Raw genomic sequence first — 70359 nt, forward strand, 5'->3', positions numbered from 1 at the left:
GGGGGGGGGATGGAGGGGGAGGTGTCGGCTGCGCCTCGGCTCTCGGGATCTGCCAGGGGCGGCGGGAGACACGTCTCCTGTTTCTAATAAAGGAAACGACTTTTATTGAGCGATAAACGCGGGGGAACCGAAGTGGTGGGGGCTGCAGCCGCCGAGCCTCGTTAGCTGCCGATGTGACTGTGAAGATAAAACGCTGCCGAGAACGCGAGCGCCGGCGGCGGGGGATGGAAGGAGGGAGAGAGGGAGGGAGGCAGGGAGAGAGAGAGAGAGGGACGGGGCCGCGCGATCCACGCGGCACGGCACGGCCCTGTGATCCAGCGGCGAGAGGTGCCCGGGGAGCCCCGGCCCGTGCTAACGGCTCGTCCTGAGCTCTGGCCAAGTTTCTGCGACTTAGGGGAACTCTGGGGATGAGTAATCTCGCCCAGGCGAGGGGCCGCGAGGGTGCTTTTTCTCCTCGCTCTCTCGCTCTCTTCTCCTTTTTCCCCGTGTCATCATCTGCGGACCCAGTCACTCCGAGAACGCGGTTCTGAGAAGGGCGGCGGGAGGGGGGGGGGAAGCGGCAGCTGCAGAGGGACCGGGGCCGCCCCGCTGGGCACGTCGAGGCGCTGCGGCTCACGGGGCCCCGCGGCTCTGCCCCGCGTGGGGCCGCGCGGAGCTCCCCGACGGCAGCGGGCACCCGGCGCCGCCGCGCCTCGCCCTCGGGGCGGTGTCGGGAAGCGCTTTGTACCCGGGATCTCGGCTTATCGCACGGCGGGCGGGGGAAACTCCGGGCCCGGCGGGCAGGCCCCGGGCTGGCGGAGCAGCGGGTGGCCTCGGCCGCGGCCGGCGTGGGCTCTGCCCGGCAAGCGGGGAACAGCGGAGCCCGCGGCCCTCGGGAGCTCTGCTCCGTGCCTGGGAGCGGCCGTGTCCCTGTCACCTCTCCCGGAGGTCAGCGGTGCTCCCCGTGGGGCTCTGAATGGCGTTACGGACCGAAAATGGCTTTTCTTTTTCCTTCGTTTTGTTGTTTTTTTTCTTTCCGAGGCTGTTTTCAAAATGAACATTTTCCGCGATAAGAGGTGACCGATCGGAATCGCCGGGGGGAGGTTGTAGGCAGACGTTGTGCCCCGGCTCACCGTTATCTTATCTTTCACACTTGCAGGGCGAAAAAGTGGCTTATCTTTATACCCACCCCCCTCTCGCCTTAATTGCTAAAAACACTGTGAAGTGTTAAGTACGGGACTAAAGAATCTCTCCGCTTGTGCGCCGCGCGGGTGGGGAAAAAAAAACCGAGCGATCCGAGCGGAGAAACGAGGGGTTCTTCCCAGGAGAACGCACACGTGTGCGCCCCTCCCCGCCCCCGCCCGGTGCCGCCGCCCCCCGCTCGCAGGGCCGCTCCCGGAGGCCCGGAGCTCGCTGTCACCTCTGGGGCGGAGTGAATAACCCCAGTGTTTGCGAACCCGGCCGCGGCATTGGTATTCAGGGCCGAGCCGCGCAGCGTCTCCTGCTTTTCTCTTCCCCACCCCCTCTGAAACAAAACACAACACGAAAACAAAACCAGAAGGAGGACGGAGGTGATTCATCGACTGTATCCAATTATTAACATACAAGCTGCAGGCTGCGCGAACACACCTTCGAGCCGTGGAGGTTTCCTCGGCCGCGAAACTCGGAGCACGGAGGCTGCTCGGCCTGGGCCGCCCGTCCGTGCGTCCACCCCGTCGGCTTGTCTGTCCCGTCGGCGCGTCCACGGGGTTTGTCCTTCTCCTTTGTATGAACGAGAGAGCGGTGCTCGCTCCGGGAACCGATCGCGTCTCGGGCACTGCTGGCAGGGGGGGACATCACGGCTCTGCTGTCAGCGGAACTGCCCCGAGCTGCGAACTGAGATCGCTGGACTAGAGCTGCGCGGAGCCCCCCCGGCTACGGGGTGGGGGTCACGGTTTGCTGGCACCGCGTCAGCGCCGGGAGCTCTGCGGACCCGTCACGCCGGCCGGGGCCCGTGTTTTGTTATTCAGATTTCCGCACTTCCATTAAAAGCAGCCTCACAATAAGCAATGATAAAGGTCTGATTTAAGACGCACTCAAGCCGGGCAATTCAGAGCTCAGGACGGTGATCTGTTATTTATAGGCTTTTCCCAGCACTCATCACCGTGCGCGCTGAGCCCCGCGCTCGCATTCATTCATTTCACCTCCGCGGCGCCGGCTCCCCTCCCCCTCCCTTCCCCGAGCCCAGGAAGGCCCCGCAGGGTTTCATCCCCAACATTCGGGGAGGAGGGAGCTCCCGCGAGGAGGGTAAATGAGAGCCAGGGGAAGGCCGTCCCATTGGGAAGCCCCCGCGAGAAGCCCGCAGTGCCATTAACGCCGGATTTGTCTTTACGAGGAGGTTAAGCGCCCACCATTAACGGGGCAGCCGCTTGGGCGAGCGCATCCTCGCAGCAGCGCGGAGCATCGAGCGTCCGTGCGCGGTGCCCCCGCCCGCTCCCGGCTCTGCTCTGCTCCCCTCGGGGAGGTGTGTGTGTGTGTGGGGAGGCCTCCGTGCTGTGCCCTCGGGGTCCGCCGCTACGGAGCGGGGAACAAAACGGCACAGAAGCGAACAAGCGTCGGTCTGTTCCACGCCGCCTCGGAGGAAATGGCGTTCGCAAAGAAAGTAAGTTTGGCCGAGGTCGGGGGGGGGGAACAGGAATGCAGTGAGCTCTCCCCGGGATCACTTGTAATCAGTAGTAGCAAAAAAGAAGGAAAGAAAGAAAGAAACGTATCAGTATCAGTCCCACCCCACTGCGCTGCGGGCAGCCCCGACATGAGAGGACTTTGTACTGTGAGCGCGGCCCGACGGCACCGCGGAACCCCGGACGGAGTTGTGCGGGCAGAGCAGAGAGCCGCGGCGGCTCCGCTCTCCTCCCGAAAGCAGCGATGTTAATGAGGTTTTCCCTTGGAAAGGGGGGGGGCAGGGGAAAGGGCAGGGGGGTGGGGGGGAAAGGCAGCGGAGGCCTTTCCTCCAGCTGTGCGTCTGTAACTCACGTGCGTTCACTCTAATAACTTTTAATGTCTAGCCCTAAAACGTCTTTATAAAAAATAGCTTTACAGCGGCCCTGGCCAGGTGTCCCTCCGCTTGTTAGCGGAGATGAAAACAAGGCGCGCTGCCCCGGCGGTGCGCGGCCCCCCGCCGCCCTCCATGGCTCTGCCCGATGCCCGCAGCGCCGCAGCGAGGTGGGGGGGGGGGAACGGGGCAGGGGTTGCACTGTGCGGTACGCGGCGGAACCCCGAGCTCCGGAGTGAGGGTGGGGGGCAGCTCCGCGCCATGTGTGCGTACTCCGTGCCCCCTCCCCTCCACGGGCAGCTGGCGAGTTTCTCGACGCGGCTCCCATCCCTTTCTATTTGAAAGGGGGGATCACTTGGATCCAAACATCCCCGGGACACCCCCGCAGTGTCCACTCTCCACACTCCACCTCCTCCCGTCCCCCCCCACCCCGTCCATCTCCCCCCGCAGTGCGGGCTGCCCGCGATCAGCTCCTCCGCTCGGCATCGCACGGAGCTCGGGCGCTGTACGGAGCCGCCTCGGGAGCCCCAGAGCCGCGGTCTCTGCGAGCCCGAAGCCGGGAGGAGCGGCGGGGATGGGCGTCGCGAACGTGAAATTTACGAGGCGGGTTCGGCGAGCCAAAAGTTATCGTGCCAAAGTAAATAGACGCAGCCGATAAGTACCAACCCGGAGATTAAAGGGCTCCTGAACCCGGGCACAAAGCTTACAGCGGCCGGAGAAACGCCGCTGGGGGACCCGAGCTCCGGTTGCCCCCCCGCAACCCCCCCCGCCCGCGGTTGCCACCCCGTTCGCACGCTGTAAAAAGCGCGTTAAGGGCTTCCAAAGCCGGATCAGGCGGCAGCGCGCTTTAATAAGCCCCCCTCCCTCCCCCCCCCGCCCCGCGCAATGCAGACGTTGACAAACGCGGCTTTTTTTTTTTCCATCCCGGTTTTAGAGCCACGAGAAGGGGACCGGGGGGAGGGGAACCGGGGAGGAAGTTTTGGGGACAGAAGAAGGGGCCGGGGGGGTTGCCGTACCGGGGGATGCCCCTGCGGAACGGAGGACCCGGGGACGGCATCGCGGAGCCCCGCAGCTCCGTCTGGCAGCGCCGTGCCGTGCCGTGCCGTGCCGCCGGGCTTTTGACAGCTCGGGGTGAGGAGCGGAGCGAGCGGCGCTGGCTCGGAATTGCGGTTCCCTGCTGGCCTGCTGGGTAGAGAGAGCGGGGCGGAGGGGGGGACCGGGGGCGGCTTCCCTCCAGGCACGGGGTGTCCCCGGTATCCGCAGGTCGCGGCCGGGCAGGGGGTTCGGGCCGCCGGGGCGGCACAGCCCGGCGCTGCGGGGGGAGGCGGCTCGATGGGCCGGGGCTCGCCCCGCCTGGTCAGGGAGCGCGGCCAGGGGAGGGGGAAACTTGCAGAGGGATCGAGCGGTGGCGGCGCTGCTGCTGTGCTGCGCTGCGCTGCGCTGTGCTGCTGGCGGCGGCTCCCTCGGTGCAGCCTGCCCGGGGGGAGGGGAAGGGAGGGGAGGCGGCGGCTGGAGGAGGAGGAGGAGGAGGAGGAGGAGGGAGAGAGAGAGGGAGGGAGGGGGATGCGAGGGGAGCGCAGCGTGCAGCAGACGGAGCCCGGTCTCCCAGCGGCAAGGTGAGGAAGAGCGGCTTTCCCGGCGGACTGAAGCGGGGGGGGGGGGGGGGGAAGGAAGAAAAAGAGAGAGAGAGAGAGAGAGGAGGAGAAGAGGAGGAGGAGAATTAAATCCCCAGCCACACACACACAAAGCCGCGGCGGCCGGGGCACGGGAGACGGCGGTGCGGGCGCGATGTGGGGAGCGCGGCTCTCGCCAGCACAGGAACTTCGCCCGGAGCAAGCCAGCAACATGGCGCTGCCAAAGCCGAGCCGGCAGCCGGAATGAGCATCGCGGGCTGCCGCTCCCGCTGCCGCCGCTGAGCCGAGCCGAGCGGCGGAGCCCTCCCCGCGGGCACCTGCCCCGCCGGCGCCGGCCGCGCTCCGCACGCCCCCGCGGCCCCGCGCGGGGCTCAACGCGGCGCGGACAGCGGGAGGGGGTCGGGAAACTTTTCTCCTCCTCCCGCACCCGGGAGAACGGCGGAGCGGGGCGACGGCGTCGGGACCCACGGCGCGGACGGCGCACGCCGCAGCCCCGGCGCGGCAGGAAGGTCAGTGCCGCGCTCCCCGCTCGCTGCCCGCGGGGGCTCCGGGCTGCCCTCGCCCCGTCGCCGCAGGAGGGAAGTTACGGCGCGGTGCCGCGGGCTCCTCGGTGCGCCGCGTCGGGGGGCGACTCGGGGGGCGGTTACCGGCCGAGATGTCCGCGCGGGGCGGGGGGCCGCCCTCGGGGCCGCCGGTGCTCTCGCTCGGAAAGCGCCGGGGAGCCCCGCCGCGCTCGGGCCGGGCCCTTCAGTCCTCTCCCAACCCGGGGCGGCCGCGGGCAGGTGAGAGGCGGAGAGAGCCCGCGGCGCTGCTTGCCCTACGGTGGGGGACGACGACAACGACGGCGACGGGGCTTGTTCTTCCCTACCCCCCCAAACCTCCCCCCCCCCGTCTCCGCCCGCGCACGTGGGGAGGGTGTTGCGGGGCTTTCCCGTGCGCGGAGCCGTCGCGGCTCGAGGTCCGGCGGGACGCGGAAGTTCGGGCGGCTCCGGTGGTGCCGTGCGGAGTTGGAGAGCGGCCCGGGGTTGGGGGGGAAGCGGGTCGGCGCTCGGAAGGGACGGGGCCCGGCGGCTGCTGTGTGGGGCCGGGCCGATCTCTGCGCAGCAGATGAGCATTTGATGTTCGCGGAACGAGTCCGGGGGCGAGGGCTGCGGAGCGTTCGCGTTCCTCTTTCTTTCTTGGTGTGTGTGTGTGTGCGGTTGGGTTGTTTTTTTTTTTGTGTGTGTGTGTGTTGTTTTGTTTTCCTCCCTCTCGTTTCCGCGATGTGTGTCGGATCTCGGGTTTGGTGATGGGGGGGATCGGTGAAATCGCCCCCCGCCCCGCCAGCAGAAAGCCCCGAACGCAGCGAGCGGTGCACGCGTGACAAAGTGCGGGACCGGCCCTAATGGCACCGCCTCGCAGCATTAATTCCCACTAATGAATCTTTTCCAGAAACTCCGCTCATTGCTTTCATCTGCTCTCTGGAGCCTGCAGCTTTTGTATTCGTGTTTGTATTAAAAGAGAGAGAAGGGGGGCGGTCCACCAGCACCGCGTCGCCCCGTAGCCCGCATTTCCCAAAGGTTTCCATTAACTTTTATTTTCATTCCCCCCTCCCGCGGGGGTGTGTGTGTGTGTGTGGGTGTAAGCTTGGGGCTCGGGCGGGCGGACCGTGCTCACCCCCCCCCGGCGGTGGCCCCGCAGCACCCGGGGCGGCCCCCCCGCCCCCCGCCGTCCCTCCGCCCCTCCCTCCGCCCGCGCTGTGCCCGCGCCGTGCCCGGTGCCGCCGCCTCCGGCCCCGCGGTGCTGTCTGCAGCTCGGTGCCTCCGATCGCGACGCTGCGATCCATTTCCTTTCGCTTCTCCCTCTCCCGGAGCTGCTGCGTGCTTTTTCTTTCCGTATTTTATGTGTTTTTATTTAATGCATACATAGATGTATACGTTTTTCCCCGAGGGGCATGCAGCGCGGCGCTCCCCCTAATTGCTTTTAGGAGGATTAGGAGCAAATTCAAACCCCCCCCCCCCCCCTTCCCCGCCCGGCCTCCCCCCTCCCGCTGCCTTCGCACGCCGGGGCCGCGGTTGATCCCCGGCGCAGCGCTTTGAATCGCTGTCACAAATAGGTGACTCAGAGTTAATTAGGAAGTATGCGCCGGATCAATGGGCTGCACAGCTCATTAGCTATTCCCCGGCCTTTTGCAGCGGAGGACCTCCGCTCCGCGCTCCGTCCCTCCCGTCGGGGGCGGGCGGGCAGCGCCCCGGGGAGGGGGGCGGGGAAGCAAAAGGGGGGGGGGGCGCGGAGGTTCCCAGGTGGGAACACCCCCACCCGGGCATTGAGTGCTCCGAGGTCGGAAGGATGAGCGTGGAACGATCCCAAAAACAAACAGGCACGGGGTGGGGGGTGGGGTGGGGGGAGAAGAAAGTGTGTGTGTGTGTGTTTATTGGAGCGGACGCGGGGAGTGCAGACAAAATCTCATTTGTCAGGCATGAAGGTGGGCTGTGTGCAGGCTATAAATACATGGGAGGATGGGGTGGGATGGGATGAGATGGGATGGCCATCACTTCAGCCACGGCAAAGGTGTGGGGAGTGGGCAGGGGCCGCCCCGGTATTGTTTGGCCGCTGTGATAGATCGGTCTAGACAGCGCTTCGGCTCCCCGCAAGCTGCAGAACCGGAGCCTGAAAGGGAGAGTGGGGGAGTCGCTGAGGAAAAGGTCACCGCGATAGCTTTTTCTTTTTTTCACTGGTGGTGGCGGTGACTGTTAACCCTTAGAGCCGAAGGGGGACTGTAGCAGCTGGTTCTGTCCTGAGTAGTGTTGGCAGGGACGCTCACCCCTGTCTGTCTGTCCGTTTGCTCTCTGCACCACGACAAGAGTTCAGTGGGTGAGTGCCACACTGCTGCTTTCCCAGGAGGCTCCTGTGCAACCTCCAGGGAGCGTTTGGGGTCTGTGGGGTGACCCTTGTGTCTTGTCCTGTTCCCCTGCTGAGGCTGCATTGGGAACCCAATGGTGGTGGATCGCAGCGAGTTTCCTGTAGGTCCCATCAACCCAGAGCCATGCATATGTATGCAGTGTGGGTTTGTGCCCTGTCCAAGCGCTGGGCTCGTGTCCAGGTGAGGTGACCCCGCTGTGGCTTTGGGGCCGTTTGCGCTGTGTGTGCGTGTTTCCCTTTGTAGCGAGATGTTCGCGGTGGATGAGACGCGGTGGTGCCGTGCAAGCCTGGGCGGTACAGATTAAAAGCAGCGGAGGCTTTGGAGCGCTAGATAAAAGCCGGCTGTGTGGGATTCGCCTGCAGCGCAGACCATTCCCGTTGCTCTTTGTCTGAGCCCCGGTTCCGGGCTCTACGGCCCTATTGGAAGCACTCCCGAGTATCCGCGGGGCCCGGTGGCGGCGGCTCAGCGCCATTCGCACGTCACATCTAAATACATGGCTAATGAGATAGGAGCCACGCCGGAAATGGCAGATTTGTTGCATATCTAATAGGGACCGGCACAAACACACCCAGTGGGGCTTCCCTCTATTCCTCCCCCCACCCTCTCCACCTCCAAAAGAAAGGCTTAGGAATGCCAAGCTGCCGATCCGAGAGCGCCCAGAAATCACTTCTCCCGTTTGAATGCATTCTGAGCCACATTGGCAAATGTCTCCATTCTAATATTTAAAGCAATATTTAGAATGTGTGAACTGTATGACCAAATATGGACTGGGTCTCGGAACAATACTGGCTCCTTGGCTGTGCTCCGGTACGGGTGGACAGCCGCACTGTGTCGCATGCTGCATTGGTCCCTACTAGAGCTGCCCCAGGCTCTGTCCTGGCCCCCCTCTTGCCCTCCCCATAGCAGCTCACTTTACCTTACACTGGGAGCGTGCTTTCAGGTCTTCGTTGTGGGAAAAATGGATCGAAGCCACTGCAACTCAAACTAAGAGCGCTGCACATGCCAAAGCACTCCTTGCGGTGTGGGGCTGCCGTTTAAGGGCTCTCACCATGCTGTGGTCCCAGCTCAGGCCACGTGTGGGCACTCAGCATGGAGCAGGATGTGGCTCTGGGTTGTGCAGGTGTGGGTGGAGATGTAGGGCTCGTGCCTGGGGCTCAGCGGTGTTTGGTGCGCTATCATTCCCTCATGCACTGCAGCAGATCGTGTTGTAGTGTGGGCTTGGGAAGAGTGACTTGAAACCGAGTGGAGTGCTTTCTCCTTCGAGCGGCATCGCTTTGGAAATAACGGATGGCCGGAGCTGGCCTGCTGCTGGCACTGGGTTTTGCAAGAGCCGTGTGGTGCCGTGCCTTGCCGTGCGTGCAGCAGGCAGCACCAGGCTGTGGCTGCAGGCAGGGAGAGTTCCTGTGGCCGCCAGCTGCCTGTCTTGGGCTCGTCCCCACGGCCTTTCGCTCCAGCGATTGCTGCTCAAGGCGACCTTCCCTCCCTCCTCCCTCTGTCCCTTGGCCCGAGGACAGGGCCGTCTCCCCTGGCAGCGCTGCTTCGGGTGGGTGAGCAGCTGAGGTGGGGACGGGAGGAGGAGGCCAAGAGCTCTCAGCGAGCACAGATTGAGGAAAGTTCTCCCGCTTTCCAGCGGGGAATTCATTTTCCCTTGTTTGCTGGACAGCAGTTGTTGGTGGAGGGGAGGGTTTCTCCGTCTGCGCTTCCACTGCTGGAAGAGCGAGCACTGAACACACCTGCTTGTGCAATGGTGCTGGGACGATACGAGGCTCTTGTACCCCCAAACCCACCCGATGTGCCTGTAGGTTCGGTGCCTCGTGCTCACAGGTCCGCTCGCGAGGATCCTGCCTGCTCGAAATATAATTGGTGATCTGAAAGACAGTTTCCAGTATAATCTCATTATGCACCGCAGACTCCCGGTGTTATTTTGTAGAAGGCGGACAATGATCAATTTACATTGACCTGGGGCTGGGCGAGCTTTTAGATGGTAATTGCCATATTGATTTGCATGCAAAAAGAAGACCTGCTAAAATTAAAGACCGGAAGCTAAATTAAACGAAATTTATTGTCTAGGTGCAAACCGAAAGACTTGTTCAAGTCTGGGGTAGAGTTGGAAATGAGGAGAGAAGCGATTCCGGTCTCGATCGCGTTGGAAAACGGCCGTACGGGGCCGGAGCGGGGCTGCAAAGCCCCATTGTGAGCGCGGCACACAACCAGCGCTGCGCCGTGTAAGCCCCGACCGGCGGAACAATCGCCGAATAAAATATCTCCTCTGTCCAATGGAAATCTGGGGCTGAATGTTGGGATTGTGGCGCTAAGGAAAACAAAGCTTTATTTGGATAAGACAATTAAAGTGGAAAGCACAGAATCCACCAGCCGCGCTGGGAATCGGGAGGATAAAGAGCCGAGTGTGCTCAATAGGCCGCTGGGGAAGGGGGGGGCCGGGGGCCCGGCATTGTGCTGCTCCCGCCCGCCGGGAGGGGCGAGCGGCGGCCGCGGGCTGCGCTCTGCGCTCGGCTGTGCCCCAGCGCTCCGTGTGCTGCTGCTGCGCTGCTCCGGGTGCCGGGGGGCAGCGAGCTCCGGTGCCTCGGGAGCTTCTGCCGTTCTGCTCTGCGCGCTGCCGGCTGAGCAGAGCTGCCCTAGCGCTTCCCCGAGTGTTCGTTCAGCGCTGGGGAATGCCTCACCTTGGGGCCCGGTGCGCCTGCCGGGATTTGCATATTGCAAAACAGCCGGGCCTGCATCATCGGGTGTTAAAAGTCAGATCTCCTCCTCTGTGCTGGAGTGCTGAGGTTGGTGCTTGGCACGGGGCTGCCCGTCTGTGGGAGGGCTGGGGGTGCTGCAGCTCCAGGTGGCATTTGTGCATTGAGGCAGGAAGGAACAGATGACTGGAATTCCAGAAAACTTGCTAATGACATGGAGAGGGATGTGCAGGGCTCCCCTTCTTTCTGCACATCCCCTCTGTGAACCGAACTTTCTCCACGTGAAAGCCCCTGGCTACGGAGAGATCCCATAGGGATTCCTGAGCTCCAGGCAGTCCCCTTTGCTCCCATGCCCCCATGTGCTGTGCTACTTCTAAGTCTCTGTGGGAGGCTGAGCCGTGCCAGGAGAAGCTCTGCCCAGGGCTGTGTCCCCCTGGCTCCCATCCCTGCACTCTTTTCCCCCCATGTCAGCAGTCAGGCTCAAAGGGGATGAGCAGAGCCCTGCGCAGAATGAAGCAGCCTGGCGAGAAGTTACACAGTGCTGTGCCAGGAGGGCTCATCCTCCTTCCCCGGGCACACCTCCACGCTGTGCTATGCCATGCTATGCAGTGCCAGGGGGAGCCCTGTGCCCAAGGGCACGGCGGTGCTCCCATGGGGAGGATCTGCTCCGCCTGAAGTTGCAGCAGCGGGGGAAGCCGGAGCAGTTCTTGTGAGCAGGAAGCGACCTCCAGGGCTGAACGTTTGAATGGAAGCGCAACCTGGCATTGTGCAAAAACCCAACCCGGGGCGCTGCTGCCAGCTCTGCAGGACATGGGGCTTGGGAGGTACATGGGAGGTTGCACCGTGCCGTGCAGTGCCACGCTGCGCCGTGCAGTGCTTGCAGAGCCACGCATGGGAGCTGGGGAGGCAGCACTGTGGCCTGCCCCGAGCAGGCAGCTTGAAGGTTGTCTTATTTTAGCTCCAGCAATCTCTCTCTAGATCCGCTACCGCGAGGTCTCACTTGCAATAAACCATACTAGCTCTCCTCTTTATACAAATTGCTGGTATGAAAGAAAAGGCAGCCTATATGCGCGGAGGCAGGCAGGAGCTGGTGAGATCAGGTTTCCGACCGAGCTCCCGGAGGAGAAGTCAGCATTTGATTGAAGCTACACTTGGTTCTGGGTTCCCAGGGGACAGCGGCCCTGAAACACGAGAGCCCTCCCTCTTTCTTTTCCCCCTTCTCCCTCTCTCACTCTCCTCTTCCTCTAAAAGCCTTTGTGCTGAGAGAGCCTCGGTAGCACAAATCGCCGCTCTCTTACGAGCGTGGCTCAGCCTTTGCTGACATTGTTTTGTGAGCGGTGGTTTCCACCAGGCCAGCAGATTGCAGCGGCTGGCCAATGGCACAGGGCCGGGGCTGTGTGCGGGCAGTGGATCCAGCAGGGATACTGGTGGGAGATGCTCCCTGTTGGTGGGTGCCCCATTATGCTGGTGCGGGATGGCAATGGGATGAGGTGGAGGCATGCTTCTGATCCAGCTGGCTTTTCCCCTGTGCCGCTGCCATTTCCAAACCTGCACGTAAACGCCGATAAGGTGCACTGAGGAGTTGGTGCAACGGGCACATTTCAGAGAAATTCACCCCGCTGCAGTTTCCTTGTAAGAGACACGTAGTTTGGGCAGCGCTGGGTGTCACAGTGGGCAAGGAAGCACTTCCTGGAACTGATTTATTTTCCCCTCGCTGCTGCTCGGCGAGTTCCACCTCACCAACTTTGGTCGCTGATAGAGCCATGATTGAGCACGGGGTGGGAGGCACAGGCCGTGGCCGCTGGGTGTGGGTGCGCGGTGCCACCTTAACGTGCCATGCCACGAGCCTTGGGTCGGCGCTGTTTTTCCTTTTACCGTCTGTGCCCCTTCCGCGGAGAAGGGTGCAGTGTTGGGTGCCCCCCGGGGTGGGCGGACGGAGAGGGGGCGGCGAGGCTCCACCCGACCCCCCGGCTCGGTGCTCGGTGCGGGGGGGGGGTTCCATCGTTCCGAGCGAACCAGCTGCGGGAGTCGGTGGTAGAGAGGCGAGGGCGGACACAATGCTGCTGTTGTTGGTTTGATGTCGAGCTGCGGATTGTTAGTCTGGGTTTAACTATGTGGCGAAGGAGAGGGGGGAGAGAGGGGGAGGAAAGCGAAGGCTGTTTACGGCCAGCGCAAATAATGTGACAGCTGTTGGAGCGCGAACGGCCCGCGCCTCTCCGGCACCCGCACACAAAGCGCTGCCGCGGCCGCAGCGGTTCCCGGGGGGGAGAGAGGCAGCTCCCGGCCATGGGGAAGGACGGACGGCAGCGGCGGGGCACCCCCCGGGCCGGGAAATCCTCGGCTGCCCCGGAGCAGCCCTCGCTGAGCCTCGGAGCCTTGGGGCCTTGCGGGGGATGTGCGGGAGCAGAGCCGTGAGGAGCGGACCGTGCGGTGCGTGTTTGCCTTCGGAGCACGTGCTGCGGGAGGAGGAGCTGTGTCGGCCTCCCGGGATCGCTCTGCAGCCGAGATAACCCGGACGGGCCGCACCCCCGGAGCTGGCGGTGCTGGTGTCTGAGCGAGGGGGTGCTCATGTGAGCCTCTGCTCAGCCCGCTGTTGGATGCATCCATGTGCATTTACAGCCACGCGTATATTTGAGGCATAAGGAACAAAACGCTGCCTGTTCTCCAAGTTTGCTTCTGCACCCAAAGTGCTTTCCCGGCCCTTGTGGAAGTGCCTCGGGAAACCCAAGGGAGCTCACAGAACTGGGTCCTGGCCTAGATTTGTGCACGACACCGTTTTGCTCCCTACCAAAGCACTCTGTTCTATATAGCGGGTGACCTCCATGTACTAGGGCCTTTTCCTTCTCTTTATTATGATTAGTTTTGTTTTGGACGAGGCAGCGTTGGGGTGGGAAGCGAGGAGGGCGGGGAATACTCACTCCCCCACTTTTTCTATCTGCCTTTCTCCAATCCTCTTTACTTGGACGTTATTTTCCCTTCTGGCCTTGGCCGTCCCCACGGCTCTCTCTGGGTGATGTTGCACTGTTAGCGGTGAAAGCACTCTGGTTTTCGTGCAGTGTTTTAGCCCCCATTCCTCTGCCAGGGTGTCGGTGTGACACGTGCAGGAATAGGGCTTGCAAAACATGCTGGGAGGGAAGGCAGAAAGATAAACAGGGCCGCACAGCCCCAACACCGCCATCTCTGCCTCCTGCCACCACCTCTGAAAGCCAGCCGCGGTGTTTGCAGGATTACGCTGCAGCCTCGGAGCGGGGAATGTCGCCGGTGTAAAGGAAAAGGCAAAGAAAAAAAGAACGGGGGAAAAAAAAAGAGAAAAAGCTAATGCAAATTAGAGAAAAATAATTTTCTTTCAGCGATATGCAATGTATTAGTCACTTGTTATCATGCTTAGAGGCAGACCTCATTTGCGCGTCTGCCAACTCGTTCACATCTGCTCAGAGCCGTTCAGGGCATTTTAACCTTGGCGGTGTCGTGTCGTAGTCCCACGGATCAAGAACGAGTAATTAAAGCTCTGAGCGGCGGCACAAACCCATCGCCGCCCATCTGCAGCGCGCTCCGGTCGCGGCTTTGTCTCAGCTTTGGGGGCTCTGCGCCGCGGGGCATCGGCGTGCACGGCAACTTTTGCTCCTTATTTCTTCCCCCAACCCTTTATCTTTCTTTTTTTATTCGCTTTCCTAAGAACTGAGCGTTCTGGTTGGGGTTTCTTCCCCCTACTCCCCTCCCCCCCACCACCACTGCTTTATTTTTCCCCTTCTGCGTCTTCAGAATGGTGATGCTGGGTTGGGATATGTGGCTGCAGAGATGTTGGCTTCCCTGGCTGGGGAATCGCCAGCACTTCCAGAAGTGCTCGGGAAGGGTTTCCCAGCGGGGAGAAACAGCAGCGCCATGAGCCCGACCTGAACTTATGAGGCATAACATCATTCTTACATGTTGTTTAGGAGAAACTGAGCTGTTTGTTTGCGAGTTGTTGGGAGGGGAGACAGAAAGAAAAGGGAGGATAAGCCCCAACTTCCCAAGCACTTTTCGTGCTGAGCCGGGAGTGGGGAAAGCACTGTGCCGTGCTGAGCCAAGCCGTGCTGTGCTGAGCCGTGCCGTGCTGTGTCCTGTTGAGCCGAGCCGTGTCCTGCTGAGCTGTGTTACGCTGCCGTGCCGTGCTGAGCCAAGCCTTGCTGTGCTGTGCTGTGCTGTGCCGAGCCGTGCCAGCCATTTGCAGCCCGAGTCGCGGAGGCCCGGTGGGGTTGTGGAGCCGGGGGAGGGGGGCGGCTCCCTCAGCTCCCCATCCATCAGCCCCTCGAAGCTGTTGCTCCGTAAATGAGGGAACCACAGGCCCTGTCAGCCGCAATTATGCAAAATGAAGGCGTCCGTGATCAATATCTCCCAACGTCCCCGACGGATGCGGGGGGGGCCTCACCTCCCCCCGTGCGGCGGCGGTCGGGGCCGGGAGCGCTGAGCCGGGGCGGCCCCGATGGGAACAGAGGGCGGACGGCTGAGAACAGCCCGGGGGGTGCGACGGGGGGGCAACGGGGCCGCGTACCGAGCGTAGCGCTGCGCAGGGGAGTGCGGCCTTCGGTCCAACTCTCTCGTCGTTCTGTATTGATGGGGGCTACACAAGGGGGATCCCCCCAGCCCTCAAGTTGCTGTGACAGACAGGGTGTGTGTGTGTGGGGGGGGGACGACCAGCGGGGCGCAGCCGGGAATGGCAACCCAGCGCTGCGCTCGCCCACCGCTCGGCCTCCCGCGGCCGAACAATGGGGGCGTGCGGGGGGAAGGGGCTGGCTCGGGGGTTTTTCTCTCTCTCTCTTTTTTTTTTGCTTTCTTTCTCTTTTTTTTTTCCTCCCTCTCTTTTCTCTCTCTCGCCCTCCTGAAAAGCCAAAGCCGCCCGGGATAAAGGCGACAATGAGCGCTCCCGGGGCGCCGAGGGCGCGGCGGGTTAATGGGGCGGGGGCGCTCGGGGCAGCGCTCCCTCCCTCCCTCCCCTCGGCCCTGTGTTACCTGCGGTGCCGTGCGAGCGCCGCTTCCCCTCCCCCGCCCCCCCCGCTGCGGGCCCGGCCGTGCCGTTGGCTCCGGCGGAAACCTCGCTCCGTGCGTGTGTGCGAGCGAGCGTGGGCGAGCGCGTGTGTGTGTGTGTATGTGTGTGTGTGTGTGCCTCTAAAATGGCGCGGGCGGCCGGGCGGGGAGATGCCGCGGCGGGTGGGCGGCCGGAGGGGGCCGTGCTGCCGCCGGGGGACGGGGAGGATGGGGAGGATGGGGAAGCCGGGGTTCGCCGAGCCGCGCTCCCCCTCCTCGCCGCCTCCGGAGCGCTGCGGCGGGACGTGCGGGGAACCGCGGGGCGTCGTGGCTACCGGCACCGTACGGTGCTGCCGGCGCTGCGTCCCCGCTGTCGTCGGGAGATCCTCCCCGCGAAGCCGGGGACCCTCAGCCCTGGGCCGCCCCTCGGAGCGGAGCGGGGCTTCCCCGGAGCTCCCTCCCCGCGGGCCGGGGGCGGGCAGGTCCGCCCGAGGGCTCGCAGCCATTTTGCCTCTCCCTTCTTATTGGCCGCCTCCCCGCCCCCTTCCCCAGTCCCCGAGCTTATCATTAATTGAAAACTTTTTTTTTCTTTCTTTTTTTTTTTTTTTCCTTTCCTCCCTTTTTGGCTGTAACCGGCGCCGAGAGCAGCGCGACGATTCGCCTCGCGGCATATGGGAAAGGGGAAAGCGCTGCTGCCGCTCCGGCGCTGCTTGTGCGGGGCCAAGGCGTGACAGACGGCGGGGGGGGGGGGGGGGGGGGGGGGGCGGACTGCCCCTCCCTCTCCCTCCCTCCCCGGGGCCACCGCGAGAGATCGAGAGAGTGTGTGTGTATGTGTGTGTATGTGTTGGTGTGGGGGGTAATAGCTCCGTTGGACCGAAGCCGGGCTCGGTGCGGTGCCCCCCCGGACCGCCCCGTGTTTACCCGGTGGCGAGTCCCGTCCGCCGTCCGCCACGTGATGTTGCGGGGGGAGGGGGTTGCGGCGGAGCTCTCACATCGGGACCCGCAGAGGAGCCACGCACGGCTCGAGGTGGATTTCCAATCGGGTTAGCGATCTCGCTGGCGCATTGTGCCGGGCGCTGCGCTTAAATGAAATGCCACACGTCCCGGGTAAAGGTCACACTCGTGCTCTAATCCGCGGAGCCGAGCGGCGGCTCTCGAGCCCTGCGGCTTCCTCCTCCGGCTCTAGAGCTGGTGTGGCTGATGGGGATGCCGCGGGGAGGCTGCAACAAATAACCGGCGATATTTTGCCTATTTTTATCGTTTATTTTGCAAAAAGCACAGCCTCTCTCCCCTCCCTCGAGCCACGCAGCCGATGCCAGCTCGCTGCCCGCCGCCGGGGCTCAGCGATAGGGAACTGGGACTCGAGGAGGCAAGGAACGCAGCGGCTCTGAGCGGCCGCCCGCATTTAAGCTTATAAATACCGCCCGAGCGCTGCCCTTTAAATCAAACTCCAGATGAGGGCTAATCGAAGGAGATCGCTACGAGTCCCCGATTGCTTCTCTCTCCCCACGCCGGGATTTACGCAAATCTACCAATGATCCTTCCAGCGGCCTGGAACCGAGCGCTGGGGCCGCCCTCGATTTGCCGCCCGCTCCCCCCCCCCCGTGCCCCCGGCGCAGCCCTCGCTCTCCCCCCTACCCACCCCCCCCAGCCGCAGCGCTGCCGCCGGCCCCGCGGTTGTGCAGTGGAAACTGGCGGGCAGCCAGGCGGGGCTGGAGGTGGAAAGAGGAAAGGCGCCAGAAGGGAACTCGTGCGCCGCTGCGCCGTTCCCCCCGCCCCGCTTCCTGGCTCCCCGCGCCGCGGCCCCGACGGCCGTCCTGCGGCCCGGCTCCCGGGGCCGCGAGGAATCGTCTTCCTTCCTTCTCTCTTACTTCTTCACCGTGTTTTTCTCGTTTCCACGCCAAGAGCGCGTGAACAAAACTTGGTGCTGCCGCTGGCGTCGACGGCTGCCAAAAGTCTGTTTGACGTTGCGAGGGAGACCCGAACGCTCCCCGCTCTAATCCGCCTCCCGAGCAGCGCGGTGTGCCCCCGCCTGCCCCTGCGGTGAGGGGCCGGGCGCTGCCGGCTGGGCTCGGCACGGCGTTGTGTGCAGGTCAGTGCTTGCAGGCGCCGCTCACAGCTGGTTTCACACGGCGGCAGCGCTGCGGAACCGCGTGTGCGCGTCTCGCTCTCCCCCCCACCTCCCCCGTGCCTCCCCCCGTCGCGCATCACCGCCTATATTTAGCCTTGGAGGGCCCTATCGGGCATTGCACCTCCCGGAGGAAATGCCGGTCGCGCTCCGGGGGCTGTGGCGCTCCGGGACGGGCGGTGCACAGCGGGGAGAGGAGGAGGAAGGGGACGGAGGGGGAGGGAGGGAGGGGCGGATGCAGGGACGCGGCCTTGCTCTCCCCGCTGCGCAGCGCGCTGCCTGCCGTCGGGGTTTCGCAACGGGGCCGCCCTCGCGGAAGGCGGATATAAATAGAGGAGCGCTGCCCTTCTCGTAGTACTGCGTGCACTCCCGGAGGGGAGACGACGAGGGTGCGACCAGAGGTGCAGCTGCAGTGATGTGAGGGCTGGCACTAGCAGACTTGTACCCCATTGCAGTTTGCATTTGCAGTTCATGGGGTGCTGAGCGCACGTGTGTGCCTGGGGTGGCTTTAGGGGGTGGGGCTGCAGCTGGTGACCCCACGCCCCAAAGGGCTCTGATGCAGGAGAGTCTTGTCCTCCGGTGCAGTTCTGTGCTTTGTTAGTTGCTCCAGTGCAAGCACTGTGCCTTATCTCAGCCATCCGCATCCAGGGAGAAGCCCAGAGCTGGCCCCAAAAGGAGTGGGGTGCGAGGCTCCCAGCAGTGCGGCCACCAGCCGAACGGAAAGCCTTAAATCACTCCAGCCATGCTGCTGCTGCCTCTATTGAAAACATTACGAGCGGCGCATCTGGAAACCAGTAAATCTGTCCAGAAACCGTCTTTGCAGTGAAATAACTCCTTCTGAATGATAGCGCGATCTGTAATCTCCGCAGATTTTTGTTTCCTCGCAGCGATTTTTGTGGGCTTCATTATGGAGAGCGAACGGTGCCGGGGAGAGGAGGGTCACGGCGCCGTGCCATTAATATACATTTGTTCCAGACGCGGAGTTCAGCACAAAAGGCCGCTCCGAGGGGAGAGGAAAGTGTTGGGGAGCGAACGCCGCTCGGGCCCTTACATCCCTCCCCACGTGTGCAAAGTATTGTGCTGAGGCGCAATCTGGGATTCTTTCCCCATTAAATGCCAAAGCCGTCATTTGCATATCCCAGAGCCTAACAAAGGAAATGAGTTTGCTGGGGAAGCTGCGTGCGGTGGGAGACGCTATGCGCCGAGCTCCCCGCGGTCAGCCCTGTGCGCGCCGTGCCGCCTGCTCGTGGGCTTCTATTTTTGCGAGAGAGGAAGAGCCGAGGGATATCCTGTGCATTAAGGCTCCCCCTACTTCTTAACCCGGCGTTCGGCAGTGGGATGCGGGCTGAAGCGCAGTCGAAAGCAACGACTCGACCTCCGAAGAGCAATTAAAATCTTGCACCGGAATAAATCATGCGCCGCGCTAATCCTGTTAATAAAACGCAGCTTGTCCTGACACTTCACTCATGCAGCAAAGCAGGATTTAATGCGAGCTGAGGTGGCGGTGGGAGGGAGAGGCATTCCCTTCACTGCTGGGTGTGGGGACGTGGCTGCCTCTCGTCCTCTCATCCGCTGTGGCCAGCCCCAGCCTGCTGTTGGGAGCCCGTTGCTCAGACCCCACCGAGGTGGGTGTTTGGGTGCCGCTGTGAATCGCGGCATGTTCCAATTGAACGTGCCACGGAAAGTTTTCTTTGTTGATAGCCCAGAATGGTACTTAATTTTCTGGACGCGCGCTGGGGAAAAGATCCCTCTCCTCTGACCTATAAATGCCCTCAATTTGCTCCTTTATTGCAGGGTATCTCCCTTAGCGGTTGGCGGAGGCAGCGCGCTCCCCGCACCAACGCGGCATTCATTATTAATGACCTGGAGGGAGGCCGCCCGCTCCGCTCTGATGTTTGCATTTCCTCCTAGACAAATCTGCTCAACTTTCTTCTTCCTTCCCCCCCCCATCCCCTCCTACCCCTCCTTTTTAATAGAATATAAAACCGTGAAGAAAAGCAGTGATTTTTTTAAGAAGACGTCATGCTTTCTGCAACCCCCCTGTATGGCAACGTTCATAGCTGGATGAGCAATGAAAGGGTCCGCATGTGTGGAATTAATGAGGACAGGTAAATATTTAAGCTGCTGCAAGTTGTGCAGCCGAGGCCTCACCGTGTGCTTGCTGCCTCCTGCACAGGGATCAGCTGGGTGCCGGGGGTGGCGGCGATGCAGGCGCTGATGTCTGATGGAAGTGATGTGTGCCTTTAAGTGCTTTGATTGAAGGGAGTTCTTTGGGGTAATGATGAAACTTTCCTTCTGCTGCATGTCAGCGGTTTTTATCCCTGGGATTTGAAATTTGGCACTAAGGTATATTCTTTATCGGCGCTTGCCGTGATAACAAGTCCCAGTGCTGCAGCACTGCTATGGCACAGATGTGCAGCCCCCTCTTTAGCATGGAACAGCTGACAGTTGTATGACATTATTGTGTGTGTTGTAATTTTCTCCGTTGCAGCATTTATGGGTGGTACGTGGAAAGGGCGTGTTTAAAACGGTGTATTTTCTTTGCAGAAAAGAAAAAAGTAAGGGGGGGACGAATAGTAAACTGTGATAACAATTGTGGGCAATGCAAGAGGCTGCCCCGAGGTGGGCTCAGTGTGTTTTGTTCTCAAAAGGTCCTTTATTGCTAAAGCAGCCACTGTGCGTAGACAGCTAAATGCAGTATGGGATGGGGCTGCTGTAGTATACAAGCTTGGGCTGATAACAAAGCACGTGGGGTGCTTTCCAGTAACAAGCTTCTGTTTTTTAATAGGAAAATCCCAGTTAACGATGGCGATGCACCGAAAAACAGACTGGAGTTGAGGGAAGAAAACCACCTGAATCACAGTGTGGTAAGAAATTATTGCTATCGCATCTGTCCTCCCCACCTGCCGGTGTTCCCGCATGTTGCATGTGGAGAAGCGACTCAAACACCATTCTGTTGCAGGGGCACGTAGGGATTGTTTCTATGGAATGGTGCGATGGGACTTTGCTTGTTTATCTCATTAGCCTCCTGGCTCTGACTTTGTGGTGTGCGCTGCTGTATGACTTCATCCTCCTCTTGCTCCGTTATGACTAATGCCGCACAGCACACCGCTATGTCTACCACAAACGGTTCATGTAGTCCCTGAGCACCAGAGCTGACGGTCTCCTCCTCTGAGAGCATGTGGGGAGCAGCGAGCAGAGAAGTTCAGCGCCTTGTTGTCGAGCGATGGCTGACCTGGCTCTGCTCTGCATGCTCAGATGCCTTACAATCAAGCTGTGGAGGAGGGGGAGCTCCTGGAGGAGGAAGAGGGGAGGAGGAAGGAGGAGGCTTTCCCTCCTGCTCTCCCTGAGCTCTGCTCTCCATGCTCCCAGCCTCAACCTCAGTTGGCAGGGCTGGAGGCTGGGAGCTGCTGTCCACCATGCACTGGCTCTGGGCACATTTGGGCTTTTTGAGCTTTAGATCCTCAAGCTTTAGTTTCTGATCAGTGCATTGGAGATGTAGAGAGATCTTTACTGATGTTTGTAGCGGTCTGTTTTGTTCCATAGCTTCTTGTATAATTCAGCGTGACTATCCTCTGTGTGTTTTCAGTATGTGCTTGCCGTGGTGGTGGTTCTCTTCAAAATGATCGTGTATCTGCAGTTTGTGCGGTAGCGTTTTTTATCAGAGCGCACGAGTAACCTGTTTCTTCTTCTGTGAAGGTGGATGCAACTACGGCCCATCGCATTGACAGTCTGGCAGCTTTGAGCATGGACAGGTCTGGACTTATGCGAGAAGGACTCAGGGTTCCTAGTAGCATTGTCTATTCCAGCTTGTGTGGACTTGGCTCTGAAAAGACGCGGGATGCTACAGGTTCTATAGCTGGTCTCGGATTTACTCCTGAAAGAAATCCGGAGATACAGTTTAAGTCTAATGCTCCCGAGGCAGTAGAAAATGCAGCTGTCTCTGGAAAAGGCCCAAATGGCTTCAGCGCTATCTACAAAACGCCCCCTGGAATACAAAAAAACTCAGTCCCGACAGGAGAAACGCTGGGCTTGGACCGAGCCGCGAATGACAAGCAGAGCCCTCTGGGCGTCAATGGTGCTAGCTACCTACGGCTCCCCTGGGTGAACCCCTACATGGAGGGTGCGACGCCCACCATCTACCCTTTTCTTGACTCACCAAATAAGTATTCGTTGAACATGTACAAGGCGTTGCTACCTCAGCAGTCAACCTACAGCTTGCCGCAGCACCTGGCCTACTCGCCCGTCTGCACCAATGGCGAGCGCTTCCTTTATCTGCCCCCCTCCCACTACGTTACCCCCCACATCCCCTCCTCTCTCGCCTCACCCATGAGGATCTCGGCTGCCTCAGCATCCCCAGCCATCCCACCCTTGGTGCACTGTCCGGACAAGGGTCTCTCATGGAAGATGGGAGTCAGCCCTGGTGCGCCAGTGGAGACACATGCCTACCCGCACCTGCCGAACAGCAAACAGCCCCGTGTCCCCGCTGCCAAGCCAGCACCCAGTGGCCTGGCACCTGACCCTGCGCTCCTGCTGCCACACTCGCCCCGGCCATCTCCTCGCCTCCCGCTGCCTGCTCAGGTGGGGGATGCCTACGCTGAGTTCCACAAACACTTCCCCAGCATCGCCACATCGCCCTCCTCCTCTGTCCCACTCCCCAAGCCCTACCTGAACGTGGGTGGCGACTTCCCACCTGCCCGGCTGCCCAATGGCAAGGTGCCCAAGGCGGGTGAGGCTGCTGAAGGGCCAGCACAGGCAGTGCCCCATGCCAGAAAGGCCAGCCATGAGCGGAAGGACAGCCGCTCGCCCCCGCTGCTCGAGAAGCAGGCCCCAGCCAAGGATGCTGCTGACAAACCACTGGACTTATCAGCAAAGGTTGTTGATGCTGAAGGTGCCGGAAAAGTGGAGCACGTGAAAAAAATGCCTCCAACAGTACTGGTGCATGGCCGGGCAGGAGGCGGGCCGCTGCTGCCAGGCGGTGATGCCCAGAAGGAGACCCTTTCCCCTGGAACCTGTCCCATCTACCGGCCTGAGATCATCAGCACGGCACCTTCCTCTTGGATTGTCCCTGGGCCTGGTCCTGGTGAGGAAAGCAGCAAGAGTGTCACACTGAAGAACAAGGCGCTGGACTGGGTGATCCCGCAGCAACGGAGCTCCTCCTGCCCCAGGATGGGTGGCACGGAGGCAGCGGTAGGCAGTGTGTCAGGGACGGTGCCTGCAGGGGGCCGGCCGGCTTCGGCCTCACCAGCTCCCAACGCCAACACAGATTGCACCAAGGTGGCCAGGGGTGGTGCCGAGAGCACAGCCTCAGTCATCCAGCACGTCGGGCAGCCCCTGGCCGCCTCGGCCAAGCACAGCAATAAGGTGACCAAGCCCTGCGGCCAGGAAGCTGGCTTCAAAGCCACCGAGAGCGCCCTGGCCTCCAGCCCCATCTTCCTGCCACCCAACGAGGCGTTCCGCTCACCACATCTGCCCTACCCCAGGAGTTACCTCCCGTACCCTGTCCCGGAGGGCCTGGCCATCAGCCCTCTGTCCCTGCACGGCAAGGGGCATGTCTACCCACACCCGGTCCTGCTGCCCAATGGCAGCCTCTACCCTGGCCACCTGGCTCCCAAGCCTGGCCTCCCATACAGCCTCCCGGCTGGCCGCAGTGAGTTCATGACATACCAGGACGCGTTGGGCATGGGGATGGTGCACCCCATGTTGTTGCAGCACTCGGCGCTGGAGACGGGCAAGGAGGAGAAGGCAGAGCGGAGGTCACGGTCCCACGAGCGGCCACGCTATGAGGACCCTTCGCTGCGTGGCAGGCTTCCTGAGCTGCTGGAGGCGGGTGGCAAGGTGCACTATGAGGCTGTGTCCAGTGATAAGATGGTGAAGTTACACCAGGCCTCTGGCCATGGCAAGAGCTCCTCCAAAAGCGACAAGAATCTCTTCCCAGAGCTCCTGAGGGATGAGCAGGACTCTAAAAGCGAGGCAAGCTTAGCAAAAGCTGGCTTTGCTGCTGAGAGTGGTGGTCAGGCTAACGACCCAACTAAGCACAAGGCAGAGCAGGCATCTCAGCACAGAGATTTTATTGAGTTTGGAAGGAACAACGATCTGCACGATAGCTATAATTTTAAGCAAGCCCCAAGCTCGGCGTTGTTTGGTTTGAGGAAAGAAGACCTATCTGCTGTCCAAGGCAAAGAGAGAATGGCCCTCCAGCCTGCGCCTGCATTCCTGGAGGCTGCCCACGAGACCGACGGCCCCGCACTGACTTTTGGCAAAGTGCAGGACGACACCAAGCAGTTCTGCTTGGGCACCACGCAGCCCAGCCTTGAAACCAACCAGACCTATGCCAAAGATGGACCTGATGACGCAGACTCTGCGGATGGCAAAATATTGAAACCCAAGCCGTCTAAACTGGCAAAACGCATCGCGAACTCTGCGGGTTATGTAGGTGACCGGTTCAAATGTGTGACAACCGAGCTGTACGCGGACTCGAGTCAGCTCAGCCGGGAGCAGCGGGCACTACAGGTGAGTCTCGTGGTGCAACGTGCGGCGCTTGCCATTATTTCTTTGCAGTAAGTCACAGTCAAGTATTACAGTTGCTATCAGCAGCGCAGGTGGGGAAATACAGGGATTCTTTCACTAGGGTGTGCTTGTCAGGAATGGTTTTATGTAGCACGAGAAGCCTGTTAATTAAAGCAAGGTTGCGTAAAGAATAGCATGTATGACTTTCATGTATGTATGCACGAGTAAGTTTTAAAGGGCTCTTAATAAGATCTGCTAGAAATGTTAATGTATGTATGAAATGTGTTTGCAGTTGTGGAGGGGAGTCGAGCAGGAATGCAGTGCATGCTATGGCAGCGCTAGCGATGGCTGTAATCTCTGCCTCGGCCGGCAGTGCCAGCTAGCAAAGTGTGTCCCAAGCTGTGATTAGTATGCCAGGCGTGCCGTGCGGTGCGGAGGAGAGTGGCCATGGAGGAGTGGGGCTTGCGCTACGGTTCCACCACGCGAGCGAGTAGTCAGGAGTAGGGGCAGCACTGAGGCTGATGCTGAGGGATGGCAGAGAGATACTGTGTAGGAATAGCCTTAAGGTATTTTACTTTTAATGAACGGATGAGTTAAGCCAAATTGTTTTGCATTGTTAAGAAAAGAAGTGGTTGATGCTTATAAAAATGGATGAAATTATCTAAATGATCCATTGAGTGCCCATTTTAATTACATAGATGGAAGGATTACAAGAGGACAGTATTTTATGTCTACCTGCTGCTTACTGTGAGGTCAGTTCTTCAAATTTTTATTACTAGACTCTTACATAAACCTTTGAGTTAAATTTCATTTCCAAATACACAAAGGGAAGTTTGTGGGCCATGGTCGTCTTTATTCATTGTACAGTTTCGTGTTGTTTTTATTTTATATTTTTTTTTGTTTCTTTTTGTTTTTGTCTCCTTTTACCTCTGAGTTCGAATGTTTTTGTTTTATATACAGTATACATTTATATATGTATATATATATGTATATGCATACATATACGCTTACGTAAGAAAGAATTGTGTGGCTGTTTGCGTATCGATGCTAGAACACTGTTTGACAAGTCAGGTGCTTAAAACTCTAACGCTAACTGTCTGGCTCAGCTTTTTCTTTAGAAATGCTTTCATAGAAGGTAAGGTAAATGAAGGCGCTTTTATCGCAATACTTTTTTTTTCTTATCAATTCTCTTTCTAGCGTGCAATGATGCGCTTCTCAGAGTTGGAGATGAAAGAGAGAGAAGGCCAAACAGCTACCAAAGACTCAGAGGTCTGCAGATTCAGCCAGGCAGACTGGGAAAACTTGAAAGGAGGTGGTGAAAAGAAGCCAAAGCCTGTCGCTCTGGAAGATGCCATTGCTGACCAAAATGACAGTGACAGATGTAAGCACGTTTTGATGGCTTTTGGAAGTGCATCTGTGTGTCTGGCCGCAGCAGCTCGGGCAGAACTGGCGAGGGGTTATGTCTGTGTCTTGTCCTGGGGGTGTGTGGTGCTGGGGATCGAGTGCTGGAGGCGGAGGAGCATCAGTAAATAGCCGGTGTTGGCTTTTTTTGTGTGATGCGAGCAAAATCGCTTCTTATTTTGGGAACTGTTGGTAAGCATCTGGCTTCCATCAGTTTCCAAATTGGTTTTCTTTTACGAAGTAATTAAGGAAAGGATTCGTTCCCCCTGCTGCTACTTTGTTTTTAACTGCTCAAAAAAAAAAAAAAAAAAACCAACAACAAAAAACCACCAAAAAACCAAAAAAAAGAACAACAACAAAAACCTGCACTGAAGGCATCACTAAACAAGGGGAAGTGCAGCGCCGGGCTTTGTGGTGCCCATGTTGGTGTGTGCATTGGTGGGTGTGTGTTGGGCAGCCTGGGGGCTGTGTGTGCTGCCATGGGTAGGGATGCACGAGTAAAGCCAGTAGGAAATGTATTTGGGCAATTTAATAACTTTGAATTATTGTTCTGGTCTTTGTTTAATGCTTCTGGCAGACAGCACGCCGGTCAATCGTGCTTGCTCCGTTACTCATCTAAATCAAGTTATTGTGGCATTGCTGCTGTGAAATAGCAGTGTGAATGAGGGTCGGCCTGGCCAGGTGGCAAGTGGGGGGTGGTCTGAGTGTTAAGAGTGGATTAGCGTCAGGTTGGGGAGGAGGCTGAGCTGCGGGGCTGGGAGGGATTTCCCTCATCACAGTGCGCTGCGGTGGCTGCGGGAAGGAAGGGCAGCACCCAGCTGGCGCTCGCCCGATTGGATCCAGGCGGAAAGGACGCACAGTACACTGCCTGCCCCCCCATGCTGCCCTCACCAAAGGCCAGTGTTACAGTACGTCCTTAAATCTATCACTCGCGGAGGTCTCCCATTCCCGAGTCTGCTGGCTGCAGCGCGTCTGAGGCAGAAGTGTGCTCAGTCTTGTGTTAGTTTGTTCCTGCCTGCTGCTGATGTGCTCTGGTTAGGGGGGAATATCGAGTCTGGCTGAAGCTATAAGCCCCTAACATCAGAGCTCCTCTCCAGCATGCCTTGTCTGTGCTACTGACAGTGTTTACAGGCGCACATTCAGCCCTCAGTACGTTTTTTATCGTGGTGTTTCACCTCCTGCCCCTGGGGACAGCAGCAGATAAATCAGGAGGCCCCCAGCTGCCTGCGGCTCAGCACGCCTCAAGCTGCATCTCCCAGCACACCAGTGCACGAGCAGGGCCACGCACACTGCACTCTTTTGCTTGTACCCTGAGATCAGGGGAGAAATGCCATTTTCTTCCAGCTTACTCCAGTTCCTAATCACGCCGTTGTGTTTGGCGTGAAAGCTTGCTAATGTGCCTGCAGCGCGGGGCCAGCTCGCTGCTGCCGGTGCAACAACAGCAGGCTGGGTAACGCAGCAGGCGATGCTCAGAGAGGCACCCGGTGGGATGCAGGCTCTTCTGTTAAGGCACCCTCAGGGATGGTTGTTTTGCGTAGGTGTGCAGCACGCACACTGACTTATTTTTGAGGCAAATGAAGGCAATACCTGATTCCTTCAACTTTTACTCTGACTTGGCAGCACTGAGCTTTGCAGCACTGCCTCACCGTGCTGTGCCAGAGGTTCGTGCCTGATTTTAGGCAGGCGATGTACTGCCCCAGTAAGAGGAAATCTAAGCTGAGGAAATCTAAACACCTCTAAGTCGAGGTGCTTTGATTCTCTCCCATCTTGTTCAGGTTTTCCTGGGCATTACGAGAACAGCAGCGAAGCTGCTTTGTTGCCAAGGTGACTTGTAAATGTTGCTGAGGCAATGCTTCTTCGGTGCATTTCCATAGCACAAACACGATAAATTATAGGATGCATATGTCATGAGTCAGAGAATTGTTTGGAGATCAAGTGATTTAAGCTATTGGCATGGACACGCGCATCAATACGGGCATGTGATGATCGCATGTTGGCGCGTAGCACAGCTCTCGGAGCGATGCTGAAAATCATACCGGAGTGTGGAAGATTGAATGCATTCCGCAAGCCATGAATTTCCTCATCGGGGAGCATAATTACCCGCTCATCTCATTTTATAGCAGGAAGATGCTGCCCATTTAGTCCTTAACAGGGGAGAATAGGACCTGATAGGTTAAAAACCTGTTTTTAAGGCTTGAGGAAAAAGTTAAAGCAGTTTCTGTGCGTGAAAGTGAAAGCTGCAATTGGCTGATGGGCAGCATCTGAGTGAGGTGCCACTGTGCATGTGATCCAGCAACCTTCTGCTCATCTGTTCTGCTGGGCTGGGAGTACACATGGGCAAATGGGAGGCTGCAGAAGTAAGCGTGTCCCATGCCCTGTGCAGTTATTGCCTTCACGTGATACAAACAACAAGGAAAAACATCTGTGCCAGGAGACAGCGGTAGCTTGTTTGCTGGGGCAAGAGGAAATAGATCGGGGAAGTTCCCAGGCAGAGATGCTTGGCGAAAAAAGACACAGAACCAGCTGGGTTTCCTCTGACCCGTGCGATGCTCTGGATTTGGTGCTGAAGGTGACTTTCTGACTGTGTCATGATCTGGGTGCTGGGTGCTGGGTTGTAGCACTTGGGCTGTCATTACAGCACCGGTACGCATAAAGGCTGCCTTGCCTAAGTGAATGCAGTGCGAGGTAGCTGCGGGGAAGAGGAAACGCTGTTTTTAGCTGCCATGTTATTTGAACAAAAGAACTGCAGCTCAAACACAACGATGCGTTTCCTTGTTTGCATTGCATGGGAGGCCCTAGTCTCGAACAGCTGACGGCAACAGGAAGGTGGAAAAAAAACAAAGGAAAGTTTGTGCGTGGTTTTTTTTTGGTTTTTTTTTTTTTTTGCTGTGCATGTGGAACTGCTTCTCGTGAGCCTGTGTGCTGAGATGTGGCTCTGGGCAGAAGCCAGGTGTGAAGGAACCCCCTCGTCAGTAGCGTCATAGGAGCAGCCATGGTTTGAGGTGTTGGTGTTGATTCTCGTCGTGCGGTGAGTCGCGATGCTTGAGGGCTGAGGCAGGAACACGTTTGAGAGTTTAATCTCCTTGCTCATAGAGGTGTGTTGCTATGAGAACTCAGCATTTATCCTGTTTCTGGCTACCTCTTTGCTGGTTGAATAACGAGGATAGGAAGGCTCAAAGCATGTTGTTGTTGTTTTCCACCTAGGGCAGAGAAAGGGATGTTGTACTCGTAGAATCATTAAGGCTGGAAAAGACCTCTAAGACCATCTTGTCTAGCAGTCAGCCCATCACACCCTGTGCCACTGCAGCACTGCTCTTACTGAGAAAAAATTTTCCCTAGTCCCAACCTGAATGCAGGGAGGCAGATTAAAGGAACAAAGGCGAACAACTTCTCCTTGTCATTGTTGGGCAAGTAAGTGTTGTGCTGCCAGACCTCCTGTTGGCTCCGTGCTCAGTGTGCTTCTCACAGGCTGCAGGAACCCACTTGACAGGGAGCTTGGATGAGCCCTGTGCAGCATCGCAGCCCCGCTCAGCTCTGTGGGGCAGTTACGCAACATGGATTAGTGAGCACAGGGGCCTGGCTGTGTCACTGCTCCACAGCCCGCCAGCAGTGCCGGTGGGGGAGAGCCGTCAGCCAGCACGGATGGTGCGTCCCTGCCCTCTGCCTTGCGTCTCGGCACTGCCTCCCTGTGCCAGGCCCCCCCTCCCCTCCTCCAGCAGGGAAGGAATTAATACGGAGGCAGTCGCCTGCGGTGGCAGCGGGCTGGAATTAGATCGCTGCTTCCTGCGAGGCCGAAGATTAAGAGCGACCAAAGCCTCCGTAGGCTGCTGCTGCCTGTGACCCTGTGAGGGCTGCTTTGGGAGGTGCTTTCCAGCTTCTTCCCAAGTGCGTCCTTGTTTTGGGGGATGCGGGGTGGCCAGATAGCAGAGCAGCTTGAACATCCCAGCATGTGCCTGGAAAAAGCCAACTTGCACTGTGATTTTTCTTGGACAAATATCTACTGCTGTTTTATACAATGGCCCTGCAGGCGTCAAGCAACACTGAGGTGTCTCCTGGTGCCTGCAAACTGCTGGGTGGTGCTTGGAACCTTTTCCAAGTTTCAATGAAGAAAAATCTCATTAGGGAGGGGTCGTTGCTTTTTTTCCCCCACCTGCCCTTTATGTATTCGAAACATGCGGTGAAAGTGGCGGGTGTTGACAGAGCTGTAGGAAGTTACAGCTCTGGGGTTAAAGAAGGGTGCGCTCAGGCTGCACTGGGGGCTGCAGGTGCCTGGGAAAAGGCCTGGGAGACAAACATCCATTTAAAATCACTCTGCCTGTCCTTAAATTTTGGGGGAGAGAATCATGCACAGCAAGTACAGCAGCACAGTGTCTCTGTGTTGCTTTGCCAGGCCACGTCCTTGCACACTTTTCTATCTTCACCTGGTCTGGAAATCTTCCGAGTGCATTTTGTTGTTTTTTTTTTTTTTAAAGGAAATGATAAGGATCGTGTCTGTCTGATTGCTTTATGTGAGGAAGCCTTTTTATAACCTTGGATTCAAGTAGTGCTTTTTGCAAAATACCATCGCTATTCTTAGTGGTATTCCCGTGTCTGAATGTGCGTGCGCCGTTTCCCACTTACATCTCCAGAAGAAGGGACAAATGCTTTTAAGCCAGAATCTGCATTTTGATGAGCAAAGTTAGTGAACAGTTATGAATTAGTGGGAAAATGATGCATTATTATAATCGGAGAGTATTTTTGAAAAGAAAGTCATTACGAAGTGTAGCTTGGGTTATTACTTAGCAAGGCTCGGGGGCGAGGTTGCTTGCTGAAAAGGGTCTGGGCTTTCGATATCTAAAGATGTTTCTTTACCTTAAAAAATATATTGTGATGTTTCTATGGCTACGAGTATTGTGAGTTTTGTACTTCTCCAACTGGTGTGTAAACAACAGCGAGAATCTTTTGGGGGATAGCTGTACATAGTGGTTGAGAAAGCTGCTGGGCTAGGCTGGCCAGAGAGCTGTTCTGAAGTATGTTTGCATGTTTACTTGCATGCCTCATAAACCCTAACTCATGATAGAGATGACATTGAAGAGATCAGAGAGCACAGCTTTCTTGCAGTTAATTGTTTTGTGCTTACTACATCTTTGTTCTATTTTATTTTCAGGTAACTTTGCTGGTGCAGAAAACAACCAAGGTCACTTTCTCGAAGCTCTGGAGGAAAAAGATCTCTCAAATGAGAAATGTTATTTAGAGAGACACTCTATATACGACAAAGCGGAAGACCAGCCAACAGAAGAGACTGGCCAACATCCATGTCCGCGTCTGGACAGGAAGCGTAAACACTCTGGTGAGAGAGTGCAAAACGATGGCAGCCAAAGTGAGGGCTTTGTGGATGAGCTGCAGGACGAATTTATATCAAAGGCAAAAAAGAAGAAGAGCTCCAAAGGTAAGGTGGCATTTTGCTGTGGTCTCTCTCATGGAATGTCTTGTGAAGGGAACATCCCTTTGGCTTTAATGTGTTTCCATTTTTGAACTTGATAGTTACTAATGTGAGCACTGTCATTTCACTTAAAATTATATACATGTATATATATATGTATGTATATATATGTGCGTGTGTATATATATATATACGTATATATAAAAACCCTGGTATACACGGGTAAAGCACTAGTCCTTGGACACTGTAGCCACAGCAGTGCGAGTTACCATGTAGTGCATGTAACCCTTTAAAATGCATAGTGCGGTGAGACTATATGCCCCGAAAGTGAAATGTAGCTTTTGTTTTAAGTTGAGGGGGCCTTTTGATTAATTTTTAGTTATTTTTCCATTAGATGACTGGCCTGAGAGGGAAATGACAAACAATTCCTCTAACCACTTAGAAGAGCCCAATTGTAATGAGGTGACCAACCTGAAGGTGTGCATTGAATTAACAGGGCTCCATCCCAAAAAGCAGCGTCACCTGCAGCATCTTAGGGAACTATGGGAGCAGCAGGTGTCACCAGAGAGATCCCCGTCCGGCAAGTTGGGCCGGCAAAGCAGGAAAGATTTAGCTGAGGCTGTTCAGCCAGAGGCCACTGCAAAGGTCAAAGACTTCACAGAAGAAAGGCACACCAAGAAAAGGTCAGAGGCCAAAAGCAATAGAAGTTGGTCTGAAGAGTCCCTCAAAACAAGTGACAATGAACAAGGTATGCAGAGACTACTAGGGAAACCCGCTGGCTTTAGCATTTACAGTGACGCATGCTGCCACCGATGTTAAGGAACTGTCGAGAGCTTTATTTTAAAAGTATCTATCTCTCTATCTTTGTGTAAGCACTGACACCTCCTCTGTACGAGCTGCACCGTAGCTGATACTTGGCAGACAAGCAAATGTGTTTGTGTATGTGTGTGTAACTACGTGTTTGTGCGTGCGTGTGCCTTCTGGCTTTAAATAACCCTCTTGTAGATAACGTGGGGATGGAGCTTGTGTCTCTCAAGGAGATGGGGGTAGGGAGGAGGGGGTGTATGGTGGTGGTGGGCAAGGGAGGCGGGGAGGGAGCAGGCTGTCAGTCTGGGTGTGGGATCGGAGTGGTGGGGTGGGCAGCACAGGGACAGCTACCAGCGGTGTGTCCGGGAACCCAATGTCTCCATCACTCTGTACGCTGCTGGGCTTCCCTGCCTCTTCCTCTCAGGGCTGGAGCCAGGCTTAGTTGTCCTCCCCAAGAGGTGTCTGGCTGGTTTGCTCCAGGCATTCTCCCTGCCCTGTGGCCCCAGGTGCTCAGGCTCTCTCGTGTGGGGTCACCTGAAGGGGCATCCCATTTCCTTGGCTTTTTTTCTGACTGTTTCCCCAGTGTCCCCTTTCCCTGCCCTCTCTCCTCCTTTCTGCTCAGTCCCTGTCCTGGGGAGAGGCTGTGGTGGGGCAGCTCTCAGGTAGATGCTTGGGCTCCCCCAGGGCTGGCAGCTCCATCAAGCTGGTGGCATTGCTGAGACCCCCTTGAGAGGGAGAAGCAGAAGGAAGGGGTCCTGCTGTCTCACACCAAGGTCGGGACTGAAGACAGGTCACCTTGCACTGGGGACAGTGTTCCTGGGTGGCATCTCCAAAGCAGTCACAGGCAAAGCTGCCAGCCTCAGTTCCGTCCTAAAGCTTCTAGACCATCTTTCTACTTGTTATGATGATCTAACTGCAGAAAACCCCAAACTTTGATGCTTATCATTGGGGAAGATTCTCTAAAAAGATTTATGGAGCAGAAGATCAAGACATAGTTTAAAAGGAGCTTTGACTCTTCCTCCCTTGCTTTATGCGCTGCCTTGGTGAGTGTGGTATCCGCTCAGACATCCCTGCCCATCTTCTGCTCTCCTTTGTACTTCCAGAAAGAGATATCTTGTAGAGATTAAACGAGGGTCACTAACAAGGAGGTGCATTGTGTGAGGATGCTTGGCTTTCCCCCGCAATGCCTCCCGAGGCAGTGGCAGTCTTCTCTTAAAACATAACCTCGGGAAAAAGATGCCGCCCCATTCATGCCCTGCTCTCTGAGGTATTGAGATTCAGTCACCCCGTGGCTATGAAAAGCCTTCTGGTTTTGGAAGCCTCTCATAAAACCATAAACCCATCTAAGTTGTTCCTCGGTGGCCACTGTGTGGAGGTTCTGGAAACCGTTCAGGTCACATTGCTGGCCCCACTGAAGTGTAAGCCTTTTGAATCTGCTCTTCCTAGTTCACCAAGATGGGGAAGTTTTCCCTGTTCTGCAACAGAGCATTCACTGTGTGGTGGTCACGCCAGGATGGAGACTTCTGCTTGTTCCTTCTCACCTGGGACCTGTCCTCAAATTTCTGGCTTCAAGCAGGTGTTTCTAATGCAGGAGCAGACCCTTGTCTCTCTGACTGTTTCTCTCTGTGGCTGCTCCCACATGCTGGCCGTGCTGGGAGCCACGCTCCTGCATTACTCCAGCCATGGCCCGCGGTGCCGGCAGCGGCCAAGGCATCCTGCAGCCTGCGGGCAGGGAGCCGGCCCTGCTCTGAGTCAGCTCACCACAAGCCACATCACTCATGGGGCTGGGTTTTTTAACTTGCATGGATATTAAAGGGATATTCCTGCCTGCTCTTGCTGCTCCCTCATCGTGGTCAGAAAGGTCTGTGGTGTTGGAAGGACAGCCCCACAGTGGTGGGCTCAGCCCTCAGCTGGAAGGCATCCTGCCCAGCTGCAGAGCCTGGAGGCTCACTGAGTTTTGGTGCACAATCTGCACATCATGTGTTCCATAAACTCCCCGACATCTGGCTGGCACACCACTGCGTGCATCTTTTTCTAGAAAGTGGCTCGAGAGAACCAGGGGATTTCTGGTTTTGCCTTTAATCCAGAAAGTCTTGTGCAAGTTGCCTTCGCAGCTCTATTTCCGAGCGCATTTTAGATTTTTTTGTTACCAGCTGGCTCTGGATCACGCCTCTTTAAATAAAGGTTTCAGTTCTGGGAGCAGCCTGGTGCCTTGTTTGCTCCCGCCACCTCTTCTCTTCTGAAAGCAGCATCACTTCAGAGGCTCCTCGGTGAGAAGAGCCTCTTTCAAGTGCTGCGGGTTTTTTCCGCACCTTCTCTCAGTGGTGCGGCATTGTCAACCTGAAGTGTCCCTTCCTTTCCAGCCGCCCTTAGAGCATCTTTCTGCAGAGGACTCGGTTCTGAGGTCATCTCAGTTCTCTTCCTGAGGGGAATTTGGGCTACGAAAAGTCAACTTTCCTGTCCTTGTTTTGTTGCAGACTTGCTTGCACTCTTTTTCTCACCGTAGCTTTTGGCCCATAAGAACCAACCCTCTGTGAAGACATGTCCTTGTGAGCATCCTGCCACAGGCCTCTCTTGTGCTGACTTATAACTGCTGCAGGGATGTTCCCTCTCTCGCTGCCCTCACTGCTGTCCCCCCAAACTCCCCTACACTCTCCATTCTCCCTCTCCCCCTTCCAGCTCCATCCCTGCAGACAGAGCCTGGCAGGGCACAGATGCAGAGCGCTGGGTTCCCGGTGCCTGGAGCAGGCGGCCCAGGTAAGGAGCAGCCGCTCCCCAGCTTGGTGCTGGCGGCAGGGAGCTGAGTGCAGCTCATTGCATCGGGGTGTCGCGACTGTTAGCGGATGTTAGGTTGCAGGATGCTGTTTACAATTGGAATGCGGCACGCTTGAAATATTAATGATTTGAAAATGTAATTGGTAGATCTCTTAAGCAGTCAAGGAGCTCGTGTTAAGTGCTAGCAATATGTTTTGCTTTTAACGCGCCATGCAACGTGTAATGCCTTTCCTTCCCGTTTAGGCTTGCCTGTATTCCCAGTGTCTCCGCACATGAAGAGCCTTTCATCCAGCAATGCAAACAGCAAAAGGCAGGCTCAGCCAAGCTGCACTCCAGCCTCGAGGTTGGCTGCCAAACAGCAGAAAATTAAAGAAAGCCGGAAGACAGATGGGTTGTACACAGACGAAGAGGAGGATTTCCAACCTGAGTCTCTGCTGCAGAAATATGCCGAGTGTGAGAAGCCATCAGGGAAGCATTAGTGTAAAACAAAACACTTGGCACTGCAGGAGAGGAGGAGGAGGTCATCCCTGACAGGGGATGACACCACAGATATCGAAAATGCCGAAGATAAGGTATCTTTATTTAGCCTTAATTGCCCACTAGCGCTCTGAGCGCAGAGCTAACGCACAGAGCAACTGCGCTGCGTGCATGCAGGCAGCGGTGCTCCGCGCCAGCGTTTCCTTGTGTGCTTTACACGTTCTACGTTTGCTTTCCTTACCCTGCCTGCGTTTGAGCTGCTGTTGTGGGGATGGAGAAGGCTGGTGTTTAAAAGCCATCGCGGGGCCTTCTTAAGAAATTCAGTGCCGGCAGAAAGTCGTAATTCTCTGCCGGCAAAATGCTGCATTGTAAGAGCGGGGAGGGAAAAGTAAAAGACAAAAACCCCAACACGGTGATGGTTTTGACAGGTGGCGGTACCGAAGAAGGCGAGGAAACGCACGGAGCCTGCTTCAGACTGTGACTCCTCACCGGCCAAGCCCTACGAGCAGAAGCTGTATGAGCGGCTGCAGCCTGCCCCGCCGCCCCCCCAGCCTGCCACGCTGCAGGTGGCCAGCCCCCCTCCTGAACCCCCTCCCAGCCGGCCCATGCCTCCTGAGGCTCGCCGCCTCATTGTCAACAAGAATGCAGGCGAAACCCTGCTGCAGCGAGCGGCCCGCCTGGGCTACGAGGTGAGCCTGCGCCTGGGGGTGTTCCAGTGGGATGGGTGGGAGACTGGGGCCCTGTGGGAACCTTTTTAACCTCCCCTATCCCCTGCAAGGAGGGCAGTGAGCATGGGGTGAATGTCTGTTGCAGCCCTGGCTTCCGCCTAAATGTGAACCATCTGCAAATAGAGCCCAGGGCTTTTTTTTTTTTTTTTTAAGGTGATCTCTAATGAGCCGTGTCATTTTTGCCTTTGTCCCTGGTGGAGGAGCGGGTTGTTTAGAAGCAGGCTTTTGTTTTTCCCCCTTTTCTCCAAGGAGCGATGGGTGTGTGATGCAGCACTTGGTGTTCTGCATGCTCAGATGTACCACGGGAGTGCTCCATGCACGTTGTGCCAGCAGCCTGGGTCACAATCAGCCCTGTGGTGCACTCGGTGGCCCAGCTGTTCAAAAGGACACTTGTATTTGGGTATATAGGTCTGAGAGGTGTTGTGCAATGCTGGGCCTTGCACTGCAGCATGCGATTCCTGGCCTCAGTGTGGCTGGGTGAAGGGGCAGCCTCCACATCAGCACTGGTGGTATCAGTCTGAGCATCTACAGAACTTTAGGGTTTGTTGGAGCCTGGACATGGCCTCTATGTGGCTGGGGCTGTGGAGGGAGGCCTGCAGCTTTGGGAGCGGGCATGCAGGAGGATGGGCCTTTCTGACTGGATGTGTTTAAGAGCCGTTTGGTTGTGTTGCTCAGAGGTACGATTTAGCAGAGGGTTGTTAGAGTTAAGGTACTACGGTTAGACTGCGGTTGGACTTGATGATCTTTGAGGTCTTTTCCAGCCTGAGTAATTTTATGATTCTATGATTCTGTGGCTGCAAGAAAGACAGTGGGGCCTTGGAATGTGTTCCAAGAAGGGCAGTGAAGCTGTGAGGGGTCTGGAGCACAAGTTTTATGGATAGCAGCTGAGGGAGCTGGGATTGTTCAGTCTGAAGAAGATGATGCTCAGGGGAGACCTTTACACTCTCTCTATAATCACCTGAAAGGAGATTCTGATGCGGTGGGGATCAGCCTCTTCCTCCAGGTAGGATGAGAGGGAATGGTCTCAAGTTGCTCCAGGAGAGGTTCAAGTTGGATATTAGGAACAATTTCCTCTCAGTAAGAGCAGTGATGCAGTGGCACAGGCTGCCCAGGGAGCTGGTGCAGTCACCATCCCTGGGGGTGTTCCAGCACAGTGTGGATGTGGCACTGAGGGACATGGGCAGTGGGCATAGTGTGATGGGCTGCTGGTTGGGCTAGGGGATCTTAGAGGTATTTTCCAGTCTCAGTGATTCTGTGGTTCTGTGGTTTGTGCTCTGGACACAGCTGTTTCCATCTTGGGGCACTTGTAGCTGGGAGGAGGAGCGCTAGTTGCTACAACGTTACTATGGTAATCTTTGTCATTTAAATTATTTAAGATCTAAAATTTCCCATGGATCCAAAGCCAAAATATGTTGCAGTGTGTGCTGTTAGTTTTGAGAGGTTATTTTCTTCCTGCTTGGCATCTACAAAGACAAGCACTCAATTGCATAGTGGTCTGCCACAGGACACCGGGCACTTTTCTTTCTGTGCTCCACTCAGGTCAATGGGAGCTTCTCCAAAGAGCTGTGATGGGCCGAGGTCTTGCTCAAGCAGGGGCTGAGAGCTTTCTGTCTGCTTCGCTGCTTCTGCTGGCTGCAGCCCTTATCAGGGTGGCTGCAGAAAGCCAGGGTGATGGTCCCGAAGCCTTTGAGTGGACCTGTGTTTGGGCAGGGCTTTTATTTTCTGTCATAGGGTGACTGCCCTGGATCTCCCCCATGAGCACAGCAGGGAGGGGGAGAACCCTGTGGCTATTAGTGGGGGTGGCTGCGGTAGTTGGAGCAGCTGTGGGAGCTCTGGCCTGTTTGCTGGCCAGCAGTTGCGCTGCTGTGCTCAGTAGGAAGCTGAATCCCCTGGAAAAAAATTGCAGTGGTCAAGAAGTTCCAAAAAAACAAGAAAAAAAAAAAAAGCTGGGTGGGTCAAGCTCGTTATGTGCTAGTGTGTGACCTGTGGCGGCTGGAGGCGCTTGCTCTCTGCTATCCCCATGAGCAGCAGAGCCAGCGGTGCTGAGGGGTGGCCGTGGCTCATTCAAAGGCAAGTCGATGTGCTGGGAGCTAACCCGGGGCTGCGGGTGAACCGTGCGCTTCCTTGGCTGGAGTCTGCGCCAGACCCTGCGCGTCAGCCGGCGGTCGTGCTTGAATCCATTACGTTTTCACCATTTGAAACAAATGACTTGAGATAATAGTAGTCTTAAAACTGTAATTTACTGTTTGCGGAGGGGGGGAAAGAGGAGGGGGAATTATAGGGAGCATAAAGGCTTTTCGGATAAAAATTAGAAGCGGCTTGTGTAATGAATGTGATGGGAGAGAAAGGCTGCTCGTCCATGTGCTTGCTCAATGCTTTTTAGTCCGTGCCTGGACTTGGGAAGCTCTTTGGTAGGTTTGGGAATAAGTCCCATCTGGGAAGACAGTTAAATGTGTGGTGTATTGGGGGGGGAGAGGCTCCGGTGGGCTCCCTCCAGTGACACTAGGAATTGCCTTGGGGCCTACTTGTCATGTCCTCTCCACTCTGTGGGTCTATCTGTACTTCGGCTGGGAGCAAAGCATCCACACAGGGGCTGAGCTGCCTTGTTGCATTTTCATGGCCTTCCTCCAGTGTTAGTGAGTGATGCTCGTGGAACCCAAAGCATGTTTATAACACCACATGTCCCCACGTTCGGCAGCGATGGCTAATTTTTTCGTGAATCGAATAAATCATTTAAGGAAAAAAAAAAAAGTTAATGAGGCATTTAATTAATTAACAATGTAGAGTTTTATGGGCTTTATGGTTACATTTTGTGGGTAATGGCACTCTTCTTATAGCCTCTTAATGTAGAATTGCCCGATAGAATTAGTGTTTTTGGCCAGCAGTGGGTCCTCTGCCCTGGAACGAGCCTTTCCTTCTGCAGAAATAGTTGAAAGGCCCTTTTCTTATTCCGTGCTGCAAAAGCTATTTTAAACGGTAACTGCGTGCTAAAAGCGGTGCTGAACACGGCCAGGCTTCTGCTGCCTGCAGCCATCTATCCGCTGTGTGCCTGGCAGGGAGGCCTGGTGTGCAGGGAAAGTCATGCCTTTAGGGTATAATTTCACACCACCCTTTCATGGGTAAGCTTGAGGTGAGAGCATCCTCCTCTCTGGGCTGGTTCTTGGCCCTAGGGTAGATGAGTGGGATGATGGTGGCCAAGACTGGGGGGGTGGGATGGCTTCTGGCTGCTCCGTTCCCAGGCAGGTCGGTGTGGGCCTGTGAGAAGCATGGCTCCATGCTGTATCCTGGATACCAGTCCCCAGGTCAGGGATGCTGGGAGCGTGGCTGATTGCGGGCTTTCCACTGGATTTGAAGCCAGGAGGAGTATCTGCGTTGTGCATGGTGTTTGCTGAATTCTTGTCTTTTGACAAGCAAAGGGCCCCCCTGATCCTTGCTGTACCTTGTAATCCTTGGAAGCAGCAAATGCACAGTCAGTGCTTTCATTTTGCTGCGTGTGTACCTACAGCATCATTTAGAAATCATAGAATCACTGAATCATAGAATTGTTTGAGTTGGAGGGGACCCTTTAAAGGCCATCTAGCCCAAATCCCCTGCAATGGACAGGAACACCTGCAGCTACACCAGGTTGCTCAGAGCCCCGTCCAGCCTGACATTGAGTATCTTCAGGGTTGGGGCATCCACTGTCTCTGTGGACAACCTGTGTCAGTGCCTCATCATTCCTATTATAAAAAACAACTTCCTAATATCTAGTCTAAACTATTTAATTGGAATTAATCCCCATTTAATTGGAAACCAGGAGTCTGTCTCCTTCCTTCTTATAGCTCCCATTCAGGTACTGAAAAGCTGCTCTCAGGTCTGTCCAAATTGGATTGGTTTTTTTTTTTTTTTTTTGCACAAATAAAGGAATTCTTGCATCACCCCAAATCTTTGGTTGGATTCCACCGTGGTGCATTAACTGCAGGACAGATGGTGCTGAATTTACAGCACTGGGTTGGTTGTTTGGAGCTGGTGCCCAGCTTGGGTTCCACCCAGGAATCAGCGTGGGTGAAGAAGGGATTTCCCTGGTGATGATAGAGTCAGGTTTTTTTGTTTCCTGATAGCAAACTGTCTTTCGTGTGTTAAATGTATTTTGTGTCAGCTCACATGCTTTTTCCTTTTACAATCCCGACTGATGTCAGCCACGATGATGTTGCATGTGCAGAATCCTGCATTCAGAAATGTGGGTGTAAGGGTCAAACCATTGGTGCCAGCTCCATGTGTGGAATTATCATAGCAATTGGTGTGTGCTGTCTCCTCCATAATCTTTTTCTTTAGAGAATCCCGTGCAGTGACAAATAACTCAGCGTGTCTGTTTTTCCTCCTCTGCTCTTTCCAGGAAGTGGTGCTGTACTGTCTGGAAAACAAGGTCTGCGATGTCAACCACCGTGACAATGCGGGTTACTGTGCCCTGCACGAGGCCTGTGCCAGGGGCTGGCTGAGCATCGTACGGCACCTCCTCGAGTACGGGGCTGACGTCAACTGCAGTGCACAGGATGGAACGAGGTGAGCAGCACCCAACACCGTGATGAATGCATGGGGATGTGCCTTGTCCCTCTGCCTTCTGCCCTCAAGCTTGCATGAAGCCCCCAGGGGTGTGATGCTGCTCTGCCCCCTGTCCTTGGGGCCAGGCCACAGGCTCTTGGATTGATGGAGTATCCAGCGCGTGGAATTGTTGTGCCTCTGATTTGGTGCAATGTGGGTTTGGTTTTTATTTTCTCCTGGGAATTTTAACAAGTTTTGTTTTTTTTTTCAAAGAGTTTGTGAAATCCCCAGCTGCAGGGCAGGAAGGAATGATACTTGAGCTGCAGCTCCATTTGTCTGTGCTCCACGTCCTTTGAGTTGTGCCAAAAGAGTGGTCTTTGCCTTGTTAGTGGTGTTACTTTTAAGAGCACTTCAGGCTTTTGCAGCGATTGGGTGTGCAAGCCCTATACGTGCTATATAAAAATGTTGGTTTGCTTAGCTGTTAAACAGTATTATCAGCACGTTGCATATTTTGGATTGATTTTTTTTAGAGCCAGCGCTGGCTTTTGTTTCCCTTAAATGAATAGTAGGGGGGTTCACAGAATAGATATTGAGCTCGGTTTTGTCTTGTGTTTTCCATTTTGCTCTGTGGATGTAGGGGATGTGGCTCGGCATCTTTTCTAAGCTCCTGGTGCGTCTCCTAATGGAAAGTCCTTCCCGACTGCTAAGCCCTCCTTTGGCCACCTCTGCGGGGCTGACCTTGGGATAACTTTTCCCCCGAATATGCAGTACTTGATCTCAGCTATTTGTGTCGGGGACAGGTCGCTTTGTATTCCACCGGCCTCCCGCTGCTTGTTATCTTAAATGGTTTATCACATTTGCCATCACCATCCCAATAGCTGGGGAGGGAAAATCAGCATGACTAAGGGCTGCCGCTTTTGTTTTTAAGTTCTTTATGCATTAGCTGGGGAAGGGAGGAGTCCGCAGAACAAAAGTTGGGCTGTGGGGTTGGTCCATCAGGGCTCCTATGGCTGCCCCAAGGCAGCGGCTGGAGGAGCCCCCCAGGGGCACCCAGCGCCCCTTTAAAGGGACCCCAAAGCAGTTTGTCCCACTGACCGAATAGCTCAGATAGCAAATCAGCCTGGAGCTGGACCGTCAACTGCCGCCTGGAAGTGTGGATTGGGTTTCAGTTCAAAGGCGGAGTTGGTTTTCCAGGAACAAACTTGGCTTGAGTGAAAGCTGTTTTGGGGCAAACGCACTTTAGGAGTGTATGTAATAATGGTTCGATCCTGGACGGTGCTGTCACAGCTCAACCAGTGGCTCCCTTGGCTTTCTGGTGGCAGGCTTAGTGCTTTTTGAGATTATGCCCCAATGGACAGTATGAATCCAAGGTGTGTGCAAGCCTGATGCTGCAGTGACCGCAACCAGCAAGACAGAGCGGTGGCACTTGGTGGGGAGTGCCTGAGCAGTGCTGCCACCGCTTTTGCTATGGCCAGCCTTGTCCATCTCCGCAGGGCAGCTCCCGGTGTTCGTAAGACAAATTGCATTTTGATCTTGAAGCCTTAACCACTTCTCATCCTTGGAACTTTCTGGGAGGAAGGCAGTGTCAATCTTTCTCAACCTCATTGCTTTTCAAATTCCTGTTTGTAGATTTATAGAATCATTTGAGCTGGAAGGGACCTTAAAAGGCCATCTAAGCCAACTCCCTTGCAGTGAACAGGGACAGCTACAGCTAGATTCCTGAATATGATGCCCCTTTGGAAAGATATTTATGTCTGAAAAACAAACAAACAAGCAAAAGAAACCCCATCATCAAAGACTTAACACCCCACCCCTGCTTCTGTAACTGCACTGAATGCACTTCGTTGTCCCCTCCACCACCTACCCAGTCCGCTCATCAGCCAGAGGTATTTTTGGTTGCTCTGGGAGCTCTTGAGTCCCTGGGCAGCAATAGTGAGCTCATTCAACATGCTGCTCTGGCAGCCAGCGTGAGCCCATAGTGTCACCATTGGTCAGTGTGTCGGGCGGGGGAGGGGGGGGGAGATCGGTTTGGTCCCAGTTCCTGACACTTGGGTCTGTGCTGCTGTATTTCCCTATGCAGGGAAACAGGCTGCTGTGTTTTCCCTCCATTTCCTTAACTGCATGCTGGGGGATGCTGAGCTGCTGTCAGCAGACAGTGTGCTGAGGTGGCTCTCCCCATGCCCTCTGGTTGGTGCTGGTAGGAGTAACGAGGCCTCTTGCTGCAACGAGGAAATCTAGATGGTGCCTGTAAGGCTGAGAGCAAACCCCGGCTGGTCTAAATAGTTTATAATTTTGGTGGTGGAATGATAAACCCCCAATGAAATGTTTTCCTGACTCGAGGAGCAGTAAAAATAGTAGTAAGGGTTAGATGGTACACTAGAGCGGCTGAGATGCGTGTCTGCTGTAGGATGTCGCTGCTCTTGAATGTCCCCAAACCCTTCTGAGGCCCCTTTGAAGGGGATGTTTTAAAAACAAGCTGTAGTGCTGTTAACAGTACCATGAGGGGTAGAGAGTGTTTATTTCCTCAGTGCTCAGGGCAGAAAAGATTATATGGGCAAAGGAGTGTGGGAGAGAACTCACAGGGATGTTTTTCTCATGTCAGAAAGCTGATAGCTCCAGCACTCACTCCTGCATCCTACAAATAGGGTGGTGTGCTCTGTCAAGATGGAAAAACGTTCCTTCCTTCTGCTGTCCTGAAGTGAGAGGCAAGTGTGGGTATCCTTCACATGGTCCCACTGGTGAGCCTGCCAAAAAGCTGTTCTAGCCATAAAGGATCCTGTCAGTGCCCCTTCACTGCCTCATCTGCAGGAGCCTCTCCTTTTTTCCTCCCTGCCAACATTTGATTTCCTTCCTTTGCTTCCTTCTGTTTATCATTCTTCCTCCTTCCACATAACCTTGATGTGCCTTTCCTTCTCATGGCCTTCAGAAAATTTCCTCTTATGCCCACGTGCTCTGTGGGCGGCGGAGATGGGGCTGCCCCATCCCGCTGCCTGCCCCACTGATGCCCTGCTGCAGCACCCTGCTGAGCTGTTACAGAGGGGAGAGAGGCTCCGACCTGGGATTTTCTTCTTTAATAAACTTGGCCGGGTGTTGTTAAATTGATGGAAACACCGGGCAGCGATTGAGATGCTGTTTTTAATAAGTTAAAGCAATCATCTTGAATTCATTACTGCTTCTAAAGCCGCTTAGGTAAGTCAGTTTAAAACAACAACACGCACACACACAAAAAAAGAAGAAACAACAAACAAGAAAACCCACAAACCAATAAACCCACAGTCCTTCCCCCACTCCCAATGAAACCAGAAAATCCTAATTCTGAAATAAAATGGAAAACGGTTTGCCATTAAAAACTGCAGTAACGTGAGCAAGTAGGGGATAGAAATGTACTTGGTGTTGGAACATTGCGTGGACCCTTCCCGGTGCCCTGCCAGGCTTTTGGCATGGGATGCTCCGTGCCCGATGGGGATGGTAGTGTTTTGGTGTGGGGGAGCATTGCTGCTGCACATGCACTGAGTGTTGAGGGGAGGCTGCCTGGGGTGCAAAGTGATGCAGCTCCATCTTTCTCAGGGCATCATGTTGTTTGAGTTAGAGATTGATGAGGGGTGCTCTGACCCTTGGCATGGGGTGAGCCCTCTCTCCACAAGGAACGAGCTCCGCACTCTCTGTGATCACTTCTTAATGTCAGTGTAGCTGTGCATGTTAACGGCAGAACTGTGCACAGCTTTCCAGTGAGATGCGAGCAAGCGTGAGTGCTTTGTGTCCCCAGTGTTAATCATCCTACATCACAGCCTGCTGGAAAGCACTTGGAATAAGCACACCTGGAACACATTCCTTTGCGAGATGCATCTCAAAGCTCCCTCCCACCAGCCCCACTCCACAATAGATGTGAAGGCAGCGGCTGTCCCCTTCTGCCCCTTCTGTGTCCCGGCCCCTCACCGTTTCCTACAGCTGCTGCTCCCTGCTCACTGCTGGCCACCAGCCCACACCAACGCAGTGCTCACGTAGCAGGGATGCTGCTGCGTGTGGTGGGGGGCTTGGCCCTGGTGAGCAGCCAACACCACTTGGCACATAAAGCCGAGGGCTTCGCTCGCTCCACTTCCAGATGAGGTTTCCTTGCGATGTGGCTTGGCAAGTTTTGCAGGCAGGCAGCACGCAGCGCTGGCTGCAGCCGTCCTTCTCTCTCTAGACTTTGTGATCTGCCAGGGGCAGCCGCGTTTCTGCTCAGCAGCCTGAAGGGAAGGAGAGGAGTGCAGTTGCTGTGGCTGCTCACCCCTGGAGCGTTCCCTGCTCCTCGCTGTCCTGGGAAACGATGGGGTTTAGCACGTCTTCATTAGTCAGGGGGCGATAGGTTCTGCTTCCAGACTGCTCCCTGTTACGTATAATAAATTTTAAAGGCAGGCTGAATGGGCCTTTGCTGCGCAGCACGCTGCTAAATGGGCAGAAATTTGGAGCGGCAGAGTGACTTGCAGCAAAACGATGTTTGTGAGGCATCGTGCAAACTCCCGCTTTCTGTTACAGGGCTGTAATTATTGTACCGGCCCTCAAAATGCATAAGGCCATGAATAGCTGCAACAGAAATGCCTGCCCCAAGCAGTGTGACTGTGAAAAACCGAGAGGGGAAGGAGCGCTGTGCGAGTGAAACTGACAATGAGACGATTGACAGCTGTATTAATAGTGTTATTTGCTATAAATAACTTTGGTCTGAAGTCAGAAGTTTCATTTCAAATGCATTTGCATAATTCTCGAGTCAAAGTGTAACGCTGCAATCTTGTTTTTTTTTTCCTTCTCCCTTAGACCTATCCATGATGCGGTAGAAAATGATCACTTAGAAATTGTCCGCCTGTTACTGTCTTATGGTGCTGACCCAACGCTTGCAACGTACTCGGGGAGGACCATTGTGAAGATGACCCACAGCGAGCTGATGGAGACCTTCCTCACAGGTGGGTGGCTCCTGGGTGCAGATTTTGGCTAAAGACACTTGTTTTCCCTAACCTCACCTCTAGAAGTGTTTCCAGTATTCACAGTCAATGAGTTTAAGCACTCACCCATTTATCAGCACAGAGAACACATAAATGTATCAGTACACCAGTACTGTAGACTTCTCGCTGTCTTAAATCCCAGTGTTTTTTCACCAACTCAAGGTTAAAATCTCACAAGTTATGTCTGTGTAGCATACTTCCATCTCCTAAACACAGCTGTAGGGAAAAGCCTTTTCCATCAGTTTCTTTATGGCCACTGCTTTGCCCCCATGTCAATGCCCAGAGTAACTGCAGGCCAAAAAGCGTGGCAAATCCCACATCTCACAGAAATAAAAGCTCACTGTCAGTTACTGCAACTTGAGGTCAGGTCCATCCTCATCAGACCCAGGGTGGTTATGTGTTGTCATGTGGTAATATGTGGCAATAGTTTTATGTGATGGGAGAAAGGGTGCAGGGAGAAGTGAATTCCAGGCATATTTTGAGGATGGCATATGCATGATGTCTTCCATAGTGTGTGCATCATGAATACGTTGTGTTTGTTCTGGTGGAAGGCTTGAAGTATGCATGGTGGGACGCCATATGACACGCAGTCTGCTGAACTTGCCAGCTTTTTGTTCTCATCAGTATGTTTTTGTTGTTGTTTTTTCCTCTCCAGAGTATTTAACTGACCTGCAAGGTCGAAGTGTTGACGACCCTGGTTTGTACTGGGATTTCTATGGAAGCTCTGTGTGTGGTAAGCAAATGTTACCCTTTATCTCTTTATATGTGGAGACTTCCAAAGCATGCAGCAGGTGGGGGTGGAGGCTGGCTTGTTTTTGTGGCAGAGGAAGTTAGGAAGGAAGCAAACCAATTTTTTTCACAGATCACATTCTTGGATTGGAAGCAAGACCCAAAGTGGTTTCTTAAGTGTTAACTTGGTCTCTTTATTCAATTTTATTTAGATCCAAAAGACGAATCTGGATTTGATGTCTTGGCAAACCCTCCTGGCCCAGGCGAGGAAGATGAAGATGGCTTTAGCGATGTGTTTGAGTTTGAATTTTCAGATGAGCCTCCCTTGCCGTGTTACAACATACAAGTGTGTCTCTCACAGGGGTAAGAACACATGCAAGTTTTGGGCTTGGGATGGTGGCAGCTCATCTCTGCTGCATAGCAGAATGAATGACATTTGAACACAAACGTCCCACCCCTTGTTTCATCTAGACACCTTGGTGTAATATCTCCAAATGGAAGCACCTAGTGCTTTAAATTGGCGTTGATGTCTGTAAAGAGTTCTTATTTAGTGGGCCTTCCTGCTTTGCTGAGCAGACATGCTTTTGGGATTGTCAACATGACAGCATTTACTGCTGTTTCAGGTGCTGCAGCAGAACTTGTTTAAACTCTGAATGAGGTCAGACGAACACCTTACAGAAGATACTGTGATAATAATAAGAAGCAAAGACCTGGAAATTTTTATTCTCTCTTATATTCAAGATATAAATGAGCTTAGTAAACAGCTACCATTTGTCATTTGCACCATTTTGATGACAGCTGTGGGAAAAGTAGTTCTAAATACTAATCACGCAGGAGGGCAGGTTTTAGCATGTTCTCATTACTTGGGTGATTTATGTAACTCAAGTTTTCTGAGCAGAAAAGTAGGAAGACTAAATGAAAGAATTGTCTTGTTAATCTGAAAAATAACCCTCCAATGGCTTGTATTCGGTATCAACATCTCTGGAAGTCAGAGATGCTGAAACTCATGTTCTAACTGTTGGCCATCCTCTGCTGCCAGGCTCAGGCTGGTGAAAGTTTGAGACGTTGGTATGACTGCTGGTGCACGTGCATGCAAGCCTTGGGTTTGCAGGCTCCGGCACCTGCATCCACGGTGTGTGAGCCCCAGGGCAAAGCTCTTGGCTTGGAGGGGGTGGTTTGTTTGTGTGGGGAGGGCAGGGCTCCATCACACAGCAGTGGGGCGGTGGAGGGTTGAGTAGCTTCACGTCAGTTGTTTGAACCTTTTTCTCCTTTGCCTCCACAGGCCACGAAACTGGCTCTTGCTCTCGGACGTGGTAAAGAGGCTAAAAATGTCATCACGCATTTTCCGCTGCAACTTCCCCAATCTGGAAGTCGTCACCATCACAGAGGCAGAGTTTTATAAACAGACTTCTCTCAGCCAGTTGTTCGCTTGCGCTACGGACCTTGAAGCGTTTAACCCAGAAAGCAAAGAGCTGTTGGACTTGGTAGAGTTTACAAGCGAACTCAAGACTTTGCTGGGCTCCTCGCTTCATTGGTTGCATCCACACGAGGACCCTCCCTTCGACATCCTTTGGTGAACCAACAGGCCGTTTAATGTACAGTGCTATATACAGTTACTTCTTTATGTATATGTGTTCAAATGCAATTGTTTCTGTAAAGAAAGGACACTATTAAATATGAAAATATCTTTCCTTTATATAAGAGATCTGAATTCCAGTTGGATGGATTTTGGAAGAATTTTTTTTTAACTTCAGTCAGTTTTTACAGAATTGTTATATAATGTTTCTTTAAATGCACACAGGCTTTGGGATAAGTTTGTTATTACTTGGAACATTTTTTTGGTTTATTGGTTTTCTTTTTTTAGAGAACACACCCACACATTGACTTTGTTTCATACGAAGCACTGATTACACAGAACATACTTTTTATAGGTGATGTGATCAAAGTCGTGTGGCTTGTTTGGGAGATAGGATTCGGTAAGGCACTTGGTGATATTGATTTTGTTTTGTTTTGTTTTGTTTTGTTTTTTGTTTACAGAATTACCTGCTTTGGCCAGGTAAGCACTATTGAATATAATTCAATAGTTTGTAATATAAATTAAACCATATCCATACGCATCAACTAATTGTAAGAACTTTTATATCCTAATTTAAAAGCTGTGAAATTTAGTTTTCACACATCAAACCGGATTGTTTATATGTTTAAACATTTTATGCTCTTTATTTAAAGAAGACTTTGAACTATTTTTTCTGTACCTTGTAAAATATTGAAAAACTAACATATGTTGAAGTTGCTTGAAACTGTACATAAACTAAATTTTCTGAATTGTGTGTTTATGTTTGAGATCTGTGTTTTAACTTTGTAAGTAAATCTCCTGCCTTTGTATTTATATTTTACAAAAATTTTCTTAAAGGCAATAAAACTGTTGAGAAATGAAGATGCTAAAGCGACTCCCCATTAATTCTGTGCGTGATTGTGAAATGAGCTCTGACTTACTAATGTTTATGAAAGGAGGCTCTGCGTGCATTTCCTGCAGAGCAGAGCTGAGCTGGCACAGGTGCTCGAGAGCGGTTCGTGAAATCTGAGGTAGAATCTACATTGACTTTCTAAATTCAAGGTTACGAGAAAACATTGGGAGCCCTTTATGGGACAGAGGCTTAAAAGCAGTGTTCACAATACTTTCTGCATTGCCTTTTAGTTAAAGAATTGTGAATAGGTTCAATTATTTTTCCTTCTTTGTCATCTTTTTAAGTTGAATTGACTGAATTTTCTTTTCAGTGGTGTCTGCAGAGGGGAGGAAAATAGTACAAGGGTAAATCATTTAGTTTTAATACAAAGCATTAAGGCTGTGAGCACACTTTGGGGTAACCAAAGGGAGAATTTTTCAGGGAACAGAAGCTCACCGTCATATAGCACAGGAATCGGCAATGAAGAAGCTGGGCTTGCAGGGCTCAGACAGGCCTTGCAGTGCTTCGGGTGGGCACAGTAGGCACCTCTCTTCCTCCCTACCCTGTAGGCTAGCAGGATACGGGAATGTTGAGTCTTTTGGCTGCCTCCTAGGGATCCTGAGATGTGCTCCCAAGCATCTCCCCTCAGTCAGCCCTGTGTACTCCCCATGCCCAGTACAGTTGGGCCTCCTCCATGCTGGCACTCGGCCCCGTGCTCAAATACAGTAACAGCCGCACGCTGCTGTCATGCAGGCACGCCTGCACGCTAAAAATAGGGTGGTGGCAGGGACACCTGACCGCGGTGCGGTCCCTTGATGTAACGTGACCATTTTATCCTCGGGGTGTGCTTTTTTGTAATGGCGGCGTGCTTGGGAGAGCAGAGGAGACTAGGTCAGGCCTGCGGGCATTGCAGGGAGGCTTCACGGGGTACACGGGCCTCAGGGTGTGAACTCCTCCTCCTTACCTCACCCAGAGGGCTGGGCTCTGCTGGGAAGCATCCCCTTTGGGCTAAATAACCTGCATTATTCTCTCTGTGGAGCAGTCCCCCAAAGGCTGAGCCCAGAACCCACTGGAAGCTCAGTGTGGCTTTTGGTTTTCAGGATCACAGGAGCAGAATGGAAATAGTATCAGATCTGATGCCAGCAGCCAGACTCACCCCCAGAAGCAGCTTGAAGCTGGCTTCTCCCTTCATTTCTGTGCTAAATCCTGGCCCTATAGATAGGACCCATTAATGGGAACAAGGTGTCAGGGAGTAGCGAATACAGGCAGCTGCCATTCCCAGGCTCTGGGCGCAGGACTGCTGTTAAACATTGAGCTTTGTTACTTTGTTCATGCAGGAAAAAAGCCCACATTGCGGCTTTAAACTTGTACAGATGCAAACTAACTGAAAAATAGCACGTCCTTTTAGCATTGCTTGCAGTGCATAGTATTTGCAGTTCTTTGTGGGTCTTGTGTTGGTAGGAGCAGGCTTGGCACTACTACACAAGACATGAGCTGAATTCCACGGTCATGAAGAGGTGTATTAGTTCCTTTCTCAGTCACCACTGCATTTCTGCTAGGAGAAGGTTCAGGAGAAGAAAGTGACTGGAATCCAACAAATCTAACTTCGTGAGCTCCTAGATGAGAAAATCCCCAAACATATGTGAAGATGAGGCTCTTTCAAGCAACCTAAGCGTCCCACCCAGGTCTTGCTAATTAGGCATTTCACCTCTTAGCGTGTTTTGTATGGCTTCACCTTGCTTGCAGATTGCACCCTCCTGCAGGCTAGGTGTGTGCTGAAGCACTGCCAGCAATGCTGCCTTCTGCCTTAAGGCTGGGGTGAAGGCAGTGTGTGGTTATTTCTGATTTGCCAGCCCAGAAGCAACCATCCACACCGCGTGCACATTTTGCTCCAGCAGACCGAAGTGCCGGTGGCTGGTTGCTCTCTTGAGCCAGGTATGAAGTAAAATTCTGCCACTAAATAGATTTTCCTTTTGTTGTCACATTAATTTGCAGCTCATTAATAGTGACAGCAGTGAGGTACTGCACTGAAGCAGATTTGCATATTCATGACTAACTTATTATTAAACAAATAAGATTTCCCTAGCTTAGGAAGCACCCAGAGTAATGCCACACTGTACATTATATCAACCTGGATGTTTTATTTTCTCCTTAATATGTTAATAGATGCAAAGGGTGCTCTTTTTTAAAAATAAATGTGCATCTATGAAATAAGATGTAATTTAAAATATCAGAATCGTTTAAATAGCAATCCATTAACCAACCTGCCAATAACTGAGCAGGAAAACCTATTGCACAAATCAATTAATCCATTCTAACTTCCTGAATCTGTGGGGATTCTGGGGACAGTGCTAACAGCATGCTTCATCCCGTGCTCAAGAAGGTGAGGGAGAAGCCCTCATAGTTCAGCAACTACTCAAAACCCATGGGCAGGAGGAAGAGGGGATGCAGGGTGTCCCTCCAGAGTGCACCTTGGCTCCCTTACTTCTAACAGTGAAAGCTATTTCCCACGAAGCAGCATGATTCTTTCTCCATTGGGCTGTTCAAGACTAGCCGGCTTGCATATCAAGCCCTTCTTCAGCTCCCTGCTGCATCTGTACTTTTCATTCCTTTCTGGCTCTTTTAGCAATGTTCAAGGCACTGGGCATAATTGCTTGTGCAGGAAGCAGCTGGTCACTGCAATGCTCCTCTCAGCCCTCAAGTTATTTTTTCCTGGCTTCACTTTCCAGAGGTGTTGCCTAACCATGAGACCAAATGTGGTTCTGACCCCTTCCTGCTGTTCCTGCTGTTTTCCATGTGAGTCACAGCTGTCCCTCCTGCAAAGATGACCCCTTCTCTATCAGGAGATAACTTTATTTGCATAGAATCATTAAAGTTGGAAAAAAAACACTAAGATCATCAACTACCAACCCATCTCTACCATGCCCACATACCACGTCCGTCAGTGCCACATCCACCCAGTCCTTCAGCATCTCCAGGGAAGGTGATTCCATCACTTCCTGTACAGGATGTGGGATCTGTCCTTTGTACCATGTACTGTATCAGGTCCTCTCAGGGCTGCAGCCTGATCTCTGCTGCTCTGTGTCTGCAGCCATTTCAGTGTGCTGAGGATGTAGACACGTCAACATGCATGGCAGACACTTGTGATGTCAGAGACAGTGCTTTGTATTTGTAGCTGCTGCAATATCGAGGAAAAGGCTCCCTAATGAAAATCCTCTCCCAGTGTGTCACAAAGCTCCCATTTAAGTAAAGCCTATGCAAAGGTGAGTCCTGACAGGCCTCCTGAAATGGAAAGGGCAGATTATTTAACCACTGATCAACACTAATAACTCTTGGCAAATACAGTATGCAAATTGAGAGCACGTGCTGGAGGGGCTCTGCATGGACAGCCTGGCCTGGCTGCTCACAAGGTACCGCCATGAATGACAGAGAGGGGATGCCACTGTGCTGGGCAACCAGGGCACCATTGGAATAAATCCAGCAGTTGGAAATGGGATACCTTACTATGGCAACTTAGGGGAAATATTGATTTTAGGTGTCTTTGTGAGGAATCAGTCTACAGAAAAAAACAGTAAAAATATATAATATAATATAATATAAAATAAAATAAAATAAATAAATCCCCTTTCTGAACTGGGTTTAGCTTAGCTCTACCCTACAGATTGTTGAAAGAGCTGAAAAGGAATGAAAACTATGACTGTAGCATGGAGCTGAAGAGGGTTTAGATATGCACACGGACTAGATATGCACAGCCTGATGGCAGAAAAATCATGCTCCTTCGTGGGAAATGCAGAGCAAAGCATGGAGTGGGGAACCGTGCAGAGTGACAGCTCAGCCTTGGATTCAGCTCTGAGTCAAGGGATGGCTTTACACTAGCATGGAGAATTTGGAGGGCCGGCCCAGCAAGGCAATGTAGTGATGGCTGCAGTAGCCCTCACGCTGCTGAGGGTTGTGATCTCTGACACAGACCTAGTAGAGCCAGGTGCCCAGTCATGGGTACACAGCAATAGGGGAAAGGGCCAGACAGCAAAGCCTTGCCCTATTTGTGGTTGCGTGGCATCCCCTCGGCTCAGCTGTTGTGGAGTAGCATCACCTGCCTCCTAAACCTTGCTCAGCACAGCCGCCAGCTCCTGATGGAGCCCTTAACAGCCCAGAGACCAAAAGTGCCTGGTCCCCAAGGGGTTACCTCGCCTGAAGTGGCTGCCGTGTCCAGGGAGCCCTGTGTCTTTGATTAGCCCTGTTTTCAAAGGCTTAGAAGTGAGCTTGATTAGCAAAGTCAACAAAGAGATGCAAATAACGCTGCATCAAAAAGGTGCATTGTTAGTTTTCAAGGCAATGCCCTGGGTAGTGGCAGGCAACAACTGCCGGCAGAAGGAAACCATTCACCCCTGCAGCAGCCCTGGTGCAATGATGCTCTTTGGGCTATTTTGTGAGCACAGCAGGGGCCGTGCCAGGGGCAGAGCAGGCTGAACGCTTCCAGAAAGCCCCTTCCAGGCTATTTCCACAGCTAGACATCAGCTCAGAAATACATCCCTGTGCTCAGCCAGTGTTTGAGCTTCTGACAATGTCTTTCCAACCCAGTGTCTGCCTTAGCCTCACCTGTGCTAACTGTCGGGCAAAGCACTGTGTGAGAGCTGTCACTCACTCAGCTGCTGGCTGGAGGAGGAGGGAGAGGGGCTCAGCTGCAGGGCTACACCGTGACACAGCAGCTTCATGCACACTGTTCTGCTGCTGCCACTGCTGCTACTGGCTTGGGAGCACACAGGAATGCAGCATCCCGGGCTGTCTGTTTGTGAAGGCGTAAGGTATTTTTTTAAGTACACAGCAGAGACTTCTGCAGGGCTCAGTCTTTTTGCAAAGTAAATTTATTTGACACGCTTATTTCTCTATCAGGTATTTGTCTAACCCCGTGACACCAGGAGAACTGATTTCTTGGTACAAACATTAAAACACAGATTCCCAGAGATGATGGCCAAAATATCCTCACTCCAAGTTGACTGAAGAATCCCAGGGACTCGGCATGGAAGCTGGGAACCCCAGAGCTGCTGGGGAAGTTGCATAGTGACTTCACTGCAGCACCACGGCATGCAAGAGCTGGGAAGGGAGATGCCCAACTAGCAGGGCAATACACAGCCTGCTGTTATGACTTGGCTGCCACCTGTTTTTGGAGTGGGTGCTGGCAGGCTGGATGAGCAGCTGGTGGAAACAGGGGTTAAAAGCATGGCTTCTGCAAGGGGTGCCTCCATCCAAAACCACGGGGAGATGAGATACACTGAAGGTTTTGCAGCACCATGGACTGATCAAATAAAAACACGTGAATCATAAATCAATGTAATTTGAAGCAGATTTATTTAGAAATTGAGATCGGGCACTGAGGGGCTCATTCGAATCACTCTAGCTTGCCATCAGGCCTGGCTGCCCTCACACAGCCTCCTGCAGCTGTGCCACAGCTCTTCCTCAGGCCCCAGCAAATGAAAAGGAGATGCTGCAGCTCTGCACAATGTGTGCATATGAGTGGGTATTCAAGGAGCTGGCTACCCATCCTCAGCTGTGCAGGAGATTCTATGCCTGGAGCCAGCTCCTGTCAGGCCTGTAGCCAGCCTGCAAACACATTCATTTTTATAAAACGGCACCCAAGAGCTTGAGCAGCAATACCACCAGGGCATTTATTAATTTTTTAGCACCGTTCCTGCTCCCTCCCCAACTCGCTGTGATTTGCATACCTGTTAATCCTTTCCCTCCCGCAATAATTCTGTGACAGATAGGGAAATTATTTCTGAGCAATAATTCTTTGATTTGAAAGCTGCGGAAGACCTTGCATGCTTGGAGCAGAGACCTCAAGCAAGTGGAAGCAGGAGACCTGACCTCCCACATCAGGGCACTGAGGAAAGCCTGTACTGAGTCTGAGAAACAGAGCCCTGCCAGCCCCAACAGCGCTGTACCCAAAGCCCCCTTGCCCCTGGCAGAGATTTGCCTCTAGAAAGCTGCTGATGCTGCAGTTCCCTACTGGCAGCATTTCCCCCGCAGCAAAGCTGCTTCCTGTGAGAGAGGGAAGGCAAGCCTGAACCCTGGAGGGTTTCAGTTCTCCTTGCAGCACTGCTGGGACAGCCCGGAATGCCATCCCCTTCCTCCACACACTGAGACCAAGCACCCTGTAGCAGAAATGTAACATTGGGCCAGCTCTGACCTACAGGATTCGAGGATCTCCTGATAACGCTCCGCCTCTTAACCAGCAAGAAACTGCAGAAAAGCACGTGAACCTAGCAGTTCAGTTCTCAGTAGCTACTGTTGTCTTTATGTTCTTCCCCCATTTGTTTTTATTTCATTTTGAATCACAGAATCACAGAATAGCTTAGGTTAGAAGGTACTTTAAAGCCTACCCAGCTGTGGGCAGGGCTGCCCCCCACCAGCTCAGGCTGCCCAGGGCCCCATCCAACCTGGCCTTGAGCGCCTCCAGGGATTGAGCACCACAGCTTCTATCGGCAGCTGGGCCAGCACCTCACCACCCTCTGGGTAAAGGATTTTTGCCTAACATCTAACCTAAATCTCCTCTCTTTTAGTTTAAAGCCATTCCCCCTTATCCTATCACTATTAGTCCATGTAAAAAGTTGGTCCACCTCCTCTGAATGACATCTCCCCCAGTAAAAAGCCTAAAGGTGGGCTAGTCATGTGCAGGGAGAGAAAGAGTGAATCCCTCCAGAAGTCCCTGGAAAAGCCCAGCCAATTCTTCTCATCCTCCCACCTCCTCTGTGATGAGGAAGGGACAGGCCAGGGGACAGGGAAGGAAGGGCAGTGGGTAATGAGTAGGTGGTGGGGAGCTCTGGGGAGATCGCTGCCCTTATTTGGAGCCAGTTGCGTGGGTGGACAGCAGAGGGAAACACGGGAGAAGAGCAGGAAACTGGGGAGGAAACTTTTATCACATGATAACCAGACACAAGAGCAAGCCCCCAAACAGCACACAACGCTTAGTGGGAAAGTGAAAAAAAAAACACCCCACAACCAACCCAGCAAGCTGCATGCTATGCTCTGGAGGAAAAAATAAAACAAAAAAAGAATAGAGTTGAGGTTTGAAAGCTGCATCTTGGAGGGCTCTGGAATCAGCAGAGCATCCTCATGTGCAGCATGTGACCCTCCTTGCTCCCTGTCTGGCACTGGTGGGAGGAGAGGGGTGATGCTCGCTGCCACCTCTGGGCACAGCACAGCTGGAGCAGCACTCGGCAGGGCATCGCCTGACAGGCACACTGTCGGCTGCCAGAGAGGCTTGCTTAATCAGGCATTTACAGCGAGGTCGAGGAGGTTCCTCTTTCTGGACTATATTAAGGCGCGTGCAACGGCTTGAGGGTGGGGGTTAGAGGACAGCAAAGAGTTGTGAAAGAGCAGCGCGGCAGAGCCGGCGAGCGGCTATGGCTTTTTGGCAGCATTTCAGAAAACGGGGTGGTCCAGTTAGGGAGCTCAGGAAATTGTCTGAGCTAGATTAAACATTTTCTAAAACCTTCTGGGTGCTTGAGAGCTGACTTGAAAGTTGGCAATGTTAAATAAAACAAATGCTAACGCATTCCCTTCGATTTATTTTGTTACGGGGCGATCACAAAGTCAGCCCATTTTTCACTGTTGCCAGTGTCCCCTTCTGTCTGAAGGCACAAGTATCCGTGTGGCGAAATCCCACATCTATTGCTCAGCTGTGCAAGAGGCCACGTGTAACACACGGGAGCTTTTGCACACATTTGAACAACCATAAAATACATCACTTTCAGGCATAAAACGGGATTTCTTGCTAATTGGAACTTGGGTGTAGAGGAATCTCCATGGGTCTGTGGCTCGCTGGAGTCTGGCTTCAGCCACAAAGCCACGAGGCATGCTGTGGCAAGGAGCCTGCCCTGAGCCTGCTTGCCAGTAGCTGCATGCTGTCTTGGAGGAGAAAGGGCTGCTGCAGCGCAAGCGAGAGCAGCGCCGTTTTTCCCTGGCAGATCTCGAATCCCACACAACAGCAGCAGTGAAAAAAAACACACAGTGAGGTTTCTCTCTGCGGAGGACGGCAGTGCCAAAACGCTCGGTGCCTGAGCAAAGCAGGAGCCCCTTTGCACTCGTGCCCACTGCGGGAGGTCTGACCTCAAGCTGGGAATGTACCTGCTACTGCCTCATGGGGAAAGTTGCCACGGGTGAAACTGAAGGCAATATCAGGCACAGAACAGATGTCGGCAGCTTCCTTGCTTCACGGGAATAAGGAAGTAGGGAACCCGTTTAGGCAAACGGCCCCACATCAATCTTAGCCTGACGTTGTTGCCTGTGCCCGATTCCCCGCGATCTCTGCAAAAGGTAAATTGAACTCCGCTTCATTGGCGGAGCCCAGCGCTATCAGTTTTATCTGTCTTTGCGGCAGAGCTGCTTTGGGTGAGAAAAGAAAAGCAGTACGGCCCCAGGAGAGAGACAGAAATCAGAACATAAATGCAGGTATCAAAGCAGAAAAATGCAGAGAGCGGCAGTAACCCAGGGTATGTTGGAGAAGAAAACAAACTCTTATCACAGTCAGAGCAGAGGAAGCCATCCCACTGAAGGGAGGAGACGAGGAGGACAGCTGACATCCTGCAGAGAGAGGCTCTGAGGCCCGGGGGAGGGCGGCACAGCCCCAAAGGCTTGGCACCAGGAAGGCTGCAGCTCTCACAGATGCAGAGGTTTGCCCGGCGTTGCTGCTGACAGGCAGCCCAGCCAGGCAGCCAAGCTAGCAATTACCGGGCAGATGCGGAGGCTGAGAGCAGGTGTGTGCGCATGGGTATTTTTAAATGGTGCGGTTTACAGACTCTTCGCCATCCACTGAGTCCCAGGAGAAAGCGAGAGCCTAAATACCCACCTGGACTCTGGTCAGATGAAAATGAATTATTAAACGAAGTGGAGATTTATTGTCTCCTAAAAAATTTATTAACAGGGCTAGGAGAACAACTTTCTGCATGCATAATGTCGGGTGGCAGGGGCAAGGTTTTGCCACTGAAGGAGGTCTACTCTCAGGAGGTAGATTGCCTCCAACTACTACACAGTAAGAGCGTGCCAGCTCCCGCTCTGTGCCCCGTCCTTTTCAGTATCTGAAGGACAACGGGGGACAGACCCTGAGCTGAAATGCTCAGGATACTAACTGTGTCAGCACAGAAGCCATTTGGCAGTCACAAGTTAGGAGAACTTTGGCTTAGACCTTTGAAAGCCAAAGGAAAGCTTTTGCCTTGCTTTCGGAAGGAACGACCTTGGATCTGCCCTAGGCATTGGATTTCTAAGACATCCCTTTTTTGAAAGGCAGGAATGAAGAAGCATGCTCTGACCTCTGGCAGAGAAGGAGTGATGATGCTGAGGGGACGAGGAAAGGAGCATGGATCCAAGGGAGGATTCCCAGCAGTGAGTCAGAAGGGGAACTGTTAAAAATAGTTTGGGGAATAGGGACAACATTCTAAAAGAAAACACTCTGTGAAAAGAGGATAAAATAAAATCAGTAAAAGCTGGGGCAGCAGTAGCGAGATAGAGCTAAAACTGAAGACAGGGAAGCAAAGGTAGAAGGGAATACAAAGAGAGGATCCCACCAATCATTGTGCTGTAGGTAATGTTTTACCACCAAGGCTTATTGGAGGGATTACTATTTCTAGTAATCTGTAAGTGCTGTCTGCAGTGGCAGGTGGGGATGAACATGCTTTCCCTCCTGACTGTATTATGATGCCTGAAATAAATACAATTTTTCTTTGGAAAAGCTCCCAGTTATGTTCTTCATGTCAGAGTGGGGATGCTTGAGGCAGAAATGCTAAAGAAAGCCAGGTTCCAAGGTGTAAATGTGCACAAGCACATCCTCCTGCAGTTTACCTGCATCTGGAAAGAAGACAGAAAATTACCAGTGTAACCTTCAGAAAGCTGATTGCAAGAACATTGTCCCATTAATGCTGCTAGTGGGATTGTGATTGCATCGTTTAAGGTAACCACAATTGGCCAACTAGCAAAGCTGAACTGCATTCTGTATAAAAACACTGTGCTTTGTTTGCTGCCTGAAATGTGGGTTGTGGTAAGAGAGGTGGTGAAGACAGCTTGGACACATTGGATCTTGCTTTTCCAGTGACTAGAATTCATCTGTCAGCATTCAGCTATCAGGTGTGACACTGAACAGGCGGTGCAGTGCTGGTTTGCAGGTGGGAAGGTGAGCCCATGTCACGGTCTGAAAAGCATGGCCAGAACTGGCCCGCTAGTCAAGAGCATCTGTGTACAACTCTCCACATCAGACTCTCAGACTGATTGCTGATGAGGTACGTGGCAACCCAAAGACAAAATATTCTCTAAAATGTAATTTTGTTCACCTCTGCTTTAATCACACTCCAGGAGGTTCTTCCTGGTGTGTCCACCTCTTATTGCAGATAGTAAGGAGTAAAAATTCCTGCTTGTGCCCCTACCCTGTGGAATACTGCAAGACAGCAATTACTTCACAAATTTTTATTCCGCCCTTCAGTGCCCAAGCCTATGAAAATGGATGTAGCCATTTGTCTTGTTCCTTCTCCCTCCTTCTCCAGGGGCTCTATCACTCAAGCAAATTACAATTAGAATGAAAGGGACTAAAACCAGCACATTGCTAGATTTCCCATGGATACATCCTCACTCCTCGTGTGCTATTGACCTCTGATTGTCCACTTCTGTATAGGAAGGTAGAGAGGACCCTGTTCTGACTACACCTGACATTTTCTTTTGAACTTTTATTTTTCTTGCCTGTGGTTGAACCTCCTTTTCAAGCACACAGCATTTCATTCGTGTGCGTAATGGTGACGCTGGCCACACTGCTCTCAGTGCAACAGAAGCAATTTGCTCATGTTGATTTACTATAATAGCTAGTGTCTTTTCTTGTCCAAGATGTGAATTTTTTGCTTGTTTCTACTGAAACACACGCAGATGCATAATGATGTTTCTTCTGCTCAGAGCTGTGACTGAGTCCAGAGGAAGGCATCTCGGAGCTCTAACAAAAGCTGCAAGGGAAGCCCCACTCTGACCCCATGGCTGTGGTTTACAAACTAGATGGTAACTTCTGTGTATGGATGGCCTTTAGCCACACTAAGGCACATATTTGCAGTAGACCTGGCCAGCTGATAAAGACTCCGTGTTTGCAAACAAACAAGCTTGTCGAGAAAAAAAAGGTGCAATTTAAAAGTGCATTTCACTGGGAACCGTATCGCAACCAACTCCAGCCATTCTATTTAAAAGCCAAGTAAACTCTCGCCCTACCCCACCTATCTTTAAAATCCCATTATCTTTGAAGCAAAGATGAACAGTAACTAAGCTCTTTGTCAAGGCTGTCCTGTGAGCACTAAGCCACAAGGTATCTACATCAGGTGCTCTGTGGGTGGAGGAGCGCTGCTGCTCTGCACTGGCAAAGTGCTCCCACTATGAATGCAGATGTAGCAGTAAACCTGGCTGGATAAAACTATAAAAACAACCCCGTCAAATTAAGAAACAAACAGCTTTGGCAACCATGAAGATAACTATGGCTGCCCCAGAGGCAGTGTGGACAGTTATGCATCAGGCAGGCTCACACCAGGATCTCACAACCGGCACAGCTGTGCTGCTGAAAAGCTCAGTGTAAAGCCTGGTACCTTGTAAGGACTGCCATGTGCTGTACCCTGTGGTAGTTCATACAAAGACTTAGATGTAAAACAGGTAAAAAGACAAGCTGTGTGGTGATGACTGGACATGGCTTGAGAACAGAAAATGGGATTTCATTGCATTTAAAAAGAATAGGATAAAATACTAACTTGTCAGTGTTCTTATTATGCTTCCCTTAGACAGGCAGACAACACAACCCAGCAATTGCAGAGGGTGTTTGAGCTGAGAAAGGAAAAAAAAAAAAAAAGGAAAAGAAGTTCAGATACGTTTCAAAGCACCACGGCTCTCAAAAACACCAGAGGAGTTCTATCAAACTTCCCCCCCCAAAATAAAATAAAACAAAAAGTTTGCTCCGCAAGGAAATAGGACAAGTGAGATTTCAAAGAGAGGGCTTTTTTTCCTGGGGTACAGGGCTGATGGCTGCAGACACACAGCCCTCCTGTGTGTCCATCCCAGGCTGTGTGCAGCTTGGCAATTAAGCCAGGCCGAGCACTGTACTGCCGGGTGCTGCTCACCGGCTCCATTTCTGGATTAATCGTGGATATAGCTGAGATCCCAGATGTGCACAGAGCAGCTCTGTTACCACAGAGCACTGATTCTCCATCGCTTAAAATGAGTGCAGCGGTTTTTTTTTTCTGTCTTCTTTTTTATTTAATTCCTCCGCTAATTAACAGCAGGTAGTGAATAGAGAAGTGTTTATCCTCCCCCCCCTCCAGCTCTCTATCCTGCTGTGTTATGACAGCTGGAACGTTAATTAACATGACCTGGCAGATAATATTTAATCCAAGACAGTGCACCACGGAAACATCCAACCGCCTCGGGGCAGGTCACCTACCAGGTGTGCCCTGAAGAAACCCTCCTGCTTGCTTTCAGACCCATGCCAGTACCTACATGAGGTTTGGCATTTCTTCCTGTACTTGCCAAAGCTCTCGTGGAGGTGTGCCAGGACTGCTTGCATCCTCCAGGCCAGGTCACTCCAAGCCAGGCCCCTGCCCACCAGGACCCTCCAAGCCAAGCTCCTGCCCATGTCCCTTCAGTTCAGGCCCTTCCTGCCAGGCCAGCCTACCTGCAGCCCACCCAGGCCATACGTGGCTGCTGTCTCCTCTCAGGACCTCCTGCTCTTAGGCAGAGCTGGCACAGGGGAGGTCTGCTCCATCAGGAACCGCAGCGAGTGTTCAGAAAGAAACCACATGGAGCGCAGCTTGATGCAGCCTCAGAATGCTGACACATCCACGTGGTTGCGGAGCTGAACAACAAATAAACAAACAAACATGTGGTGGAGGCTTTTTAAAGGGCTGTGTTACCGCAGCTGATCTTAAAAGGGGACGGGCTGAGGGTTAGCTGTGGGGAAAAACACCTGACTCCTCTGCTCTCGCTTGGCCAGCTCCAGCCGAGAGAAGCGCGGGAGGAGGCAGGGACTGAATTACAGGGTACCGTATTATTTTTGTAGTAATTGGTGTCTGGTTATAAACAGCAGTAAAAGTAGGAACTTGTTCCCCAGGCTCCAGGATGACAGAAGCCAGGAGAACCCTTGTGTGTCCCAGCCTGCGTGGCTGCGGGCCAGGCCCATGGAAGTCATGCCTGTACAGCACCCACATCAGGCGGCTTTTCCTCCAGAGGCAAAATTCAAGCGCTTCAGCATGGTGTGCTGAGTCTGGGTGACTGAGCTGCAACACTAAATAGAGAGCAGTCCTTTAAAACAGCTCTATCGCCTGTCGATATGGATGTGGTGAAGAAGATTTACAGAACTCCCCCCAAGCCCTGTAAGATCAGTATTTCTGTTATCTCTGGAAATACAAATTTAGCAGATGAGTAACCAGATGCTATCTCTAAGAGATTTGGGCCAACGATTTCTAATAATTTTAACAAATAAAAGCGGTATCATGCATGCGTGCACACACAAACACGCTTCTTGAAATGTAGGAATCAAAAAACTGTTCTATCTGTAAAAAAAAAGCCACACACAACACATATACTTTTATTGCCAGGAGCAGCCTTTCTGACCACAGATATCTAAAAGACAGAGTGGTCTTTGGGTACTATTTAGTTCCAAAGGGGCTATAAAAGGCAGATGGTCTCATTAGAAACAATTTATGCATATATATTTCTAGGAGTTGAACACTGCCAGAATAGGTTTAGCTCTTTCACCATACCGAGGAAAATATCACCACTTGCAAATGTTTCCAGTTTGCAAAATAATGACCTATCCAAAGTAGCTAAGCAACTAATTACTCAAATACTAGAAGGTTATATGCCAATATTATCACATTGTTGGTCTCCTGGGCAAACAACTTCACATTCCTCAAACTGCCATATAGTGTCATTAGACTGTGCAGGAAGGTCCTTTCTTAATAGTACAGGAGCAGCAGCCCCAATGCCCCTGTGCTTATACCATCATTTCAACTATTATTTCCAATCTCCAAGTCAAATCACTAATTAATTAGAGAGGCAACTCTAGCAACGCAATTACCCGCAGGCAGTTTCTTCCTGGATGTGAAGCCTTTGTTGGAGATGGACCACGATTCCAGTTGCTGTGGAATGTTTGTGATTTTTCTTTCCAACACATCGACCTTTACTCTCAACCGTAGTGCTACCTCTCCCATTCCCTGCCTGCGACATGTCTGCTCGACGCATTCCTCCCCCTAGCTCCAAATCCTAGAGAACTCAGCTTGAACAGCCTCAGGATGTGAAGAGACAGCCGTGTGCAGGCATGTGTACTTTTCAGGCCTGTACACAATGTCTTCAAACATTTCGTGGGGGTAGAGAAGGCAAAGCACAAAGAAAGAAGTGATGAACTGTGTAGAGAAGTGGGGTTGGCTAAGAAATTGCAAAAGACAGCATCTCCAGGACTTGGTTTCTGGATCTACTTAAACCAAATAAGTACTTTTGGTGACAGATTTTGCATCAGAAATGTGGAGAGAAGCGTGGAGCAGGGTGAATTCACAGAAGATGTACAAGAGACTGTGTGGAATAAGGCGTTTGTGTCCCATCACCTCTGCTTTTTAGGATGGTCTGAAGCTAGCACATATAGCAATGAACATGAACTACTCTCACTTGAAGACAGCCACTAGAGGTGTCATCACATGTGTCTGACAAGGGTACTCCAAGCGCATAGTCCTTTGTGGGACCTGTGCATTTGATTTATACAGAGGTACTGGAGAAGTGGATGTGATGCCTGTAGCCAGCCTATGATGTATCTCATGTTGCCAAAGAGGGAGAGAGATTTTTGGCTAGTATTGCATCTGTCCTTCAGAATTGTTAAGGAGGAACTGATGAATATTTGGGTCTGTAAAAAAAAGTGTACATAGGGGATATGGGGATGGAGAAAGAGAACAGGTTGGAGTATGAGGAGGATCTGCCTGTTTTCCTTAGATAACCTTCTCACAATACTGTGTCTTCAGGATGGCGGAGATCCAGTTCAGACACTCCCTTGGGAGACGGTCACTGGCACTAATTATGCCCATACAGAACACAAGTGTCCTTAAGACATGAAACTATAGAAAAATCTGTGTCAGCATGAGCAGCTGCAAATTATGTTTGAGCTTCCCAAAAATAGCTTTGCTTTTGCCAGGCTTTTTTATGGTACCCATCCCCATAGCACGCAGTAGCCTCAATTTGCAATATATGTGTATACCACTTCAGAACTGTAACAAAACATTCTGTCATCCCCTTTTCTCCCCCCACACATTCCAAGTACTATCTTGGTCATCTTCTGTTCACCTTGCAGCTGTGGGCTGGTAATCTCCCTGCTTGTATAGAAGCTAGGATTACCCAACTGATGCCACATGCCTCAGTTCTTCTCACCTAGCCCTGAAAGACAAGGCGATACTATTTTACAGGCTGATGAACTCAAGCACAGAGGCTAGTCACCATATTCTAGGATATTTATGCATCAGTGTCACATGGAAAATCTGCAGCAAGCAGGGACTTGAATCTGTATCTCCTAAATCCAAGGTTAGTAGATTAATCATTTCTTTACAGCCATCTGTCCAACCACAAAGTATTTCTGAATTTGTGTGTTAGATTTATCTAGGAGAAGTTAAATGCTGATACTTTTACCTTATAGGTGATGTAAAAATTAAAAGGAAAGAAAGAAAAAAAAAGAAAAAAAAAAAAAGAAAAAAAAAAGAAGAAAGTACTTGGTTACATCACAGGTATGTAGAACTTAAAGCCTTGACTTCTGTAACTTCACCTGACTCTTCCAGAACTAATATTCACTTTGCTCCAAGTCATATTTGCTAGAAGAAAACAAAATATGTAAGCCAACTTATGAAAAAGTTATCCTCAGCAAACAACAGGGAGAAATATAGGAAAAGGGGATGTAAATTGAAGCAAGCTCTCCCTATGTGTTTTTGAGCCAGCCCACCAGATTGCTGATAGTCATTTCTGATTCTAAAGCGCCATTGCATAGGCTCAGCATAAAGCACCCAGTATATCTTCATGTACTGGTTAGTGCTCTCACCCATGTGAGGTGATCCCCATAGCAACATCCTGCCATGACAATACAGAGCCTCTAAAGGTCAGTCCAGAAAACAACAACAGTATTTCGCAAAATCTCTAAAACAAATACTATTTTATTTCAGTGACATGAAAATTAAACACACTCTAAATTCTATCCGACTAAGGACATTCAAGCTGCCTTCCAAAGCATTACAAGGAAAGCTTGCCAGTGCTTCTGAACTCTGAAGAGCCCACCTGACAAACACGAGTGAAAAGGTAAAAAAAGATCCGGACGGAATAACTCAGTCCTTCTTCTTGTATAGAAGTAAAAACTGCAGCTCTAACTTTTACAGCCTATCATACTTGATGAAACTAAAACACATCTGCAGAAGATCATCAATGGTTGCGCAAAGTTACTGCTTATCCACTGAGCAGGAGGCCAGCAGTGACAACCACAAAATGCAAGCGGAGTGGTTCTTTCTTTTCACACTGAGCAGCACATCACAGAAGGCACAAAGTTCTTATCTAAACTCAGGAAACCAGCTAAGTAGCATTTACTCCTATAAAGCAGTGCCATTTGCAGAAAGTTCATACCTCTTTTAGCACCTGCCGCCAAGGGGGCTTTTTAGCTATTAATGGACCATCAGTCATTGCAGCTCAGATGTCTGAATGATTGGGAAGGCACAGGTGTGGGCAAAAACAGCAGAAACTACTCTCATGTGATGACTGTATCTTGGGGGTGGGGAATGCAAACTTTCATTCACAGAAGGAGGCTTTCCTGACATCTTCAACCCATCATCAACCATTCACATGCCCCACAGAGCTGCCCTCACTTCAGAACTGTCCTGTGCTGTTGCCGCTGGTTAGGGTAGGAAAAGTCAGGAGCAGAAAGGCTATGAGAAGACCAGCTGCACCCCCAGCATCTCTTGGTGGTAGCCTGATTTGATAAAGCACCTATTTTGCAGTTGAGGAGAGAGTCACTGAAAGCCACTGTGCTCTGTTCTTGGCAGGTTAGCGCTCTTGGATGCAGGTGTTTCCCAGTGCTGGAGACATGAGGGTTGACATACCTATCTATTTTACACTGGAAGGTTGTCTCCAAAAAGGCCTCCTTTCCCTGTTCTTTCTACTTCTGTCAGATACGTCTCTGTTAAATCAACATTAAGGACTCAGGATATGAGCTACAGCCGGAGGCAGGGGCAGCCAAATTGAGTTAGGACAATGCAAAATCAGGTCTCAGCCAAAAAAGAAATGAGAGAAAGGAGAGGAGAGGAAAAGAAGATACTTGCATGTTGTGCATTGAGCACAAATTTTTCAAAGGAAGGGTTCTTTTTCTTTTCCTTGGTTTTTGTATTATACTTTGGTGCACAGGGGTTGTGAAAGCTGTGAAAACACATGCTAGGGACTCTCCCGATTAGGACATTATAACAGGACACAATAGCCCAAGTTTCTCTTCTGTTCTCCTCCTCCCCTATAAGGCACAGGAGTACTATGGGGCTGATTTATTTCTGCAGTGCAGACTGCCAGGTGCCTGGGCATTGTAAACCCCCTTTATTTTGGAGTGACTAATTTTTGTTAGAGGACTGTTCAGTTCCCTGCTGCAGCCTGGGATCAGAAGGGCACAAGTCCATCTTCGTCCCTTCCTTCACTTCAGCTGGGTGTCCTTTCCCGCCACTCCCAAAGTCAGAGGAGAGAATTTGGCCCAGGCTTTTACAGAAGATAAAGCCTAAATGTCAGGTGTCTCCCTAGGCAAGCAGCAAACACTCCTTTCACTACAGAGCACCAGAGGATGAAAAATTAAATCCAAAAGAAAGCATGAACCATCCATATATCACTCCCTAGGCTTCACAGTACTATCCTCTTAGCAGCCCAGCAAACATCCTGTGCTCAACCTGAGAAACAGTCAAAACACCAGAACGTCTAAACGACAGTAAACCAGGTCAAGGAAAACAACCTTGACCACAAAGCGTCACTTGCAAAGGAATGACCTGGCCTAGTGACATGACATGGGCAAAACCTTACCAGAGGAATACCCATGGCCTCAGATGGAGATAGGAGCCAGGGAAAATCAAGGCAGAGCTGATTATTCTACCAATTTGGAAGAGAAAAAGAACTGGGTTTTATTTTTGTTTGTTTCTTTTGGGTTTTTTTTTTTTGTGTGTGTGCGTGCTGAAAGTGCAGGAAGGCATAAAGCAGTCGACTGTAGTGTTAGGAGTAATACAAGATTTTGAAAGTAAATTCATGATTTAGGGTTGGGGGTGGGGGGAGAGAACAGCTGTGCGTAATGTCATCATCTCCAGCACTTGCTGGAAGTAAGCCTTCTCTCTTACTAGAATGTATTCTCTCTGGTGTGGGGTTCAGCTCTTAATCTGTTCTCATACAGCATCAGACACAAAGAGATCCTGATGTATGTTTTGCTGCAAAAATGGAAATAAATATTATAAATGGCTTTTTGCTATTCATTAAATATTAGTGGACAGTGGGCTGAGTAAAGCCCTAAGTAGTCTTCATTCTCTATTCTGAGCAGAATGCATCTACCTCTAGAAAAGATCTAAGTGATCTGTTTCTTGATTTGGCAACCACAATGCAACTTGCCCAGCAAGCAGAGCACTATTGACTTGGGTAGTGTGAAAATCTATATGCGATATGTTGGATGTACTGGTGGTACGTAAAGGAGGCCAAAAGAGAGCAAGGCTGCATACAGTGCAAGGTGTTGTCTTTGGCAGCATGTAGCTGAAGGGTAAATCTTGTTTATGTTCTGTGAGACTTGCAGAGGCTGGCCTTGAGTAGAGGTCTGCCTGAGCTGCATGCGAGGGGGCAGAGGTTAACAGAAAGCAGCAGGGCAGAGGGGAAGCAGAGGGACATGGACAAGGCAGTGTGCAAGCAGCAGAGGCAGAGTGCTAGCCCAGAGGCTGCAGACAGCAAGACAGCAGCCTGCCTGGCTCTGTGGTTTGTCCGGGTCTGCAGCCTGCTGAAGCTCTGCGGTCTATCCAGAGAGTCATGAGCAGGGCTGGGCTGCCTGCAGGGGCACTGCCCCACCTGGAGTGGTGGTGTGGCTCAGCCCTGTTTGGAAAGGCATCCTGCCAAGGAGGGGTGGCCACGCACTGTGCCATACGTTGCTGCAATGCTTTGTGGTGCTGTAATTGCCACCTCCAGTGGCGGCTGTGTCCCATCTCTGGCAGGAATAAAGAAGAGCTGGTAAGCCGGAGAGAGTACTCCCTGTTATGCATCTAGGAATGCGACCTTCCTGTCCTTTAATCTATGTGCATTAATCCTCATAGACATCCCCACTAAGTGCAGTTCTCTTTTTATAAAGGGGAATTGAAAGCCTGGAAAGATTAAGTGATTTCTTCAAACTATTGGGCAGAGCTAGGAGTGGGGCCTAAATCTTTGAAGGCCTCCTGTTGTGCTTTAACCCTGAAAATAATCCATCCCTTCCTGATACACTTGTGCCATCCCATTGTTTTTAAATTGTGCTCCTACAAGGTGGCACAGATGTTGCTAGAGGTTGCATCAGACTTCTAGATGAAGATGTGAAGGAAGAACAGAATGTAGCTTGGGTCTCCAAATCTCAACGTGTTTGCAGGATTGTGAACTGGAATCATCATTTAAATGCCCCAGATTCTAGAACTTTTCTCCCAAGAAGTAAAGCAAGGTGTAGAGTATGATTTTAAGAGAAAGAGGAGATAAAGAAACAGAAAAGATGAGTAACTGTGGTATAAAACAAATAGTAGGAGGGACATGGATGAGGGTGAGAACATCCATGCTTTAAGAGTCATAAGCCGGCTAGATGGGTGTGCTGGGCAGGTGACCTGTGTCAGAACTGTCATTCCCTGGAGGAGCCTGTAGGGTGCCCATTGATGCAGGCACTGTGAGCTGTATGAGAATAGATGGGACCTTTATTCAACATTTCTTCCACTGATGTTGTGGATGACCATCTTAAGCAGGGTTTTGTTGAAGATGAGGAGGAGATCCTGCTACTGTTCACACTCGATGTGGGAGTATTCTTCCCCTATCTTCAATGATGTTATTTGCTTTTAGGTTTGTGGCTTTTGCTTTTCTTTGGCAGTAGCATAGCAGAACATTCCACTGAAGAGAGCTGAATTTTGCCAACAGCTTGCTCAATTGTGGTTGAAAGGGATGGGGCTGAACTTCTTGTTTTGAGAGGCATTCTCAGCCATCTGGAGAACCTCAGCCCAGTTCCAGCAGGACACACAGAACCCTGACTTGCTCAAAGAACTTGTTCTTGCAGCATGGTGATCTTGGGGACATGCTGAACTGCAGCCCAGCACATGAAGAATAAAACAGCCCCCAGTATTGCCTCGCAGCCCTGCTTCCTAAGGTTCTGCATCCTAACTCATACTTCCCCACTGCTACTGCCTGGATAGAGAAACAGAGAGCAAGCTTGAAGGGGCCCTTGTCCTGGTCTACTCCAATAGCCATTCATGTTATGTGATATTAAAATTAAAAAAATTAGGTCTCTTGTAAAGACATCAGTGCTTGACAATTTTGGACCTGTAGCTTTCCAGACAATGAAAGCAATTGCAGCCTTTTTCTGACCATTGCTACCCATTCTGTTGTGTAGTTATTTCCGGTGTCATGATACCCAAGCATTATGGAGCTCCTCCTCTTCAGATGGCATTTGTGCCTGGTCGTCTTCCAGGCAACACCTGGTCAAAAGTATGGAAAGACAAAAGATAAAAACATCTTTTGGTACATTACATGTTGTAGAAAAGTAACAAGATCAGCTCCAGAACCTACCTTTTTTGTAGTCCTTTTTTTTTTTCCTTTTGACTTCAAGGCACTTTTGAAATCCTCCCACAGAAAATAATGTCTTCCAAGGAACTCCAATATCTTGAATAAGGAGAAAAAAATCGGATATTCCCCTTCCCCAGCTCCGCCCTCAGTCAGTAAAATTTGTGGGTGCAGAGCAGTAATCAGAGAGATTTTTCTTTAGAGTGAAGGATGAAGAAAGCATCCATGATCAGAAAGCTTTCTTAATGTTGAGTTTGAAGTTTGGTAAACTGAAAGAGAATTGCCACCCAAAGAAGAGCGGATAAAGAGACCAGCATTTGTCTAGTGTGTTGGTCTTTACAACTCATGAGTTCAACACTAATGAGTTATGGGTTGGCCCATGAAAACATAATGTGTAAATTAGGAATTTAATGATGTGTAAGATTAAAAGCTGTGTGGGGTTGCATTTATTTAAGGCTGCCATCTTGTGTTCAAAGAGGAATTACTTTATCAGACAATGTCCCTTTTACTAGGTTTAAATTGATTCCGTTATGCGTGTTATGGAGGGTACTCAAGTGCCCGAGACTGCCAGCTGACAATATTTCCCACTAAATGCTCTTTCAGTAGCTCTGTTCACAGCTTTATAATAGCAAACATACTGTGCAAGCCATAATGACTTCGTCTTAACTTCCATAAATAAATGAGCGTGGATTTCCCTCCCCACATCCCTCTCCATAAATTTAGTTGCAGGAAAGTTGGGATTCAAGACAAGAAATATAAAAACTGAAGTCCTTCCTGCTTCTGTGTTTGAGTTGCTTTTGTTGCACTTGACTGATAAGTCTTCTGCACTGATACCCAATCTCTTCCCTTTCACAGAAAAAAAAAAACCAACAACCAACAAAACCCATAAAAAAAATAAGAAAAACCCAAACCAAACCAACACACAAAAAAAAACCAAAAAAACCCCAAACCCTAATTTTACCAGTGAAGGGGACCTTCACACATCCATTTGCATTGCAGGATGTGTCATGGTAGCATTTTGCAAACCAGGAATCCCAGTTCTCAGGTCATGGTCTGCTGACGTCAGTAACCAACACAAGCTCTTTTAGAGGCTTGACACTGAGCCAAGCACACATGCTAGAACTTCCTGAGATGGCCAAGGGACACTCTGGGAAAGGCTCAGTCTTTTGTGTTCCCTGATGAGCAGAGTTTAAAGTTGTGTAACTCCTTGATGCAGAAGAGGAAAACAAGGTTGATGGTTGAGCGTCCTCTTATCTTCAGAGACTTAATGGAACACCACTTCACTCTGATTTGATTCACATAGGGAGCAAAGTTTTAAAGTAAGGCCCGAAGTACAAATCAGCTAAAACATCTAGTTAGGTGTGCTGAGAGGCTCATGTTCCTC

The 70359-nt window shown here is 52.3% G+C and overlaps 1 protein-coding gene across 1 annotated transcript; it reads left to right on the forward strand.

The window, feature by feature from the left end:
• Positions 1–17079: 17079 nt before the first annotated feature.
• On the forward strand, positions 17080–48160 carry BCOR (BCL6 corepressor). The gene is given in 15 exon segments (XM_032449280.1): positions 17080–17338; positions 19351–19482; positions 20163–20241; positions 21074–23887; positions 24583–24636; positions 25082–25265; positions 30432–30713; positions 31102–31455; positions 34533–34861; positions 35195–35455; positions 39870–40036; positions 44810–44955; positions 45650–45727; positions 45936–46086; positions 47006–48160. Coding segments are annotated over 14 exon segments (5280 nt in total). The 5' UTR covers positions 17080–17338; positions 19351–19396; the 3' UTR covers positions 47301–48160.
• Positions 48161–70359: the final 22199 nt, after the last annotated feature.

The sequence above is a fragment of the Coturnix japonica genome, chromosome 1 (genome assembly GCF_001577835.2).
Source record: "Coturnix japonica isolate 7356 chromosome 1, Coturnix japonica 2.1, whole genome shotgun sequence".
Lineage (NCBI taxonomy): Eukaryota > Metazoa > Chordata > Aves > Galliformes > Phasianidae > Coturnix > Coturnix japonica.